The sequence below is a fragment of the Epargyreus clarus genome, unplaced genomic scaffold (genome assembly GCF_041222505.1).
Source record: "Epargyreus clarus isolate Ecla_fem2 unplaced genomic scaffold, WU_Ecla_fem_2.2 ptg000013l, whole genome shotgun sequence".
NCBI lineage: Eukaryota > Metazoa > Arthropoda > Insecta > Lepidoptera > Hesperiidae > Epargyreus > Epargyreus clarus.
In genome coordinates this window covers 3045346-3117434 of record NW_027332221.1, presented here as the reverse complement: position 1 = coordinate 3117434, position 72089 = coordinate 3045346, and the positions used below count along the sequence as shown (strand labels likewise).

Sequence of the window (72089 nt, the reverse complement as noted above, 5' to 3'; positions counted from 1 at the left end):
CCAGAGCCTGAGAGTGCCTCTCGACCAAAGCCTAAGCTTTCTCATACATGCAGGTCATCATCTGCAGTGAGGATTCTAAATTTGTTATTTCGGAATTTAGTGTCTGTGTTTCAGCTTCATATTTTAATCTATTGTTTTCTAATTCAATTGTTCATGTATTAAGCTCTTGTAGTAAGTGCAACCTCTTCTTTGTGGTTGGCACAGTTTTCAGGAATTTCTTTTGAGTATTTAACAAAGTTTGGGTTTTATGTATATATCTATTGATTTTTACATATTTTTTTAACTTGTTTTTGCTGCATCGAGTAATCCCCTTCGTAGAGGCAGAATATATTGTATCATTGCCTGTTAAATCTACGATACTTATGTTGGGATTACTAGAAGCAGCAGTAACAGGGTTTTTTGTTCCTCGGACTTATGGGTAACCGATTCAAGCCTCATAATTTGTTGGTGGGCTTCATGCAAATGTTTTTCTAACGAGGATATGGTTTTCAATCATTTCTTTTCAATTTCAATTCATAGTCCTCACAACATTTATTAAACCCTTCAACAATACCTACAAGTTTATCCCGCTCTTCACATACAGTACTATACTGTAAGTGAATATCGGTTAATTTACTTCTTAACAATTTATTTTTATCAAGAATTTCCAACAGTTCCCGCTCGTTATCATCTCTCTCGTTATTCAGCTGCTCACACTTGTCCCTAGCAATCTTTAATTCCTGCAACGCAACCTGGAGCTGGGACTCCTTCTAGTTAGCGAACGCCTTGCGGGTCGTCATCGTTGCGTTATATGAACTAATTAACTCGGTTTACAGGTGAAACCGAGGCTAGTAATGATATTTAGTATGAAAGATTGCTCCGGTAAGTCTGACAGCGAGAGAGGTTATCAGTGTGGTATTCAGTGTGGTGTGGTTCGGGATCAAGTGTGGTTTGGCAAGGCTAAGCTAAAGGGCACTGGAGTCACACTGTCCGAATTCTTAACAAAGTATCGTCATGGCATCTTCATGCGGGCCAGACAGCAGTTTGGGATTCACAAATGTTGGACGCGGGACGGTGTCATCAACGTTCTGGCACCTGACGGTTCGAGACATCGTGTGGAGTCCTTGGCGGACCTGGAAACTATTCCCACAAACACCCCGTCTACGCAGCCGGCACTGGCTAGCAGGCCGCTGGACGACAGGGGTGCGCCGCGCACTCGGAAAGCAGCGAAGAAGTAGGACACAGTGGTTGTGGTTGTGATTGTCTCCTCATTGTGCTTCTATTTCTGATTTTTAACATTCCCCCGCTGAAGTGATAACTCTGATCTAAATAATATGTTCCATGTTCTTCTTTTTCTTGTTACTTTACCATATCTATACATTTTTATTCTGCTGTTAAGTTGTTTTTGTAATATATTATTTGTATTTGTTATTGTTACTATACTGTTCGCACTTTGTACGTGTACCCTGTTTGTTTACAATATTTTTAACATTAATAATGGTCATAATTGTAACTATAATCTTGCTTCCCAAACTGACATTGCAATCTGTCATGTCTATCATAGTGTTTGATGTGACGTTGCACGTCAGATTGACATTGAGGCAAAGACCATCGTATAATAATGCCATTGATCAACGTATGATTTGCCAGTGTCAATTTTTAGTAACATCAATAAAATGACGAATTTCCTATTTTTATTAATCTGTTTTGTGTTGTTGGTAATATTTTAAATCTCCATTGTTATATAGTATTGTTTCTTATTTAGCTTATTGTGTGTTTTAATAATTTATTGTTAATCATTTCTTTTTTTATTCTATTTATTTATTTATTTTCTTATTTCTTTTCATACAGCTGGTGGGTAGGGGTTAAAGAGATTATTTTATAAATCTAACTTATAATTATTGTTATATACATACATACTTTAAACTGGTACTAGTTCAGTTGTTACTGCGTAAAATGGTATTAGAGGACTGTGGCGAACATTATTTTTCCTTTTCTTCTGCTTCTGACGGCTCAAATAGCGACGACAGTTTTGAAAGTATTCCTCCCCTAAATAAAACTCTAGATTCTCACTTCTCAGATGTTCTGAAAAATTTTAATGTAGTTCACATAAACGCTCAGAGCATTCCGGCACATTACCCCGATTTGCTGTCAGCATTCGATAGCCAGCACATACACGCCATCTTAATTTCAGAGTCATGGCTTAAGTCATGTCTTCCTTCAACTTCATATTCTCTTCCCGGATTTCATCTAATTCGAAACGATCGCACTGTTCGGGGCGGTGGCGGCGTTGCAATCTATTTACGTTCCCATATCCCTTTCTCAATAATAAGTATGTCACCGCAGGACTTGTCTGGGAACGCTGCTGAACATCTTTTTATTGAAGTTCAGCTTTCTCACATTAAATTGCTTCTTGGTGTATTTTACAGCCCTTCTCTCAGCATCGACTATTTCACCTGCCTGGACAAACTGTTTGAAGATTTCTGTCCTCTCTTTGACCATATAATCGTTATGGGAGATTTCAATACTTGTCTAATCAAACAGGATGTCCGATCAGATAAATTAAGAAATATAGTCGGTGCCGCTAACTTACATTTACTACCCCTTAACGCAACACACTTTTTTCCTAACAGTAACCCATCTTTGCTCGACCTTATCATTGTCTCTTCCCCTGATCATGTCAGCAAATATGGTCAGTGTGCTGCCGAGGGGTTCTCCTATCATGACCTCCTCTACATGTCATATAAAATCCGACCTCCGAAGGCAAAGTCAAGAGTTCTACTTCAGCGAAATTTTCGTGGAATGGACTTAGTAAAACTCCGTGAAGATGCTGCCAATATTGATTGGAGTGCTATAAATACAGCTACCGATATTGACGAACAGGTGGCAATTTTCAATTCTCTTTTGATAAATTTATATGATCTGCATGCCCCTGTCCGTCCTGTTCGAATCAGACATTCACCAGCTCCGTGGCTAACCGATGAACTGAGGGCAATTATAAATAAAAAGAACTCTGCGAAAGCGAAATACAAGTCGGATTCTAGCGATGATAATTTTGAAAAATACAAAACAGTTAGAAATCGGTGCAACATGATGTGTAGAGACTTACAACGACGCCATGTCCATAAATCAGTGCAGAATAAAGATCCCAGCCACGTCTGGAAGTTTCTCAAAAAATTAGGAGTTGGGAAAACACAGAACTCTCTTCCACATGATCTGGACTTAGACAATTTAAACCGTCATTTCTCTAACACTTCTTGCATGGAAAGCAGAATTAAAAAAGATACCTTAAATCATCTATCAGTTTTTCCCAATCTCGATTCTCCGTCTTTCTCTTTTAGTCAATTTGCTGATCGTGACGTTGAGAGGGCGATACTCTCCATTTCCTCGGACGCTGTCGGAAGTGACAGCATTAGCCGTAGGATGATCACCCCTCTCCTTGATCTACTCGTCCCTATTATATCATTTATCCTGAACCAATCTATACTAAAGAACTCGTTTCCCTCTCCCTGGAAAGACGCTCAAATTATTCCTATTCCCAAAAAATTGAAACCTACTTCCTGTTCTGACTATAGACCTATTTCCATACTTCCTTTCTTCTCTAAAGTCCTCGAGCGCCTTATCCACCAACAACTACATTCCTATCTCTCCAGCCATGCCCTTTTAAATCCCATGCAATCCGGTTTCCGTATTGGCCATAGTACGGCTACTGCTTTACTAAAAATCACTGACGACATGCGGGAGGGGATGGATAACCAACAGCTCACGGTGTTGACGCTGCTGGATTTCAGTAATGCGTTTAACACCGTGGACTTTGACATCTTATTGGGAGTTCTTCGTTCTCTTAACGTATCTCCGACAGCGATTGAATGGTTTCGCAGTTACTTGTTTGGACGCCGGCAACGTGTACAAGTTAAGGACTCCTTCTCTAACTGGACTAGTACTGGAGCTGGTGTCCCACAAGGTGGCGTGTTGTCTCCATTGCTCTTTGCTATCTTCATAAAATCTATTAATCTCAATCTCTCTTCTCTCTACCATCTGTATGCAGACGATCTGCAAATCTATCAAAAAACATCGTTAAATAACTTACATCATACGATACGTTCTACTAACGCGGATCTTACTTGTATTTCGAACTGGAGTCGGTCATTCGGGTTGAAATTAAATGCCGAGAAATCTCAAGCCATTATTGTCGGTAGTTCGAGGCTGGTAGCTAAAATTAATTGGTCTGAGCTTCCATCTCTCACCTTAGATAATGTGGCTATTCCTTTCAGCAGCCAGGTAAAAAACTTAGGCCTGCATATAGATCAGTGCCTCTCCTGGGTGCCGCAAATTGCCGAGGTAAGTAGGAAACTATTTGCCGCGGTTGGAACACTGCGGAGACTAAAAAATTTACTACCCGTTCCTACTAAAATTATGCTTGCGCACTCCTTGCTTCTACCGATTCTTGACTATGCCGATGTGTGCTACACTGACATTACCGAAGAGCAACTTAATAAGCTTGAGCGCCTTCAAAATTTATGTATACGGTTCATATTTGGTCTTCGCAAATATGACCACATTTCAGAATACCGCACTAAACTCAAGTGGCTCCCCATTCGTCTTCGTCGGAATGCTCATATTCTCTCACTTCTTTACTGCGTGCTATTTGATCCAAATTCTCCTGCTTACCTTAAAAATCGTTTTAATTACCTCCACTTAACCCATGACCGCTCTTTACGTTCCACAAATAACCTCGTCCTCAGCACTCCTATACACTCCTCCTCCTTCTACAAAAAATCCTTTACTGTTATTGCTGTCCGCCTTTGGAATTCCCTTCCTAAGTCTATCCGTCTATCTAGTTCCTTGCATATTTTTAAGAACCAAGTCAAGGCTCATTACTTGCAGCTTTGACTTGGTTTCCTTCTTCCTTTTATCCCTTCTTCCACATAACATATTTCCTTCGTACGTAACTTAGTTTGTTCTTACCTCTGTTACGCCATTTGCTCAGGACATGTCTGTTATGTATCTATGTATATACTTTGTTTCTGTATGTGTACACCCTACCTTCTCACGATTTCATATCTCTTTAACTCCATCCCAGAGGTTGTCTGGAAGAAATCGCTTCTAAGCGATAAGGCCGCCTTTTGTATACTATCTTATTTATTGTCTTATATGTATCCTTAAATGTGGTGTACAAATAAAGTGTATTTGTTGTTGTTGTTTGTTGTTGAGGTTATACCGAGCAAGTAATCAATCTACAAACTCGTCAAATTATGTCTGTTTCGTTACAAAACAGATAAATGACTAATGGTTAATGAACACTTACCCAGTTATTATAATGACAATCCGTTTTAACTGTTAATTTCACTGTAATTTTAAAAACACATAACCTAACGTATTCTCACAGTGTATACGTCAGATATGTTTACACGAAATTTAATTGTATTTCTAGTTATTTTACAAAATTAACATTTGAAATATACTGCGACTTATTATTATAAATAAACTGTTTTAATCAGTTAAAATATTAAATTAATGTTAATTAAGGACCGGGACGATCAGCTGACGCGAGTGTTGCCAGTCGTAACCATTTCATTTGTAAACTGGTAACCCACAAAATTTAGTTGATGCCCCCAATAGGGAATATGCATGTGATTTAGATTTGCTTGTTATTTTTTTCCTCGGTACATTACGGTCCTGAAATTACATCTAAACCATTATTTTTTCTTTATTTCGTATTAAGTTGTTTAAAACTTTAATCAAAAATCGTAAATTATGCGCGCGAAATTCAAATTTGCAAAACGCATTCCCATTGGTCGAATCGAAAAATGACGTCACATAGCGTGTTACGATGTTTATCGGCGTCGATATTCAAACTGTTTGAGAGAAAAATTGTTTTTGTCTATATTCCTACAATGTTTTTTATTACCTAGTGCGATTTCTCCACATAGTATTATTAGAAATAATCAAGAACAATGATTGAAAGTAGTTTTGTCAAAGCACAATCGGACGATTTACCTAAAATATGCAAAATGAATTTGAACCTGACGATAAAGCAGACGTGCTACCTGATGGAAAGTAGTTAACGTCGCCTATGGACATTTGCAACACCAGAGGAGTCGCCAATGCATCGCCGGCTTTGAAGGAGAGCTCTTTTTGCACCTTTTTTGAAGAGCCCCATGTCATAGCGCTCCGGGAATACCTCGGGAGGAAGCTCATTCCACATCTTACACGTCCGTGGCAAGAACGTCCGTGCAAACCGAACCGTGGAGGACCGCCACGAGTCCAGTTGGTGTGGATGGAACTTCATCCTTCGGCTTCGGTTTTTATGCATAGGTCAATTCAGAAATATTTCACTGATCATAACTTATTTTGTTTATATTCTTTTTTTTCCTTTTTTTATAATATAGGCATATATATAGTAGCAGACGAGGTTACAGTCCACCTGATGGTAAGTGGCTACTGCCGCCAATCGCTGCCTGCCGCTATGGACATCTGTAATCAACCCCAGATAGGATTAGATATTCCCACCTAAGGTCGGCCACAGATGCGCCGCTACCCCTGAGGACTAAGCTGGAACGCCTCGGAAAAGTCTGTCTCCCTTACCACACCCTTCAAACCGGAACACAGCAGCGCCTAACACTGCTGTTATTAGGTAGAAATAGGTGTGGCGATGGTGCCGCCGGAGTCGAACAAAAAAGGGTTCTACCACCTTCAACCTCTCACCTATCTTTATAATATTATAATATATTATAATACATTTTGTGTGTTTCAAATGATAGTGTTTTATGTAGAAGTCGATAAGCACCTTACGAAGTAGATGATCAATGCAATATTTTAAAATTATTTACCTAAAATTATTGTTTGTTACAGTAAATGCAAATGTTAATGCGATTTTGGAGATACTTTATCTGTTTCTTTTAATCTTGCACCACATTTTTCATATTTTCGCATCTTTTGCAAAAGAAAAATCACTATATAATGTATTTATAGTAGTGGTTTTGCACAATAACTCTAGGAAATATTTATAAAGTGGTTATTTAGCCCTTCCCATGATGTAAATAGCGATGAAACCTGAAAACGTTTAATAATACCTTTATGTGCATACAATTATCATCAATATTAATACAAATCACGCTACGTGACGTCATTCATAACGACATTTTCATTATAGTGTCATTATGTTGTTAACTGTTTAAAAAAAATCAGGCTATTGTTATTTAATTAAAGACACTAAACAAAAAATGTCGTTATGACATCATTATAGATCTAAAACTTACCGATTTTTTAACTGCTTCAACGTCTCAATGCGTAAAGTGTCACTATTCCTTGCACTGAATAATCATTCACTGTTGACAACTCGTTGCGTAATGGTGAATGTGTCATTCTGCAGTCACAACTCATGCGTTTCGCGCGAAACAACGTAACGTCATTATGCCATCTAGCAGATTCTACGTGAACTATTAAAACCAGTGTTTTTGGAAAAAATAGGGAATAGTTCATAGTATAGATGGCGTTACTTAGCTCAAAATTGATAATTTTTGTTTAATGACGTTAAGGAAATTAATGTGCGATATACCTATTATAAAAGTTGAACACAGCTTAGTTAGTGGAGTCAGACAGATAATGCGCGCGTACTTGTTTTTTAAAGGACCACAAGGTAGGTGCTTTTCTAATATCTTATACCATTTGAAAAAAAATAATAATTTAGACATACTCGTATCTATTTAAATCTTTGTTCACCTATACATGTCTCTCAGAGTGCGGCATGAAGTAGTCTCAATTACTTGTTTTAATCGTGGAATGGTGGAGATTATTGTTCTACAATTCTCCTCTTTAAGGGTATTATCAAAACTACTCGTACTCGTAAAATGGGTATTAAGCTTTGCGCCATGGCTGGCGAGCAATATCTCGTATATTGATGGTTTATTACGAAAAATGCTTTAGATAAATATATTTCCCGCCACACCTACGCCGTGTCACGGCGCGATTTTCTTGCATCAATTATATCAACATGAACATCAATCAACATAAACATGAAAGCAACACGAATATTAACATCAACATGGACATGAACATAAATAACAATATGAACACGAACATGGACATCGACATGAACAACAACAGCATGCCCGCCGACATTACCTTCGAGAGTAACAAGGGCTTTCATAACAAGTAATAAAACTGTTTATTAAATTAATAAACAAAATTTTATTACAATATAAACTACTCCGTTTATGAGCCATGAGTCGACAACAAAGGGTTGAAATAAGAAGAAAGATATTCTCTATTTCCTTTTTTCGTCTGAAGTTGAATTGCAAAAAATGCTTTTACATGATTTTATTTAATTAAAAGTTTATTCCATATCCGAGATAATGGAACAGTTTTATTTTGTACATTTCAACTCAGATAATGGAAAGCAAAAATTACTTAATTGGACAAAGGAAGTGATGTCTTTCCGTGTTCCAGGAAAATCCATGACTTTTTGAAAAAGTAAATTAAAAGCACTGTAATGTTTTACAGTATGTCTCCCTTTTCACACCCTTCAAACCTGAACACAGCAGCGCTTAACACCGCTGTTATTAGGCAGACATTGTTATAGCAGTGATGCCATCAAAGTCGAACAGAGTTCTAACACCTTCAGAATTACGTAATTCGTTACATATAAATACCTCGATATGGTATACACATTGACTACAAAAAACTTTTCTGTCATCATCTCAACACGCTAAAATCTCTCTAAATCAAAATGAACCCTTATAATAAAGCATTGCTAAATAAAGCACACGTGTATAATGAGCAAAATTCACTCAAACACGAAACTGGACATGACCATTGTTCCACATGTTATTAAACATTTTCAATTCTACAACACATTTCAATTCGCATCGAAACTGAGTAACGTAGTGCAGGTATGTACTTGTAATAAACAAACTCAACTAAAACACGAACATCGACATTGTTCAACATTGTATTACACGTTTTCAACTCTAAAACATATTTCCATTCGCATCGAAACTGAGTAACCGAGTGCAGGTATGAACTTGTAATAAACAAACTCAACTTTAACATGAACATGAACATCGACATTGTTCAACATTTTACACGTTTTCAATTCTAAAACATATTCGAACTCGCATTCGAACTTTCGCTTTGGCGTCATTGTAAAGTGAAATCAGAGGGCCCCTTTGTTTTCGATCAACAAATACTGCACTCGGGCCGTTCAAAGTAATTACAGATTTACAAAACGAATGAGAGACAAATGTGAAATTCCAGCGGAAGTCCTTTAAGCGCATGAATAAGCAGGAAACCACTTCTAGTTCGGAATGTCTGTTTGCGTCAAGTTGAAATGTCATGTGGAGTTGAAATTGGATTTCGCATGAACAAACTTCTGATGATGACAGCAAAAACACGTTTAACGAACATTACAATTTTAGCGTTTTTGAAGCGGAATATTAAGCACAAAGTGATCTCTTCAAATGGATGTCTCTGCATAGCCACAAAGGGATAAAAACCTGTAAAATTATTGCCTCAGTGGTAGGTACACTAAGCGGGGCGAGCAAGAACGCTCCTCATTTAGGCGAGACAATATTTTACCTTTTGAAATATTAATAATATTATGTTTTTCATTCATGTACTTTTAAAAAAGATACAAGTGTATACTTGAGATACCATATCCACGAATATACGAGAAAAATCATAATGTTTTAACACAATGTTTTTATTTGAGGGCCCCAGCCGGTTTAAAAGGGGCCCCTAGACCCTTAAAACCACAGAATACAACAGCGCTTAACACTGTTGTTATAAGGCAGAAATAGGTGTAACTATGGTGCCGCCGGAGTCCAATCACAAAGGGTTCTACTACCTTTAAGTATGCAAGTGATTAGTGGGTAGGCAGACTTACGCGAGGCGTACTTAGTTTGTCTTTGGATGATGCAACAAATACTTGAGGTCCTTCAGGTAGGACCCCTGTTTTATTTCGAGTTGGTTACAGATGTCAATGAGTGGTAGTGGACATTTACCATCAGTTGGACATACTCGGTTGTTACTCCAATCTTATAAAGAAAAATATACAACCCAATGGAAAGCGTTAATACTAGAGCTATTAAAAGAAATTATCCGGTTTTTCTTAAGAAATCCTCTTAGAAGATCTTAAGATTGGAAGAGCGGTTCAGGTGGGTACAACTACAGACTATTTATTTATTAAATGTTCTTACATTTTCTTAAACAAACTGTCTAATCCAGATTCGGAAATGGAGAAATATTTTTGAGACATAAATACTAAACATCATTTCATTCAAGGGATTTCTGTAAAACCTTCATAGACTTACATTAAATAGTATTTATTTGAAAGGTTTCTCCCTAACCACACACTTAAATCTAAAGCACAGCAGCGCTTAATACTGCTATTATTAGGTAGTAGAACCACAGTATAAGGATATACAGTAATTTAACTCGGCCCTGTCCTTGAATTAGATACCTACGGTTGCGCTGGGCACGGTAACGCGTTAGGGCTGCCTGCCTACAGTTTTTTAATTACATCTGCATACTTGACTTTCTTTTTAATTTTTTGATTGTAAATGTTGTATTTTTTTATTTATACAAATGAATGCTATAGTTAATTATATAGAAAGTGTTGAATGAAAATGCATGTTATGTTTTTTAATATGTATATATTACGTAATAAAAACTATTCTTATAATTGGGTACTTGACAGTTACAACAATAAAATATGAAATATGTTCGACATGATAGCTTATAAATTAACATAAATTATGCAAAATTTAGTTTAAATATTTAATACAATATTTAATAATAATTTTAAGTAGAGATGCGCCGAATAGTGGTTTCACCGAATAACCGAATACCGAATATTATTCGGTTTAACTTTCACCGAACTGGATATTCGGCCGAATGATTCGGTTTACCAATTCATTGTTTTGCCGCGTAAACAGGTTCTAATATTTCTTTTATAGTGTCCATTATTGTCAATTTGCCAGTTACCTGTGTTCATTAAAACTTTGATTTAAGTTGTAAAAAGAAATACTGATTTGAGGTTTAAAATAAATGTTAACTATACTAACTTTAGAATCTATACAAATAATTAAAATTTAAGTGTCTGTTTGTAATGTCAAAATAACAACATTTTACTAAGACCATATAACATAAAAGGAAAATATAAAATATACGGTACATACGGTACTTATAACGAAAAAAAAAATTATTTCAAATTTGGTTTGTTCCGGCTAATCTTTAAAATGGCTGTACTGATTTTGATGGGACTTTCACTGGCAATTAGCTGATGTTATAGACAGTAACATAGGCTACATTAATTTTGGAAAAAGAATTAGGGATAAGCGCAAAAAAGTTAAATCCCATGAAAACTTCAGAGTATTTACACTTTTAACGCGGGTGAAACCGCGGGGCACAGCTCGTAAGTAATAAATATGTTCTTTTAAGGTTTAAAAATAAATGTTGATTTGAAGTTTAATTGCTTTATGTTATTAAATTATCATAGGATTTCTTTGACTTAAAATATAACATAAATCTTACATAAGAAGTTTTGTGTTTTAGTTATGTACCGTGTCGTGTATACACGAAAGTAGACATACCTACTCGAACCGAATATATTCGGCACCAAAACCGAATAATTCGGCCGAATACAAATACCAAAAAAGATGCCGAATACGCCGAAAACCGAATACCAAACGAATATTCGGCGCATCTCTAATTATAATCTATACTCCGATTCATAATTGGGTGTCCAAAATGTAAACAAAGGTGTTGACCTATCAAGAAAATACCTTTCAAATGGTAGTTTCTTATTTTTGACGATCTTAAAATAATACTTACAACAATAATAAAATATTGATCTAAATAAATTAAGATCAATTCTCATTTTCTAATATTTATATTACCTCATTCAGAATAGTCCCTCGGCGGCATATCGCGCGAACAAACGGGTGCCGAAAGGCCGCTAAGCCACGCCCTCAGCCTTTGTTGCGCCGCGCGACGACGAATAAATACGACGCGTGCGTTGTGCAAGCAAGCCCTTCGTTTATCAACAGTTTCGAGTTTTATTTTGCGCGGGAATAATAAAAGTTGTAAATTGGTCGAAGAAATAGTTTTATTCTATTAATTCAGAAGAGGGATAACCTCAAATAACAAGCTCTGACACCTGTCTACTGAACCAAAATTACAACAATCATACGTATTTTTTTAAAATATCAAATTGTATTAATTAAAAACTAATCTAATTTAGTAGTAGTAGTACCTAGTAGATTAAGTATCTAGTATTAATATAAAAATCATTGTAATTGTCTTACCTTTCGGAGTTTCCAGGCAGTTTAAAAAATGTTATATCTGGATGTGTTATTGACGAATTGAAGCAACCAAAAACAACACAATATAATCTATAACTTTTCTTCGCCATATTATTCTTGAAACAACAAAATATCTTACAAAACCGTCACATCACCCGCTCGTCACCGTGGCACATTCACGACACTGCGTGTACCGAGTGTTTACTTACCTCGAGGCGAGTAGGCGTGGCTTGCGTTTCGTGCGTTTGTATGAAGATAAAATACTGTATATCCTTATACTGTGGTAGAACCCTCCGTGGTTCGAATCAGCTACGAGTATACAACTTAGTCCTCAGGGGTAGCGGCGCATCTGTGGCTGATCTCTTAACTTACTAATCTTATCTGGGGTTGATTACAGATGTCCATGGGCGGCAGTAGCCACTTCAGGTGGATTGCATGCTCGCCTGCTACTCCTATGTTTTAAAAATATTTTATGATAAAAGCGAAAAGATACTCACGTTCAAAACGTATTAATCAAGGTTTTGCCGAAACTACTCAAGCTACAGTCATGAAATTTAAAATATAGCTTCATTTTATAATGTATAGATGCGCACTAAGAACGGATTTTTTGATATTCCACCATTAAGGGGGTTAAATGGGGGTTGAAAGTTAGTATGAAAGTCCGTCAGTTTTAAAGCAAACTGGATAAAATTGGTATTTAGCTTTCTGATTTAAAATAATAAAAATTAAATCTAAGGGTTTTTTCAAAATCAACCCTAAAGGTGGTTAAATAGGGGTTGACAGCTTATTTTAAATTTTGCCATTTTGAAAGCCAGCACTATGAAAGTTAGCCATTGCTTTACTGGTTAGATATAATAGAACTTTAGTTCTACCGTTTTTGGAAAATCAACCCCTATGTGGGTTAAATAAGGGTTGTAAGTTTGTATGAAATTTCCCCAGTTTTGATGTAAACTCTATGAAAATCGGTATTTGGGTTTTCAATTAAAAATAATTAAATACCTATTTCACCATTTTTGGAAAATCAACCCTTAAGTTGGTAAAATAAGGGTTGACAGCTTATTTTAAAATTTGCCAATTTGTAAGCCAGAACTATGAAAGTTAGCCATTGCTCTACTGGTTAGATATATTGGAACTTTAATTCTACTGTTTATGGAAAATCAACCCCTATGTAAGTTAAATAAGGGTTGTAAGTTTGTATGAAAATCCCCTAGTTTTGATCTAATCTCTATGAAAATCTGTATTTAGCTTTTTGGTATAAAATAATTAAACACCTATTTCATCGTTTTTGGAAAATCATCCCTTAAGTTGGTAAAATAAGGGTTGACAGCTTATTTTAAAATTTGCCAATTTGAAAGCCACAACTACGAAAGTTAGTCATTGCCGTACTGATTAGATATAGTGGAACTTTAATTCTACCGTTTTTGGAAAATCAACCCTTATATGGGTTAAATAAGGGTTGTTACTTTGTATGAAAGTCCCCCAATTTTGATGTAAACTGCATGAAAATCATGAAAATTTCAAAAAATGAAAATAATTAATCACCTTTTTCATTGTTTTTGGAAAATCGTCCCTTGAGGTCGTTAAATGGGGGGTTTATTTTAAACTCCGTTAATTCGGAAGCAAGGACTATAAAAATTTGCATTTGGCTTTCCTGTTGGAAATAATAGAACTTTTTTAACACCATTTATGGAAAATCTACCCTTAAGAGGGTAAAATAGGGGTTGAAAGTTTGTTGGGAAGTCCGCAGATTTTGAAACAAAGTCTATGAAAATTGGTATTCAGCTTTCTGATCGTAAGTAATAGAACACCTATTTTACCGTTTTTGGAAAATCAACCCTTAAGTTCGATTAATAGGGAACAGACCTTTATTTTAAAATCCGTTCATTTGGAAACAAGGATTGTAAAAACAGCATTTAGCTTTCTGGTTCGAAATAATAGAGCTTCTTTAACACCGTTTATGAAAAATATACCCTTAAGAAGGTAAAATAGGGGTGGAAACTTCGTCTAGATGTCCGCAGCTTTTTAAGCAGTCTATGAAAATTGGTATTTTGTTCTCTGGTTGTACATAATATATCACTAATTTTTCCATTTTCACACACAAAATCAACTGTTGAGGTCGTTAAATAGGGGTTGGAACTTATTTTATAATCCGTTAATTTGGAAGCAACCAATTTTAAAAATTATCATTGGACTTAATGAAGCATCTGAGTCACTGTTTTTTTTGATCAACCCTTAAGACGGCTATAAAGGGTGTATGCATCATGCCTTTCTGTTTACACATCTATATCAGCATTTTTAGCAACTCAACAATCAACCCCATTTGGGTGCTATAAGTAAAGAAAGTTTCTTTAAACACCGTTATTGACGTTACTTCCTTTAGCGTGTCTGGAAAAAGAAAAGAGTGCAGAGAAGTTAAGTGTAGGTCGAAATTCCACGGGCCGTCGTAACATATATTTTTAACATGGGAATGTATTGCGTATGCTGAAGTGCAGAACAGCGGTTTTTTAGGGTTCCTTTTTTTCATAATATAGGAGTAGCGGACGAGCTTGCAGTCCACCTAATGGTAAGTGGCTCCTGCCGCCCATGGACATCTGTAATCAACCCCAGACAGGATAGATATTCCTACCTGAGGTCGGCCACAGATGCGCCGCTACCCCTGACGACTAAGCTGGAACGCCTTGGAAATGTATGTCTCCCTTACCACACCCTTCAAAACGGAACACAGCAGCGCGTAACACTGCTGTTATTAGGCAGAAATAGGTGTGGCGGTGGTGCCACCGGAGTCAAACCACAAAGGGTTTTACCACCTTCGTACCTAAAGGATAAAAACGGAACCCTATTACTAAGACTTCGCTGTCAGTCCGTCTGTCCGTGTGTCACAGGGCTCTATCTCTGGAACCGTAATACATAGACATTTGAAATTCTTACAGAGGATGCAAAACGGTGGCTGCTATAACAACAAATACTAAAAATAAAAAAAGTTAAAAACAAAAAGGGGTCCCCATACAACAAACTGCTATTCGTTATTTTTCCAACTAACTTTTGAACCGTTAGAGGTAGACAGTTCAAATATTCACAATGTGCATACTTTAATGGCTGCTGCAATATTAAATACTAGAAATAAAAAAAATTAAAATTTTGGTTTTACGGAACCCTCCAGGTGCGGGTTTGACTTGCACTTGGCCAATTATTAGTAACGCGCAGACCCGCGGGCCACAAGGGAAAGTCGCGGGCCACACACCACCCGTGATATACCCGAAATTTGCTAATAAAGTATTTATTGATGCATATGTAGATTGCTGATAAAGTATTTATTGATACATAGGATGTTTTTGAAATTCTACTAAGGAGGTACAAGAAGTGTTATATGTGTGTATACGGGAATCTTTTAGGTTCGAACTTAGAAACGTGAAATTTCAGATAACGTCTCTTCAGACAAATGCACGACAAGGTGGACGGGTGCAAATTTTATATATGATAATGCGTAAGTTTATTGAAATTGGCCTACATTTTGGTATACTGATTATGGTCTAAGATCCGAAGCTAAATCGAACTGGACCGAGCTGATAATAGAATGAAACTCATTTTATAATGAAATTAGTACATTGGGTAATACATTAAAAATGGGTTTGCTAAAAAAATCCTGGACAGGATAATTTTAATTATTTTTTGAAAAATTAAAATTTAATTGAAAATTAAATTTTGCAACATCAAGATAATAAGAAAATTCTATTCTGAGTGAATGTTAAAAACATACAGAATGTGCAGGCTTTGGGTTGCCTATTATTTACGTGGACGAACTACTGGGTTGTCAGGTATAAACAGGTATTTCGCTGGCAACTACTTTCACTCATGATGATAATAGATAAAATTTTATATCAGTAGAAGCGCTGTTTTATTGTGAACACGTTGATATAGGGTTGTCTGCAAAATGAAAATTAATTTTTCAAAAAATAATTAAAATTATCCTGTCCAGGATTTTTTTAGCAAACCCATTTTTAATGTATTACCCAATGTACTAATTTCGTTATAAAATGAGTTTCATTCTATTATCAGCTCGGTCCAGGTCGATGTAGCTTCGGATCTTCTACTATTAGGTACGTCGCAACTACTTTGGACACACTGCGTGCCAACATTTTGTCCTGCCGTGGGGTATGGTTGTGGTTATGCGTGGATTAGTGATGTGTGTGATGTGATAGACACATAGATCTTGGATTAAAATTTTGGGCTAGAACAGGGCTAAAGTATCCCCTGCCTGTCGTACGAGAGTGCCTAAAAAAGGGGACTTCTGGAGTTGCGGGCGGCAAGAATGGGAGCTCTAACCGCCCAGCCAGAGATCCTGGAAAGAACCACTGTATGTAAGGCCCCATATAACATGGACAATTTTTTTTATGAAACTTATATTTTAAAGAAAGTTTCATTACAGTCCACTAATTAGAGTTTTAGTGTATGTTACTGAAGAAAGCTTGACCAATTTAGGTACACAGTGACGAAAAAAAAAGCTTTTATTAATCAAATATTGTTAAAGGTACAAATTTACGATTACAGTTATTTGTATGTCATATCATATTTTTTTTACGCGGGCGAAGCCGCGGGTTCTGCTAGTATTTTATGAAAAAAACAGTAACTCAATACTATGGAATAAAACGCGCACGAATTTTCCTTTGTCATGACGGAGAAATACCTTTATTCAGCGCATGGTTTTAACCATAGCTCATTGAATTTCAGAATCACGTTTTGTTTCACAATATCGTCAGTACCTGTCGGTTTGTTTCCCAAAATAATAGTGGGAATTTCGTATGAATAGCGCAGACGGACAGGGTGAAAATCAAGCTGGGAATTTCCCTTTGTTCCGGCCGGAGGCCTCGTCGGGGGAGTTTTTTGATCCGGTTTATTTACGTGAATATGTTTTGTGTTTCAAAAACTGTAAATTCGGTGCAACGCCGTGTTCTGTAGTTAACTCGTTTCAGTAACTAACATAGTTTACTTTTAAAATTTGTAGGGTTCCGTACCCAAAGGTTAAAAAAGGAACCCTATTTTTACCCGACTGCCAAGGAAGGGTTATGTTTTTCGCGCGTATCTTGTATGTTTGTCTTTCTTTATTTGATCCGATCTAACAAACGGCTGGATGAATTTCAACAGTTAAAGTGTCATTATATTTGTCTCAACGACCCGAGTGTCCTTAGATAGGTGTTAGTAAAAAAAAATCAAAATGGCGGATTTTTGGCGCGAAATAGTAAGACATTCCCATATCTATAAAGCCTAACATTTAAGATTAAAGATCCTTAAAATATTTTCATAAGTACGTGTATTTCTATATATTTCAAAGTAGGTGTAACTTTAGAACAATTAGGATTTACTTTTTACACCACAGACTTTAACCAAATGGACAGATTTACCACAAGAACTGCCTTGCAAAATTACTTTTAGACACTTCTTCACAGAAAATGCACTTATTTTGAAGTAAACACCTCAGTTTACAATGTTAACAAGTAATTTGATAAGAGTAAAGTTTGTTCACAAAATTTAAGTATATCATTTTCAGACGGTATTTACATCTCATTGAATTACTAGTCTCAATCTATCCATGTTCTTAATTCAAATGAGTTTGCCCTTACATCAACGACATTTATCTACCCCCATTTTTACTTATTCTACCAAGATGAATTCACATATGACAAAATAATGTTTTAACTCACGGTTTTTATTCCTGTGTCAAGTATGTTCGTACTTACGAATCGCCGTCCATGATTGTGAGCGGGTTCTTCTGTTCTGTACACTTCTGATGAAATCAAAGTCATCTTGAAGGTCTTGAAGTCATGTAATAATATAGTCACATAAACGGTACAGAGTAACGATATAACAATTATACGTAAGTAAGTTCACACTAGTGATTAGAAGTATTATAACTACACAAGTATCTCCGTTATTCGACTGCTCTTGTTGAAGTCTCCGACCAAAATGTCGCTCCCTGTTAATTCGAGCGCCGCCATGGTGTCGTCCCCACTTCACCTACCCGCATCTGTTTTTAAACTGTAGTATTAAATGAGTCACTTATTACTTTAATGTAACGTTATAAAAATGTGATATCGTTAATATCCAAGCTTCTTATTAACGACGATAACATTAAGTTATTAAGTTTGCATTCCGCAACCTTTTTTTGTGCCGTTTACCGTTATCGCTCGCACGTGGCACGTGGCGCAGGTAACCGGCTCGTTATTCTCAAGTACTTACATCGCTTCCATTCATTGTTTACGCATTCATTCACATCGAACAGCTGTTGTTTCTCTTACGCATTTGTCATGATTTCCGAATTTAATAATTATTTTTAAACAATTTTATACTAAAACCTTATAGGTATAGAGTATCCGATCTGATAATTGTGACATTTCGAATTAAGAAAAGAATAGTTGTCACTGTCAGTGTTTAAAAATGGAAGTTAGTGGGGCGAGAGAAAAATACATTAGATCAATGTTATATTATGTTATCCTGATAATATGTTGTGTTGAAAATGTGGAAATAAAGCAAACCAATAAAGGTTCATTAAAGAAATAAGTGATGATGGAATTAAGATGGTGTCAAATATATGTAACAGTACAACCTGATCATGAATCATCATTGAATAAATATGTACTACATAAAGGTTGTTGTTATTACACTTCAGAAGCGGCAAGAACCCAAAAAGAAGCGGAAAGAACTCAAAAAGGCCTGTATAAGTTTTTATGCATTATGTTAAACTCTTTATATAGATGTTTTCGAAGGTACCTACTTATGTAAAGTCTACCAATTCGCACTGGACCAGCACGGCGGACAGTGTCCTGATCCTTCTCATTCTCAGAGGAGCCTCGTGCTTGGCACGAGTACAGTAATGGGTTGATGATGATGATGATGATATAGATAAACCATTAGGTATTCTTGGTTTTATGAATTGTTTTTAATTGAAGAATTCCCTGTTTCCATGGTTGCCATGAATGAAGATGCTATTATTTGTGTAAAGATTCATGTAATGATGTAATGATGATGTGTCAATATGCTTTTAATATGCTAATATTATACTTGGATGTTTTCAGTAATGGTTACTGGTGAACTATGTTTGTTCATCAGGGTAGATAAGAAGCCAGTAAACTATGATTGTTTACCAGGTTATTGTAATGGGGCTGGTGGACTATGCTTGTTCACGGGATTAAAGGAATGAAGCTGTTGAACTATGATTGTTCACGGAATTAAAGGAGTGAAGCTGTTGAACTATGATTGTTCACGGAATTAAAGGAATGAAGCTGGTGAACTATGATTGTTCACCGGTCTAAAGAGGGTAGTGGGCTATGTCTGTCCATGGGTTTAGAATGATTTATTTATTATTTTTGGGATTAAAGATTTACTTACACGAGAAATGGATACATATATTTACATGGAATTGGATATTTTTTATTAATATTTTCATTTAATTCAATACTCTCTCAAATGAGTTTATAATATTATAAAGTTATATTGATAAAATAATTGTATGAGACTCACTACAGATTTGTATAAAAGCATTTATAAATGTTTCTTAATGAGAATTAGAACGGACAATGTCCCAAGTATACTGTCTATGTTTCAGAGGAATAATGATGTTTAATAATGAACTATGTACTCCACCTGATACTCTTTAAGGCGCCATTCCAAGTCGTGTGGTTGAGATATTGAGAGCCAAGAAGTGGACATATTAAGAGTCTGAGTTCCATCTCATGCTCGGATGATGAAGTTTCGCTTTAGAAGATACGACGAGCTTATAAACATATTTTCTACCAAGGCCATACAATTAGGTAATAAAATTTGATGTACCTGGGTTTACTCCAAAAATATGAAGAACTAGCTGACCCGGCAAACAATGTGTTGCCATATAAATTTGGTGAACAATCCTTATCACTTAGGGGTATTTCTATGATTCTTTTTTATGGAATAGTCAATACTGTTATTTTTTTTCATTAGGGATGACTGAGAGTGTTATAAACGTAGGAGTAGACAAATGTAATCAGAAAGCTTCGAATTGCTAAGCTATCGGGAGTTACACATGTTATTGTGAGTCAACCTTAAAAGATAGACATATGCTGTTGTGAGATATTTTTTATATAATCTATAAATAATCTCTGCTCCTATTAATTGTAGCATGATGAAAAGTTTACTCTATCCAGATCAGGAATATTAAAAATAATTGTACAAAGTTTCGTTAAAATCCATCCAGTAGTTTTTGTTTCTATAACGGTTATACATACAGACAGACAGATGGACAGATAGACAGACAGACAGACAGAAAGACAGACAGACAGACAAACAAACATTTTACTGATTGCATTTTTGGCATCACTATCAATCCCTAATCACCCCCTGATAGTTATTTTGGAAATATATTTTATGTACAGAATTGACCTCTCTACAGATTTATTACAATGTTATCTTGGAATATGATCCGTTGGGTGGGACATAGCCATTTAACACTAGCTGGAAAAGAGAATCTTAACTAATATTTCATGATAAACTATAAATATTGAATTTGTGCAATATTAGTGGCAAATTATTTTGATTATATTAAGTATATACAAGATGTTTGTGTGATTTTGTTTGCGTGGAATTAAAAAAAAAAGACAATTAAGTATACCTACAACATCAACTATAATGCTTATAAGCACACCCATAAACTGAAATTAACTGTCCTGGCATATCATGCAATGTTACGAAGAATAGGTAATTCGGAATTTAAATTGTAATAACTTTTGTGTTAAAGTATATCACTTTAAATAAAATTAAGACTAATGTTAACTTGGTATACTTAAAATTATTGGTTATCCTTTATGCCATTTCAAATACAGACAGAAAAAAATTCTAAAAATGTTGTAAATTGATATTATTACTTATTCTCTCCTAAGTATTTTCATGCACAAATAGTTGTATAATATGTGAAGTTTATATTCTTATCATATAGAATAGATGGTATTCCTCACCGACCAATCAGGAATGGAGAACAGGTATTAAATAGCTTGGAAGTCAATGATTTACTGAACCTTCCATCTTCACAATAGCTTCAACCTTTGATTCAAAAAGACTCCAAAATGTATTTACTAAGAAAAGGTCATCTGGAAAACAATGTTTTAAAAAAAAAAAGCAACATCAAATTAACATCTTGCTTCCTTCAAAGTGTGAGAATGGCTATTAAAAAAAAGGGTCCACACATGGAGACATGTTTTATACTTTAGCTATACTATAAACTAAATCTATATGACTATTTTATACACTAAAACATTTAACATTTAATTTCCTGGTTGTTATTTTTGAACACTGAAATAGAATTAAGTACTAACTTACTAGTAAGTAAGTCTAGACTTAACTAGACTTAGTTAAAATTTATGACAGTGCCCTGTTGCTGAGGGTTTGGATTTGGGGCCAATCATCAGTATTTCCTCTCTTTAAATCACATGTCAATGAGAAAACGCAAGGATGGGTCTGAAATCCAGACTGCATCGATAATTGAGCTAACTTGAGAGATTTGCCATTTGTTTATGTTGTTAGAGATAAATGTTACAGCTGAACTATTCAATGATTCAGCTCTACTGTAAAATATGTCAGGAAATTCTAATAATTTAAGATTCCTCTGCAGTGAAAACCTCACTTAAATTTTCATGTGTAACTGATGTAGAAGTTGTATATTGATGTGAGTTATTACTAAATTTATGTGGGTTATAACCCAATTAATTATATCAACCCTATTGACCGTCACACCATGAACGTGAAATGTTCATAGAAGTTACTGATGACTTTATTTGATCAAATTCTTATGCTTATAGAGAATAATGTAGTAACCAATCTATTTCTGTGAGTTTAAAATAAGTATATTTATTTTATTGGTTCTCATTAATTGTGAAATTATTCAATGTACAATTATTTGGATGTTTTACATCTGTTGAGAGCATTGTGGCAGTTATATTTTTATTGTATCCCCTGAATTAAGCATATGAAATCTCGTTGCAAGTTGTCGAGCATAGACAAAATTATAGTAACTACATAATGTAATATTTATGAAATCCACTCATTTCTGGAGTTGACTGGTTGTTTTAGCTCATTGTATGTAACTTTGATAAAAGCATTTCTAATGATAAAAGTGCAATCCACTTTTTATAACTTTTTCAACATATTAAATTAAATGAAATCGAATTTGTTTGAAAATAAGTAATTGTTAAACATCTCTCATACATAGTCTCTGCTTACAAACATTTGTCTTAATTATAAAATTTAATTTCAATTAAATTCGAATATAATGTAAAAAAATATAATAATTAAATGTCACGTAAATATAATGTTGTGTAAATAAGTCAATTTAAAACTTAAAATTGCCCGGAACTAAAACTTCGTAAAAAAAAAGAGAGTTATAGCAGCTCTTATATATTTAATATGTATTAAGTTTGTTTTTAAATACCCGAAAATGTTCATGCAGGATTTAATAATATGACACTTATGTTGTTATATATTGTAGTAATTAATTGATGCTCTTTAGTAAAAGTATAAACTGAAAAGGTGTACAAGTAGGCATTAACGTGGATATATCTTTATGATAATCTTTGCAGATTTTATTTTAAAGAATACAGCATGTGATTTATATGTGATGTGAAAAGTGAAGGAAAGATTACTATTTTGGTTTTTAAATGTGGTTTTCTCCAATCTCTTTAATTTAAAATAATAAATTGCAATATGTATTGCTTGCATATTTTTGTCTCTAAGACAAGTTCTTTTTTTAGTGGGGTTTCCTCAAAACATAATTCGTGAGGCAAGAAAACTATTGTCGTTATACTTATGTCGTTAACTGCTGTTTCAATAAGTAAATTTAGTAGTTTTTTTTATGATATGTATGGAAAAAGGATATTTTATTATAAATACTTAAGTAGTCCTAAGAATTTAAAGCTTATTGTGTCATCAATAAGTATAATTAACATGTTTATTTCTCTTGGTGAATTTAATGATTTTAGCTTTATTTATATTCATTGTCAGAATATTTGTTTTAAATCTTCATTGGTAAATAGAAATGTGCCATCATCATCGAACAGATGACTCATGATTTCCATTTTTAAAAATAAGTCTATTAAAAAAATGAAGTCTCCAAAATAGTACCTTGGGGTAGACCATTTGTTACCTTTTTACAATTCGATTGGTGGTATTGTGAATTTTTTGTTGTTATACATATTTAGAATATCCAATTACTCTCTTTCCGGTAGGTAAGAATAAATTAGATCAAAATTGAGAGTTACTTTGTGTGTTGTACATGATCAAGGGCTTTTGTGATATCTATGAACAGAGCGACAGCAGAAAATTATAAATTGCCATATTTATGTTTTTATTTTTTCCATGATCATAACCGTTGAGAACTGGAAATTTGCTTCAAGGAAATAATAAATACTAATTTAAATATATTTTTCAGTCTTTTTAGAACTATGGTACTAGTCATAGCCCGAGATATTTGTATTTCTCAAATATTAATTATTAATTTAATACCTCGCTAATGAATAAGAACAAACAATATTTGTTACATACAGAATACATGTAAACATGTTTGAGCTTTCTGGGTTTGTTTGATGATAGATTTAAATCGTTTAGCTTACACTTTTGAAATAGTGTCATTGTTATGGTTTTGGATGTTACATTCTGTTGTTAGTATATGTTACATTTTGTTTGTATATGTTAAGTTTTTGTTGAGATAAACCGCGTAGGTCGTGATTCCGTTGAAATAACGGATTACATTGTTATTACATTTTAAATGATAATTAATTGATTACTTTGAGTTTTTTTGAAAGAATTGTTTGTTTCTCATCATAATTGTAGTATGAATTATGGAAGTTTAAGTTAATTAATTTCATGCGTTATTTTTATAACTATGCAGCACCTTTATACCGTAGTCTGTTAATTATGATGGATATTGTACTAATTATTGTTTTTTTATTGTTGCTGTTGTGTTGGTTTAATGTTATAATCCTACAATTTTAAATAATATCGATTGTCATACCGAATGTCATGATTTGTAGGCGATAAAATAAGCAGATACTATTTCGTTTGGACAAAGTTAAATGTAGTAACTTTAACAAAGTTGTCATTTATTTGTAATTGAAATGTGTTTGAAAGTTTTATTGTATGATGTAAATTTATATAATATTATTAACTTATGGGGATTGTTGTGTGTGCCGGGAGGCGACACACTGTCGGATGGCCGAATGTCATGATTTCCGAATTTAATAATTATTTTTAAACAATTTTATACTAAAACCTTATAGGTATAGAGTATCCGATCTGATAATTGTGACATTTCGAATTAAGAAAAGAATAGTTGTCACTGTCAGTGTTTAAAAATGGAAGTTAGTGGGGCGAGAGAAAAATACATTAGATCAATGTTATATTATGTTATCCTGATAATATGTTGTGTTGAAAATGTGGAAATAAAGCAAACCAATAAAGGTTCATTAAAGAAATAAGTGATGATGGAATTAAGATGGTGTCAAATATATGTAACAGTACAACCTGATCATGAATCATCATTGAATAAATATGTACTACATAAAGGTTGTTGTTATTACACATTATTAAAGAATGGCGGAACAATTTACAAAGCTAATTCAAAAACGCTCTTCTCTCAAAGCTAAGCTGACTATATTTACAAACTATCTTTCAAGTCTTAATAGTTGCACTTCTTTATCCACATTGCAATATCGCGAATTAGAAGGTCGCTTTAGTAAATTTGATGCCCTATACGATGAATTTGATGATTTACAGACTGAGATCGAGATGCCCGACGATGATACGTTTGCAGAGCGAGTTGAATTTGAAGATCTTTACCATGCACACGCTGCCCTGGCTCGAGGCTTGTTAGCTGACAACCGTGTATAAGACTGCTCGGGTTCCGTAGCGAACTCGCCATCAGGTGGGAGAAACAAAAATAACTTTGTACGCTTGCCTAAAATTGATTTGCCTCATTTTGATGGTAGCTCGTTTCATTAATTCATTCAAATAATTGTATCGATCATATAAATAAATTTCATTATTTACGTTTATCTTTAAAAGGTAGTGCAGCAATTATCATAAAGGGTATTAATTTTAGTAGCGAAAATTACCAAGTTGCGTGGGACTTGTTATGTGAACGATACAATAACAACCGCTTATTAGTTAATAATCATGTCCAAGCATTATTTGGTGTTGAACCTATTCTTAACGAGTCCAGTAGATCCTTGGGTAATTTATTGGATATAACAAATAAAAATATTCGTGCCTTAGAAACGCTAAATCAACCGACAAAGTATTGGGATACACTAATTATTTATATGATGTCTACAAAATTAGATCAGACTACAAGTCGTTATTGGTAAGAATATCACAATACTTTGAAGGATGCACCAACTTTACATCCATTTTGCACGTTCATTAGCAACAGAGTAGATCTTTTAGAATCATTAGAAAATCAGTCATACAATCATTATTATTATCAATTTCATAAATCAAATAAAAATGAAATAAGCAAACCTAAAAGTTTTATCACCGAATCAAATACTAAAAATTAAACTAAACATAATTCATTTTAATGTCCTTTATGTTCTAAAATCATTATTTATATACATGTGAAACGCTTAGAAATTTATCCATAGAAAATCGTATCGAAAAAGCTAAAAACTTCAAGGTTTGCCTGAACTGTCTTCGTCCAGGTCATGACCATCAAAAATGCAAATTATCTCATTGTAAATATTGCAAATACAAACATAACACGCTTCTTCATTTAGATTATTATCATAATCCCATTTCAAACCCCATTATCACCCTTTTTTTCGCGGGTAGGCGTGAAAAGTTAGAAACGAACTATTTTGGACTCTTTATTTAAAATTAGAAATAAATAATTATATCAGAGTTATGTGCAATTAAGCTTCACATAACACCTACCAGCTACTTTCGGCATATCCTGCACTATTTTCACATCACAGCACTGCACTTTTAAACCAATTAACAATGGATTCACTGAAGGGAACCTTGACGGCAATGTCCGAGTTGTTTAATGCCCGTATGGCTGAGTTCCAACATGAACTTCAAAAAACCAGCACTGTGGCACCGTCTACTACGACCTTGGCTTCAGACTTTGCAGCGTTAAAAAAGTTTATTGTGTGTGCACTTGACACGGTTCAAAAACAGGTTGAATTCCTTGGAAGAGAGCTCGACCGTCTGGAGATGAAGGGGCGTCGTAAAATGCTCCTTATACATGGCGTCCCTGAAGAACAATCGGAGGATACTGCAGCTCTGGCTGTATCCACGGTCAACAAGCGATTGAACATCACCGAGCTTACTCAATCCTCCATCACCTGCTGTCATCGTTTGGGGCGCCCGTCAGAAAAGAAGACCAGGCCAATCATGATCAAGTTTAGTGAAGTTCCTTTACGCGATAAAGTGTGGTTTGGGAAAACCAAGCTTAAAGGCTCTGGCGTTACCTTGTCAGAGTTTCTAACGAAAACTCGACACTCGCTGTTCATGCAGGCTAGAAATCGATTTGGTGTCTCGAAGTGCTGGACCCGCGGTGGTTTAATAAATGTACTGGCCCCTGATGGCTCCCTCCACCAGGTGGATAGCCTGGCAGACCTGGAAGGCATCCCGGGAGCCGCGCCGGCTGCTTCCTCAGTGCATCCTTCAACCCAGACGGACGATAATGTCGTGCAACGGCCCAAGAGGACGCAGAGAAAGTAACATTTTAAATTACTATTTCTTGTTGTGTTCGCTTTTTTAATTATAATGCTTCTTAATAACGCTCCTTCTACACTTAACTGATAACTATAATTCTTATAATACTTGTGTATCGTGTATTTTCTATCACTATTTCCTCTTCTAACTAATTTTGTATGCGCATTACTATCCTTAGTATCTTTCTGGTGATAATTCTTCTACTGTTTTGTTTATTTTGCTTAATAAGTATTGTTTTATAGGTTATCTTGTTATTGTTGTTTTGTTATTGTTACGTTCGATCTATGATTTTGAATGATGATGGCAATACTACCAATTACTCCCATAGATTCTAAGCTTTTGACCATTGTCTATTAATAGTTATTACGTTTTGCACCAGGTGTCACTACTCATGCTTATTAATGTAGACGCTCGGTGCAAATTGTCTTGGGTGATTGTTGGAATGTTGTTAAAATACTATTATTGCATTATTCTCTTCTTAAACTACCAAGGTAACAAATATAGTTATTGGCCATTATAGTGACTGCAGGATTTTGGTTTAATTACTTTTTTTTTTTTTTCTTTTTTAAACATTAACCTAATAGCTCAATAAATGTTTTGGGCCTATAACTATATTGTTTTCACTATTATGAATTACCTGTAATATATTTTGCGTTTTTTTTTTTTCTTTTTTATTGACCTTTGATTGTTTTTCATTTTTATTGGTGTTAGAATTTAAGCTGCTGGTGGGTTGGAGCTAGAAGCTTAATTGATTTGTATTTTTGTAGTTGTATTATTTTCTGTTGTTGTTGTTGTTGTTTATTAGTGTTATTTATTATCATTGATAGTATTCCACAAAATAGCAAGTAAGTTAGTAATACAAAAGTAATTATGTCGATAGTTAACAGTGAAAATGACGAAAGCGTATGTTCCCTCTCTTTTTCTTCCGCGTCTGATGGGGTTAGCAGTGATGCTAGTTTTGAAAGCATTCCTCCTTTAAATGTCAACTTAAAAACTCTTTTTGCGGATGTTAATAAAAACTTTAACATCTGCCATATCAACGCCCAAAGCATACCGGCACATTACACAGATCTGATTTCCACTTTTGATAGCAAACATATCCACGCGATACTTGTTTCAGAATCATGGCTTAAGTCATGTCTTCCTTCTACTTCATATTCACTTCCGGGTTTTCACTTAATTCGCAACGATCGCTTCGAACGGGCGGGAGGCGGCGTTGCTATTTATCTCCGCTCTCATATTCCTTTTTCTATAATACGCCACTCTCAACCTGGTAGTGAAGCAGAATATCTACTTGTGGAAGTCCTCCTGTCTCACACAAAAATTCTTCTAGGAGTATTTTATAATCCTTATTCTTCCTTTAACTACTACTCCACCTTAGAAACCTTATTGGAAGAACTTACTCCTCGCTATGCACACGTCATTATTATGGGGGACTTCAATACTTGTCTTCTAAAAGATGATATTAAATCCAATCGTCTTAAATCTGTCATTAAAGCAGCTGATCTTCATATTCTTCCTCTCTCCGCAACGCATTTCTTTCCTAATTGCTCCCCTTCTTTAATAGACTTAATGTTTATATCTTCTCCTCACAGTGTTGCAAAGCATGGTCAAATAGCTGCTGACGCTTTCTCTTACCACGATCTAATCTATTTATCATACAAATTAAAACCTCCGAAGGCTAAGGCGAGAGTTCTTCTTCAACGCAACTTTAGTGGCATAAACGTTGAACAGTTTCGGCGTGATGCTGCAGAAGTCGACTGGAGTGTGGTACGGGATGCGAGTAATATTGACGAGCAGGTGGCACTTTTCACGTCACTCCTTATTGAATTGCTGGACAAGAACGCGCCAGCTCGCCCAGTCCGAATCAAGCACCTACCTGCTCCTTGGCTTACGGAAAATATTAAATCACTTATTGCCAAGAAAAATAAAGTCAAATCCAAGTATAAGCTGAGTCCAACTGACGAAAATCGGAGAATATATAGGTCTGCCAGAAATCACTGCAATAAAGAGTGTAGAGATGCACAACGACGCCATATCTACAGTTCAGTCCAAAATAAAGACTCTGCTAAAGTCTGGAAATTTCTTAGATCCCTTGGAGTTGGAAAGGCGCGCCAAGATTGTTCATCAAATTTAGATCTAAATCTTCTAAATCAGCATTTCTCCTCTTCTTCTTGCATAGATAGTGCAAAAAAACAAGTGACACTGAATTCTCTTTCTAACTTTGCCACTCCTGGATTTCCTCAATTTGAATTTCGTACCTTCTCAGTTCGTGATGTTGAACAGAGCATTCTAAGTATTCACTCTGACTCGGTTGGCGGCGACGGTATTAGTCGTAAGATGATCATTCCTATAATTGACATTATAGCTCCTGTCCTGACCCACATCCTAAATTTCTCCATCTCGACATGCTGTTTCCCACATACTTGGAAAGAAGCTCAAGTCATTCCTATTCCCAAGAAGTCCAATCCGTCCAGCTTCACTGACTATCGTCCCATATCCATTCTACCTTTCCTGTCCAAAGCATTCGAGCGTCTCGTACATCATCAACTTAGTTCCTTTATTTCCGAGCACAATCTTTTAAATCCCTTCCAATCTGGTTTCCGCCCTGGTCATAGTACGACTACTGCCTTGTTGCATATCACAGATGACATACGTCGCGGTATGGATAATCAAGAGGTCACGGTGTTGGTACTTCTGGATTTCAGCAGTGCCTTCAATACCGTGGACCATGATATCCTACTGGCCATTCTTCGCTCGTTCAACATATCTCCGACTGCGATAGGCTGGTTTCGCAATTACTTGCAGGGGCGCCGGCAACGTATTCAGATTCAGGATGCGCAGTCTGCATGGTCTAATACATCTGCCGGGGTACCGCAAGGTGGCGTGTTGTCTCCTCTTCTCTTTTCACTTTTCATTAACTCTGTAAGTCTCAATCTAACCTCTCTCTATCACCTTTATGCAGATGATCTCCAAATCTACCAACAAGCAACATTAATAGATCTACCTAAGACTATCGACGCCTTAAACAGTGACCTAAAACGTATCTTGACTTGGGGCGAGTCTCATGGCCTTAAAGTTAATCCGAGCAAAACACAGGCTATGATAATAGGTAGCTCTCGCTTACTATCCAGATTAGACATGAGATTGATACCAAGCATAAGTTTTGATGGAATATGTATTCCATATATTGACAAAGTCAAGAATCTCGGCATATACCTAGACAGACATTTATCATGGGCACCTCAAATTGACGAGGTGAGTAGAAAAATGTTTTCCGTAATAGGGTCACTCAGAAGACTTCGCAACTTTCTCCCTACTGCTACTAAAATTGCGTTAACCCAATCCTTACTCTTTCCAATTCTCGACTATGCCGATGTTTGCTATCTTGATCTCACTGAGGAGCAACTTAATAAACTTGAGCGCCTTCAAAACTTATGCATTCGTTACATATTGGGCATTCGCAAATATGACCACATATCCGAGTATCGTGTAAAACTCAAGTGGCTCCCAATCCGACTTCGCCGGAATATGCATATTCTTTCTGCATTATACTGCGTGCTGTTTAGCCCCATCGCTCCTTCATATTTAAAAGACCGTTTCCAGTATCTTTACCTTACTCATGACCACTGTCTTCGCTCCTCTATTAATCTCTCTCTCCGAACTCCCACTCATACTACGTCCTTCTACAAAAACTCCTTTTCCTCTGTTGCTGTTTGCCTGTGGAATAAATTACCTTTGTCCATACGCCGCGCTAAATCGCTTGACGAATTTAAAAATCAACTGAGGAAACTTTATTTATAAATCTTGTTTTTTTTTCATCCCTTGCTCTCGTCATTTCCACATTTTAGTTTTACTCCTTTTCTTTTTTCAATTATTATTATTATTATATATTTTATTTGGTCTATTATTATTGCTATTTTATCTGATGTGCTTTTGTCTTTTTTGTTTTCTTGTCCTTCATTTATTATCGGATTCCTACATCTTATGTTATTATTGTTTACTGTAATTCTCCACCTCTCTGCTCCACCTCTAACTTCGCACACCCTATCCTACTTTCCTTATTTGTCCTTTTCTCTTTCCCATGCATAGGTTGTCTGGAAGAGATCGCTGCTTAGCGATAAGGCCACCTATTGCATACTGTTTTTACTTTTTACCTTAATTACTACTGTTAAATTCTACTGTAAGTGTGCAATAAAGAGTATTCTATTCTATTCTATTACGTCATCTTCTTCCGAAAATGTCGTCTTATCCTCAAATATTGTGCAGCCTACTGTTTCTGCTGTTTTACTTTCCACAGCTTTGGTGAAGGTCGTGGACAACAAGGGTAAGCAGCACCCTGCCAGGATTCTTCTGGATAATGGGAGTACAACCAACTTATTACTCAAGGTCTTTGCGATTCGCTAGGGTTGTCAAGACACAAGGCGAGCTCCACGGTGACAGGTATAAACAATCAGACCTCTAATAGTACACAGTCTTGTAATCTCATGATCGAGTCTTATTGCGGTGACTATAGGGTTAACGTAAATTGCCTAATTTTACCTGAAATTACCAAGCTTTTGCCGTCGCAATTAATTATTCGTAATACAATTCCAATTCCTAAGGGCTTGCTACTTGCTGACCCCTCTTTTAATATACCGTCGGCAATTGACGTGTTATTGGGGGCAGATGTATTTTGACAGCTAATAGGGAATAATATTATCGACTTAGGTAAAAATCAACCTAAATTATGTGAATCTAAGTTAGGTTGGATAGTGTCCGGTCACGTAGGGCTTTCACCATCACAGTTTCACTTTCAACATCACATAATTGTAATCACATACAAAATTGTAAGCCAAGTAAGTGTAAGATGTAACACAGTTTTGGGAACTTAACACTATTTCCTCTTCACACTCTCTTTCTTCTGAAGAGAAGGCTTGTGAAGAAAATTTTAAAATCAAACACTGTACGCAGGCATGACGGTTGTTTTGTGGTCACGATGCCATTTAGTTAAGATCCCAGTCTACTCAGAGATTTGTTTCAAATGGCAAAGCGACGTTTTTATCCTTAGAACGACGCTTTCAACGTGATCCTTCGATCTATCTAATACGATCCTAAACATCGCTCTTTACAAAGAATTATTTTTCGTGATGATCCAAGTAAACCTCTACAGACTTACACTTTAAACACCTACGGCACCGCGTCAGCGCCTTACTTAGCCACAAAGTGTTTGGTGAGTTTAGCGTCTACCGCACCGAATGATGACGTTAGACGTTGTATTCAACATGACTTTTATGTCGATGATCTTTTAACTGGCTCGTCTTCAATTGCGGCCACCGTAGATATTTGTAATCATATCAAATCCATTTTATCATCTGCTCAATTTAATTTACGAAAGTGGCAGTCCAATTGCCCCGAAATTTTAGGTACATTGTCTTTTCTTATTAACATTGATTTATCCAAAAAGGTAACTAAACGCCACATTTTGTCTACAATTATCCGGCTCGAAGGACCAATGTTAGAGCACCTAATATGCCTAGGGCTCGGAAATAAAATAATGGTCTGTATTTAAACGGTTTAATTGGGATCGGTTACAATTTATCGCGAGCGTCCGTCTCTGATCACCGCCGTAGGCCAAGTGGTCGAGGAGTGGGGCGACTGGCCGCTCGCCGCGGCGGCCGCCGCCGGCGCACGTATCGCCCGCACATTAAGAGGCGAACACCTTTCGTCCATTGAATCCACGAGAGAACTCAGATTTTTGTGTAAAATCGAAAGTATATACAATGTAATATGGTTCGACTTCGGCTCCTAGAAAATGTACAAATAATGCACAGAAAAAGAATTTCTTCACCCCACATGGAGTACTGCTCGCATCTCTGGGCAGGAGCGCCCCAATACCAACTTAACCCACTTGACTCCGTGCAGAAACGCGCGGTCCGAATCGTCAACGACCCAGTGATCTCCGATCGGTTAGAACCTTTGAGTTTGCGGAGGGACATAGGTTCCCTCTGTGTGTTCTACCGCCTTTACAATGGTGGGTGTTCCGAGGAACTATTTGACCTGGTGCCTACGTCACCATTCCTCCACATCAAGGAGGAGGATGAAGTTCCATCCACATCAACTGGACTCGTGGCGGTCCTCCACGGTTCGGTTTGCACGGACGTTCTTGCCGCGGACGTGTAAGATGTGGAATGAGCTTCCTCCCGAGGTATTCCCGGAGCGCTATGACATGGGGCTCTTCAAAAAAGGTGCAAAAAGAGCTCTCATACAAAGCCGGCGATGCATTGGCGACTCCTCTGGTGTTGCAAATGTCCATAGGCGGCGTTGACTACTTTCCATCAGGTAGCACGTCTGCCTAATCGTTAGGTTAAACTATAAAAAAAAATGTATAACTGGTAACAGAGGCCTCCTAAGGTGTAAATATAGCTTCTTATAGAGATGGCTTTATTATTGAAAGGTATGTTGTAAAATTAAGCACAATTTCTGGGTAGAAAATACTTTTTTATTTTATGTTATTGTTATTGTTGTTGTTGATTATAAACTAAATTTTGTACGGTTAGTTACGTGTAAGGGACAGCCCTACACGTTAAGGATGCATCGCGCCAGCCCTACACCGTTCTCACGCTGCATCGTGTCTTCGTGGAACGGTCAACGCTGACAAGGCGCGTCCCACGTGCAGGTGGCCGTCCACCATGGGAACAGTTCACCTCTATCGCGGAAAGTGACTCTACCTATATCATATATATATATTTTATTCCTTATTGTTACAAGTTGTGTTAAAATTTAAATAAAAATTTAATTCATTCGTGAAATAGACTGCAATTCTTTCCTCGACGCCCAGCTCCCATAACTGGTTGATAGATGTTTGTTGCGTGTCTGTAAAAATGTAAAAACTTCAAAGTTAGGTAGTGCTCTCCAGATGACACGCAAATGTAGTTGGATGTCCCTATATAGTTGGTAGCTGCCGATCATCAAGTTCTCAGTATGGTTCTAACATAGTATAAACAGCAAATATGGTATTACCATTGCTTTTGCCACAAAGAAAACACTCGCGAGTCAAAACAAAAAACTAGTGGAAATATGAGGATTTGCTGATTAAATCCTAACAAATGCGAAGTCGCTGGTAATGGGTTACTGTAAGCAAATCAAAACGTCGTGTTTATATTGACCCAATATAGAAAATAAAGTAAATAAATGTTTAAAATTAAGTTAAGGAACAGTAATAATGAACAGCGAAACCAAAAAATGTCAATTTTGCAAAACTTTGAAGCTCGGTAGAGCCCTAAAGATGTAGTTTTATATATTTTTTTTTATTATTTTTTATTAATGTACGTTCAATTATGCAACTTTTGAGGGTCTGCTGTTAAGAGAATCGAAAAAAAATTTTTACGGGACACCCTACTATGTATATTATTAGTATAATCAATGCCATTGGCCTCGTCTCAGTAAATCCATACTCCGCCTATTCAGGTGACCGAGTCTGCGATGCCATAATTCCTGTGATAAGTTTGCCTCACCCATATTTAAAGCTTCTATTGGTTCTTTATCCCTAGACGGGCTCTCTGACTCAACTCAAGCCACCGACTGACACAATGTAGTAAGGTTGTTTTCATTCGTCGACTGTTGACTTGCTGTATTTAATTGGTAGACACCATTGATCTTCATAGCACTGGCAACTACAATTTCACCACAGTAGATGTTACACTTCTGTGTATCAAAATGCACCTCAAGTCCTTTTGAAGCCATCTTCTCAACAGAAATAAGATTTGTTGCCAATCTGGGCACATAAATAACATCGTGTATTTTAGTAGTTTGAGTGTGTCCATCTAACAACAGTTCCACTTCACCGTGTCCCTGACTATATATTATGTGATTGTTGGCCACTGTCACTTGTAGTGATGTCGCAGGCTGCGACATCACTACACACTAACCGTGGAGCATCCTCAACATAGTTTTGTAGTAAATCTTTGTTGTTTGTCATATGACAAGTAGCACCAAAGTCGACATACCAAGCATCGGAGTTAATATAAACAGCTAATATGTTCAGTAATGTTCCATTCCATGCTTTTTCACATTCTTCACTCTGTTTCTCATTTTTGTTACTTCTCATTGGACAATCTCGGGCATAATGATTCGGTTTCTTACATATGAAACATTTAACTTTATTGTAATGTTTGTTGAAACCTTTTGTAGCACGGTTGGTAAACATTGCACCTTCTTCGCACTTGTCAAAATCTCTGCGTAAATTCTCCTGTTGTAATTTACTTTTCACTATTTCACTACTCAATTTAATGTTCGAATTCTCCAATGCCATAATAAGAGGATCGTAATCTGGCGGCAGGCCGCTCAACATTAATACTGAGAGAAAATCATCATCTAAAGGAGCATTTATGTCTCATAGTTGCTGATCAAGGTCCGTGATCTTCAAAAGATACGTTTCCATATCATTAAATTGTTCCAGTTTCAATCCAAACAGTGTGCGTAAGAGACCAAGACGTCTACACAGCCCTTTATCTTCGTATGCAATTTTGAGGTTATTCCATGCTGCAAATGCAGTCTTTACGTTGCGTATATGGGAAAATGACGACGGCTGCACCATTAAACATATTTTTGCAAGTGCTCGCAGTTGCTTACGGTCGTCATTGACTTTCGGTACACCAGGCGCGGACTCTTCAATGCAATCCCACAAGTCTTCGTGAATTAGGTACATTCGCATTAAAAACGTCAAATTTGCATAATTGGACATGCCACTGAGCTTCTCAAAATTAATTGATATTCCGGAACTCGAAGCCGAAGGCACCGGTAACAATGGAACATCGTCATCTTTCTTTGACATCTTGTATTTTTCAATCTTGAGGACGAAACTATTTGTGTACTTTTATTAATTGCGTCTTCTGGGCCCATAACCTGATGGGTTAGGGCCAAAATAACACTCGATTACTATTATAAATAAAGATTTTATTTCTTTTAATCTGACAGTTTTGACAAGTAGCAAGAAACAGATTAAAAATTGTGCAGTTTATACTCGTAAATTCCTAACAGTTTTATTACTAGTTTTACCTGGAACACCGTGATAGCTATCGGTGATGACCTTATTATTATTGCAAATGTTACATATGTATTGTGCTCATTGAAACACTCAACCAGCGCTTGTCATATTTAATAGGATGCTATCTAATAATATTTACCTAGCGCTTGTTCCCAGAATCTGTAACTAAAATTAAAGCTGCTTATTGGGGGGTTTTGTAACAATACTTGACTTGTGATGGCCGTAGACGTGGACTAAACTTGAATGAAAATGTAACATTTCTTGTGGTTACAATTTGCGAAGGATACATGGAGGTATAGCTGAAGAAAAGGAGTTTGATAGTGTTCGCATTGTAACCCCAACGGTGTATTGGTCTAGGTAAAATGGTGAATTAACGTAAGTTATAACTTATTAATAAACCTTCAGTCTTCTATGTTTTTCACATGTTTTTTGTGACATAATGTGTAACTATTACTTGCAATCCACTTTAAAAATTGCATATGTAAGGCAGATTCTCCTTAGCTGAATGTAGAAAAAAAACAGTTACTATAGTGGTGTGAAAAGTTGAGCTCGCATGTGAATCGGGTTTCAGTGGAAATCATAGGTGATGCATACCGGGTGGACACTGGTCTATGCATAGTCATGGATTACATGCAAAGTTGTAAGCATTTTGATCGTTCGAATGTGTTCGGTTTAATTTAATGAAGACAATTCGTCAGTCTTGCTCGGAGTTTCTCAAGTATTAATAATGACTTAAAGTTGGAACTTGTTTTACAGTAGTTTAAATTGTTATTGGATCTTCTTTCTTATTTTGTAACATAGTAATAAATACCTTTCGAGATGACGTACATCACGATCCTAGACTTTACGTGTGAAATTATTTTATGTTGGTACTTTTAGTGAATACTTTAGCAGTGGTAAGTCAACTATACCATCATGTTTTAATTATTCATTGACATGAGGAGTTTATTGTTATTTCATTTAATTTCGTAACTGTGCAGATGGCGACATTACGTCTAGATATACGGCTGTGGATAAAACAAATTCAGAAAATTTACGCACGCAATGTTTATATTATACGAAACTGTTCGGCATGTTTTTTTCCTTTTCATAACTTTATCGTCGTTACACTCAAACAGGTAAAGGTTATAAAGGTGGTAGAAACCTTTATGGTCCGGCAATACCACTACCATGCAGCAGTGTTAGGCTCTGTTGTGTTGAAGGTGTTGATGGGCCTCAGTAGCCACTTACCATCAGGTGGACTGCATGCTTGTCTGCTACTTCTAAAATTTGGTTTAAAGTTTTTGCGTGTGAGCGAATATTATGTATAAATCAATACGGGACGAAATAACGGTATTTGTAGGTATACTTATTATTCAAATGGTTAATTACAATAACTTTTGGAAGTTATTCACAATTTCTGGTGATAACAGATACTTAACGTATGTGTTATATTAAATTGAAATAGGTAACTCTATTATTATCAGATATTGTATTGGAACTCGCGGTTCATACCAGAAAATATTCGTTATTATTTTGTGTTCATACTGTTTTGACCGCTGTTTGTTGTTCTACGAATTAAAATGTTATATCTTTGCAGATTTATAAGTCAAAGTCAGGTTCGGACGAGCAATTATATACCTACTGCAAGTTCTGATAAAATTCGAAAAATCTAATACTGCAAAAAGAAAAAGAGACAAGAGTACACTACTGTCAAATTGAACTCTGCAATGTCTGATCATTATTGTGTGGTAAAGACTTTATAGCAATGCGTATCGCACAAACGAAGGTAATTGTAATAGTCAAGGTAAAATAAGATAAGGTAAATAATATAATGAAGGTAGGATATTCCAATACCTTTTTACGTTTAATGACCTGATTTTCGTTGTAATGTAAATGTGGACTTCAGAGTGTTATTTCGTTGCAATTTGACGTCATCACATGAAAGGTACGAACGAAAGGCTCATGTTATGGTAAGACAATAGTCTTTTTATAATTTTATTAAGTATAACGACCACGGAGTACTTGCTGCTCTGATATTTTCTTTACTATATGTAAAGTTGACATTAAAACTGTTTTGAACGTGACAATTCACTTTATTTTTATTTTTACACATTTGTGTTGTAGACATCAGATTTTTCGGTTTGAAATTAACTGTTACTTTTATATTTTTATGCTTGTTACAGCTTATTTATTTACAGTTCTAAATAAGAAAAGCACTCGTGCATGCTTTCGAGCAGGTCTCGAATAGTTTCGTATAAAATTCTGTCATAGTCAAATGAGTTGACTTATAAGAAGGCATTAATGATTTTCAAAAAATCCTGTCTGAGATAGTCAGGCACATTTACAACAAGTTGTGAGTACAGCGTTTCATCAGAAGATACCATATTGGTGGAGTCGAAGACGGAATATGAAGACTATTGCCACTCTGTAGCGGTGATAGCTTAGTTGTTGAAACTCTGCCTCTCGATCGAGGGGTACGAGGTTCAAATCACAGGCACGCACCTCTGACTTTTTAAAAAAAAAAGTTATGTACGTATTAGACATTAATTATCACCTGCTAATAGCGGTAAAGGAAGACTTTGACTTTTTTTACGAACAACTTTTCCAGTAAAAGTTATCTCGCGTTAAAGTAATTCGAAAATAAGTTGAGGCTTCCCATGCTTTGAAATTCGAGCGATACTTCTATTTTGCTTAGCTTTTTCAGACCTTGTTAAGACTACCTTTGTCTGGTGCAGGGGTCGGCAACCATTTAGTTCAAAGCACACATTCTATAAAATAATCAAAATCTAAACTTGTTTCTATTAACGTGCTTTTAACTTAGCATATGTATACATACGAGTAAATAGGAAAAACCGATTGTAATCGCATAATATATTTTACGTTTATTTTATTAATTATATTTCCAATTATAGCAACAGTACAAATACTGTAACGACATTATAATATAATTTATAAACATAAAAAAATATTTTAGTACATATTTAATAATTTTAATAAATATTATTTATAGTTCAACAATGTAATAACTTTTTATAATTTCAAATTTTATTTAGGATAATAAATAATTCCACATATTATATAATGAACAGTAACATCAATTCGAATTTCTCGCATAAAATATCCCATCGATCAGAGACTTGTATATCTAATAAAAATTTTAACAAAAAAATACAACCGACTTCTATGTCACTACAAAGTAAAAATAATTGAAATAAATGTTGGTTTAGTACATATTTCTGAAGTCGGCGCTCAATATATTTCGTTGGATAACAATGTAAACAGCATGTCTAATATGAGCGCCGACTTCAGAAATATGTACTAAACCAACATTTATTTGAATTATTTTTTACTTTGTAGTGACATAGAAGTCGGTTGTATTTTTTTATTTAAATTTTTTTCTCGTTAAAATTAATTAGTTTGTGGTAAAAAAATATCTTAATAAATAGTGTTGTAAAGCTAAAATGGTGCTATGCCACCAATTATCGAATAGACCAACAACAACAATGCCCTTTTCTATACTAATATTATAAAGAGGAAAACTTTGTTTGTTTGTTTGATTGTAATGAATTGGCTCAAAAACTACTGGACCGATTTTAAAAATTCTTTCACCACTCGAAAGCTACATTATTCACGAGTAACAAAGGCTATATTTTATATGAAATATATTTGACAAATAGATTTTGAGGCGGTACAAAGTTTGCCGGGTCAGCTAGTCTTTAATAAAATGCAAAAACAGTTGGAAAAAGTAAGAAGCCATTTAATTGTATACATTTTACATATTATTGTGCAAGTTTAGTTAAGTGCATGTGGGAGAATGCTTCATTTCATATATAAATATTCCGTTTTTAAAATCACATGATATTAATTTCGAACTACCGCTCCGTATTAACAATTGGCTACCTGTATCATGGTATAAAAAAGGGGCGCGCAACTGTCAACAGATCAGAAGTTGTCCAATAGTGGGCACGGCAAGGTGGTGCTCTGAACTGTTTGGTGTTTTGCTTGGGTGTTATTGTTACTATGGTGGCATTAACTCATTTAATTATTTATTAATTGGAGGCATTAACTCATTTAATTATTAATTAATTCATTTAATTATTTTAACTATATTTTTATAAATATTGGTTAAATTAGTTGAATCGAAATACCATTGTAGATCTACCTACCGGCGCGCCCACATCAGAATCGGGATAGGATACGCCCTTTTATTACGTAATAGTTTTAAAGTAACGGTAACAGAAGATAATCAACCGCGTGTATAGGAAGTGTTCAACTGAAGAATTTATCGTGGCTGTACTCCTGACGACAGTTTGGGACGCGCAATGGAGGCGATATTGACAAGGCCTTCGACATTGGAGGAGCTGTGTGTGAAACACATGATGAAACCGGTTGCGTGAGTAACGTGTACGGTTTGTCTAAATATTGAAATAATTTTATGTGCATTATTTTAGCAAGCGTGTGAAAGCAACCGCAAGCTTGGGTACCGCAAGCTTGGGTATGAAAATTGAGGAGGTGGAAGGTGGTTAGCATCGTCCATGTTAACGTCTACGTAATTAAGACTCATTGGCGCCGAGACTCATTGGCGAACGATTGGCGCTCCGGTATGATCAAACCAATTGTTATCGTCGTTAATAAGAAGCTTGGATATTAACGATATCACATTTTTATAACGTTACATTAAAGTAATAAGTGACGCATTTGATACTACAGTTTAAAAACAGATGCGGGTAGGTGAAGTGGGGACGACACCTTAAAGGCGCTCGAATTAACAGAGAGCGACATTCTGGTCGGAGACTTCAGCAAGAACAGTCGAATAACGGAGATACTTGTGTAGTTATAATACTTCTAATCACTAGTGTGAACTTACTTACGTATAGTTATTATATCGTTACTCTGTACCTTTTATGTGACTATAAGATTACACGCCTTCAAGACCTTCAAGATGACTATTATTTAATATCAGAAGTGCTCGTGAAGAATCCAGCTCGCAATCATGAACGGCGATTCGTAAGTACGAACATCCTTGACACAGGACTAAAAACCGTGAGTTAAAACATTATTTTGTTAACCGACTTCGAAAAAGGAGGAGGTTACTCAATTCGACCGTATATATTTTTTTTTTTTTTTTTTTTTTTATGTTTGTTCGGCGATTTTTTCGCGATGCCGCGACCGATCGACATGATTCATACACCATTGTATGCGGCTAGTTTCACAGGGGGTCCCATTTCGAAGAAATTTGAAAATTTCCGCCAGTTTTCCCGGAAAATTGGAAAAACCCGATTTCATATAAACTTGAATAAGTCGAGTATTTCTTAACCAATTTTAATTTTCTTTTTTTCATATGAAAGGGTGTTTCGTTGCGGTACTTTCCTACCTTAACGCTCTGATGATTAGAATTTAAGTTATGGGGTGGAAGTCATCATCACTACCCCTGCTTTTTACATATTTTATGACAACTTACCTTCTGCCCACTCAATTCTCATGAAACTTAAAATGAACATTGAGTGTCTAGGTTATCATGATATGATGGAAAATTTGACCTTCAACTCTTCAACCCTGGTAATGCAGAAGTGCCTCCTGCCTCAACCATACAAGTTAGGCATTTGGAACTTATGGATATTTAATAAAGTCAATAAGTTGAGATATATGATGGAAAATTTGACCTTCCACTCTTCAACTCTGATAATGCAGAGGTGCCTCCTGCCTCAGCCATACAAGTTAGGCATTTGGAGCTTACGAATATATGATAAGGTCTTTGAGTAGAGACATATGATAGAAGATATGACCTTCAATTCTTCAATCCTGATGATGCAGAGGTGCCTCCCATGTAAAATATATAGATTAGACATTTGTTGTAATGAAGTAGCTAGACAGAGATATATGATGAAAAATTTGACCATCAACTCCTTTTTCTTTTCTTAACTATTGAATTAAGGTAAATTGGACCGGTTCACTCGCAGAGTTTTACCACCTAGTTTGATTTATTTACTTATCTGTTCCTACCTAACCTAGCCAATAATTAGTATCTCATAAAGCTTCGCCTATAGTGTTTCGTATTGAATTGGTTAGGTTAGGTTGGAACATATAAGACAATATAAAACTAAGCGAGAAGGGCGCGGCAGCGCCCTGCGAGCGGGTGGGTCCAATCCGTATCTATTCAGACCTTACCTTTATTCATGATCACATTTATACAATTTTACATAATATTAATACAAACGTTAGCATATCATCACTAAAAGGGCGAAAAAAAAAATTTTAACAAAAAAATAAAACCGACTTCTATGTCACTACAAAGTAAAAAATAATTGAAATAAATGTTGGTTTAGTACATATTTCTGAAGTCGGCGCTCATATTGGACACGCTGTTATCAAACGAAATATATTGAGCGCCGACTTCAGAAATATGTACTAAACCAACATTTATTTCAATTATTTTTTACTTTGTAGTGACATAGAAGTCGGTTTTATTTTTTTGTTAAAATTTTTTTTTTCATATGTGAGTTCAATCTCGGTAATAAGTAAAAATGAAGGTAGATAAATGTCTTTGATGTAAGGGCAAATTATTTGAATGGATAGATTGAGACTAGTATGTTGAAAACAAGATATAATTGATTAATATAATTATTGTTGCTATTATAATTGGAGGCTCAATTTAAAAATATATATATAGTACAATTGTGCATACCGATAATTCTTAATACTGGAACGAATTGTCCTAATTGTTACATAAATTAACTAATAATTAAATGATATGTTAATACCCTCTGAAAACAATACAAACTTTAATCTTCTCAAATTACTTGTTAACATTATAAACTGAAGAGTTTACTTCAAAATAAGTTCATTTTCTGTGAGTGTCTAAAAAAAAATTTTTGCAAAGCAGTTCTTGTGGTAACTCTGATCATTTGGCTATAGTCTGTGGTGTGAAAAGTAAATCCTAATTGGTCTAAAGGTACACCTACTTATGAAATATATATAAATACACCAACTTATGAAAATATTTTAAGGGTCTTTATTCTTAAATGTCAGGCTGTATAGATATAGAGAGGCATATATGGGAACCTAATGGTTGTTAATATAGGCTAATGTACGCCATAAATTGCATACAGATTAGACTTGTATTTATTTTTGATAACTTTTAATGTTGAATCAACTAGATTTACGTATATGCGTTTGTTATTATTGTATGGAAGGGACTATGCGGTAACAACAAGTGCAGTTACAGAGTACAGTATACCTACTTGACATAACTGACACGTTTATTAGGTTGCAAAATTTTGATTATTCATAATTGTACAGAAATATATAATATCTACGTGGTAAATATTTAACTGGCTGCAAATAAGTATCACGACCACCGTATTGAGTGGCTGATTGTACCCACGAGGGAAATGGTCAATGAGTTTAAGGTTTTATGTTTATATGGATATAAATTGGCTTTATTTAAAAATAAACTGGCATTCACATCTACATTGTTCACATTTTCATTTTATAGATCAATGAAAGTTTCCTTTTGATTTCATATACTTGATACGTATTTGTTATGAAAGAAGCAAGGAGTACGTCGCCAAATTTGAGCTTTCCATCAATTCTAGGCGATCTCGCGCAGTACTGTGTACTACTGTGTTTTGACACCCATAAAGTATAAATGCACATCAGTTAATGATCTATAAGAAAACTGAGAAACTTATACGCTGCGGTCTTTGGAATATAATATTTAAAAAAAAAGTCTCCCATTCTACTTCTGACTGACTCACTTATACAGAATATTAGATGTCTATTTTAAATTAATTATGCAACGCTTCGTTTTGTATTAATATTTCATTACATCTCTTAATTTGAAAACTTTAAATTTGAATTTGAAACATTACACGTCCTTTTTGTTTGAAAATTGGGCACTATCAAATACTGGTAAATGAAGTTTTGTACCTTAAACGTTGAGACGCTTAGACTATCGATATTATCAATTATGTGAGCCACTTACGAAATGATAAACGGGATCCACTTTGTATGGGATTCAGAATAAATAATTTTAAATAAAATAATAATAATAATAATAAATTGGTGCTTTTATAACTTGCGCTTAGTTCTATTTACAAGTAACAGAAATTAAGTTATTATACGTATTAAGTGAGAAACGGTCACTGAAGCCTACATAAATTTAGATAGTCTCTTGTATACCATATTTAAAATGAGTCTTGCCTGCGACTTTGTTCATGTGGATTCAGAATATAATTTGAATTGCATTTTAAAAACGAGTCTTGCCTGCGACTTTGTTCATGTGGATTCAAAATATAATGTGAATTATACAATGCCGTCTGTCAAGATCACGGAGTACGTTGGTAATTTGGAATACTCCATTACCTGGTCATATAATGTTTAAAAAAATGTATACTTTTGATATCAACTTCGTAGTTTCGGTTTTAATGCATTTTCAAACATACAAACCGACAGAAAAAAATCTTTTTCAAATATATTCGATGTAAACACGTGAAGATTTCATTCTTATTATAGGTATATCATAGCCAAATGAATAATAATGTTGTTTAATAATATAATCAAATAAAAGCATAGGTACATTTCGATGGGATTTTCTTATACAATAATTTACTTTTCATATAAATTTCATACGGTTCACAATTGCGTCATGTCTAGGTTTTCTCTATAGAAACATCGAGCGTCTCCTTGAGTGTTGGTTGTAAATGATACATATTATATTAATATAATATATACAGATATTACGCACTAATATAATTTTTATTACAAACTATATAAAAGTCAGGTGAAGCCGAGGCGTTTGAAATATATATAATAAGTATGAATTGTTCGGTAATAAGGTGCATCATAAGATAGTTTGACTAACTGTTTGTTTGGCTGGCTGGTATAAAATCATGATCAACTTTAAAATACCTTTTTCAGGTCATAGAAATTTTAGGTTGTGATTGATAAGGAGCCACATGTTATGTAAAACAGTTAGTTTTAAATCTGACGATCCTGATGAGACAAAATTAGAATTGGACAAGATTATTAAAATCATGTCATGTCATAAGTATTCAAAAATTTTAAATTAATCAGACCGTTCAAAGTAGGTAAAAATCGGATTCAAATATTCCGTTACATACATACAGGTCAAGTTAATAAAAGCGTGGCAAAAATAAAAGCGTGTTTAAAAAAATATTTTATCAGTTGTAGACACAAATAAGTTTATTTAAATAATGGCCGGTTTCTGAAGTAATTTTTCTTGGTAGGTAGTTTACGAGTATGTACTCAATAACACTATCCGTTTGATAACTACGGAAAAAAAATCCGCTTCCGAGGAACTCAATGTAAGACAAGCTCTGTTTAAACTCCGTTTAGATTAACGAACCATTTTAATGTGTTTATTCTTTCCATAACATTATTTGATATTTTTTTTAAAAAAAAAAAAAACGACGTTTACGTAAAGTCTAGCAAATCTTTCTTAGTATAATGCATAACTTTTACAATAAAATAGCCCCCAAACCATAATTTCCTTATGGGAATATTAATTTAAAACTTTTGGTGAAAAAAAAAAAAAAGTTAAGTAGTTAAGATTATTGCACAATTGACAAGTATGTCGCTGACGTGAACGCATGGGTCCGTTAAGCTTTGTTAATTAAATTTTGAAATTCATGTAATAGTATGTATTATTATAACCGAATATAATTCAATTTAATGTATTGAATTTTCTTTCTGACTTTCAAGTGGGTTATGTAGCCCTACTTTGAAAGAAATAATTTGAATTTGTGATAAATAACGTAAAAAAAATGGGTTCATACAACTTATTACGTGTTATATTGTGTGAAATTCATGGTTTACCATTATTTAGTCTTTAACTTTAATATAATTCATTTCAAATATAAACGATATATTATTATTTTGATACTGCTTCATCAGTTGATAAAAGACGTACGTTGGAAAGGCAACTATTTGTATAAAATAACATTGTAATAATTAAAAGAAGTACTAAGTAGTAATATAATAATGTTATAATAGTATTTTGAGTCGCACAGATTCATTTAGTGGCCAACTATATATCTATCTATCTATCAGTATAACAGTTATTGAACAGGTTGTTGAGCATTCCGAAATGCACTAATAAGATAAACGTCGTTATTCTGATGCGTAACTTTATCGAATCAATAGTTGTTAGAGATTTAACTATTGGACTTAGAATCCAGGCATAAATAAAGTGGGCAGCTAGATGTTGTCATTACTGTAGGTGTAGGAAACTTTGTGGTTTGATTTTTATTTATCCGGAGTTAAGATGGATTAGTGCAGATGCCTCGAGCAGTGTGATGTTCACGGGTGTCTCTTGGTGATGCATATGGTTGGGTTGACCCAAGGCATCGAGTACCTTGAAGACACTAAGTGAATATTGCATTTTTGGAGTAAATTTGAGTTGAGCACTGGCCGAATGTTATCGTAAACAAGGTACAAAAACTGCGGTGATACATGACTAGAGTGATCCTATATGAACATCACCTAGTTATAACCGTGTTTTTTATTATTTAACAATGGTCTAATGCATTCGCTTCAATACCTGTCGCGCATATGACATTCATGTAAAGAGTCCTTATGAACTATGCCTGCAACAGAAATCCGTGGTGAACACTGTTGGGGCAGATTTATAACCTAGGTAATATACAACTAGTGTGATTCTATATGAACATCACCTAGTTTAAGCCTTGGTTCGGATCAACAGTTCGGGCCTTTTACATGCGAGTCGGTATTGCAAGAAAATGCGTATAGTTTAAGCCATGTTTTTGATACAGTTCGGGCCTCTTACGTGCGAGTCGGTATTACAAGAAAATGTGTAACTCTTCTGGACTTAGGCATTAAACAACTGGTTTTCTTTTGCAGCTCTTGCATCAGACCATACACGATCGAGGACGAACGTGTGAGCAGGACGGCCGAATGTTATCGTCGTTAATAAGAAGCTTGGATATTAACGATATCACATTTTTATAACGTTACATTAAAGTAATAAGTGACGCATTTGATACTACAGTTTAAAAACAGATGCGGGTAGGTGAAGTGGGGACGACACCTTAAAGGCGCTCGAATTAACAGAGAGCGACATTCTGGTCGGAGACTTCAGCAAGAACAGTCGAATAACGGAGATACTTGTGTAGTTATAATACTTCTAATCACTAGTGTGAACTTACTTACGTATAGTTATTATATCGTTACTCTGTACCTTTTATGTGACTATAAGATTACACGCCTTCAAGACCTTCAAGATGACTATTATTTAATACAATGGTTTTTATATTTTCGATTTTGCTATTTGAAAGTTGTTAAAGATTATAAGAATCACTAATATTAAAATATTTGGTTATGCGCGAAAAATTTTACAATCACACTCGTAGGTACCGACATATTTTTAGAAATGTTTTGGGTTTTTAAAATCTTCGAGTAATTTCAACTATGCTTTTCACAGCTTCGTTGCTTATATCAACTCTTTAAGAGTCTATGCTTGCTTATGCTAAATAAGTAAATGAATAACGATCATATTGTTTTAAATTATTGCGCTGCAAAAGTTCTGATATTTACCCTTTCGTATGTACCTATTCGTTGTAATGCATTTAACATTCTTAATAAACTCCCAGTCTTAAAATAAAACTAGTCACAATGAAGATTATTATTGAAGTAAAAGGTTTGATAAATCAGGTAGCATACTTTTTGCCATCGCAATTCCATGGCCCGTGAAGTTTTATTTCTAGTTTCACCTGGAACACCGTGATAGTGAGATATGTATTGTGCTCATTGAAAGGTGTACTCTCAACCAGCGCTTGTCATTTTTAGTAGGGTGCTATCTAATAATATTTACCTAGCGCTTGTTCCCAGAATCTGTAACTAAAATGAAAGCTGCTTATTGGGGGTTTGGTAACAACACTTGACTTGTGATGGCCGTAGACGTGGACCAAAATTGAATGAAAATGTAACATTTAGATTCTGGTGGTGAGTCAGTAAGTTGTTTATCGGTAAGCGACTTTGTGCTCTTACAAATTTGTGTATTTAAAGTTATTGATAAAGGTTACAATTTGCGAAGGATACATTAAGGTAAAGCTGAAGAAAAGGGAGTTTGGTAACGTTCGCATCACCCCAAATGGTGTATTGGACTAGGCAAAAAAAAGGTGAATTAACGTAAGTTATAACTTATTAATAAGCATTTAGTCTTCTGTGTTTTTCACATTGTTTTGTGACATAATGTGTAACTATTACTTGCTATTCACTTTAAAAATTGCAGAAGTAAAGAGAATCGAAGCTTAGCTGACTGTAGAAAAAAACAGTTACTATAATGGTGCAAAGCTTTTGGGCGGTAGGCAGAAAAAAAGTAACATTGTGCTCTTGAGTCATTATTATAATTTAATAGTATTTTCAACAAATTTCTTTGAGTTTCTTTTAAAAATAGATCAGTTTACTCTCAATTACTACTTACAAGTGTTGGTGACTCTCTATATGCACTAAAACTGTAATAACAAAACTGCACTGTCCTGTCTGCACCACTGTCACACCTCTGCACTAATTATTTCCGTGTGAATTGTACTCCTGTGTGAACTATGGCCAACTACACTGCAGTCCTTGAAACGCAACAAGCTCTGGAGGCTACCATGTTGAAGAAGTTTGCCGACTTGGAGTCACAGTTGAAGGCATCGGCCCCACGCAGTGGTCTCACACTGCATCGTTTGCAGGAAGAAGTGTCTGAATTTAAGACACACATCTGGACAATTTTAAACCTTCTTCGGCAGCAAATCTCAGAGATAGCACGGACAGTTGAAGCTGGCGAAATGCGACACCGTAGAAAATATCTTCTTGTCAGCGGGATACCAGAGGATGTCGAAGACCTGCCAGTGTATGTAGCCAAGCTTTTTAACAATAAGCTTGGCATATTGGACATCACAGGTGACAAATTTAAGGCATGTCATCGCCTTGGTGTTCTCAGTGAGGGAAAGTGTCGTCCGGTTCTCGTACGCTTCAATGACTACACCAGTAGGTCCTCGGTGTGGAGGAAGAAAACATCATTCAAAGGAACTCCGTACGTTGTCTCCGAGTTCCTTACACGACACCGCCAGTCATTGTTTGTGCAAGCGCGTCAACGTTTCGGGATGAAGAATTGCTGGACTGCAGACGGCGTCATTATTGTTAAGCTGTCAGACGGTTCTAGGCATCGCGTGTTTGGTGAGGACGATCTCAAGGGCATTATTGCATCAGCCAGTAACTTGCCAGATGCCCAGGACCTGCCAGGTACGAGGTCTCCGTCCCCAGCGCCCGCAGCTGATCAGCATACGAAATCCAAGCGTGCAGCGAGGTACAAAAAATAATAACAACTGTGTATTATCTATTCGCACTTTGTAAAACTTTTGTTTACATTATCTAAGATGCCTACTGAAATCCTCTCGTGAATATTTTTGTATTAGAGGGTAACTTTCACTAGTTATTCACACTGTCACCTTTTATTATAATGTTTATAAAAATATGTGACAAACTAAACCTCTTACTTGTCAACTGTCAGTTCATAATAACATCTGTCATGGCGACATCATCAGTGGTCTGTTTTCGAAGATTGTTATAAAAACATAATTATTGTATTTAAAATCAATATCTTTCACTGATGATGTTCTTTTTTTATTATTATTATTATTTAACGTTGACGTATATCTGAAATGTTACATGTATTATTTAGTTTTAATGTACGTTTACAACCATTTTATTTTGTTAACGTTTTGTACGTTTATTGAGCAATGTGCTATATTGTGTGGTTGTACAGTACTGTTACCTTGTTTAAAAATATTCTATTTATTGATTTTTTTTTCTATCATTTTTACCGGCAGGACGTGCAGTTAACATAAAGTTTTATTGTAACTTAATTAGATTATATTATTTATTTACTTTATTTATTTAATAAGAAATATTTAATACTAAGCATTAGCGCTTGGTATGTCCGATGATTCTGATGCCAATTCATTTTTTTCTGCTTGTGATATTAGTCTTCATTCCAATTTGAGCAATGATACCTATAGTGAGCCACTTACTCTTGGGAACTTACTACAAGACGCTATAGGTTTTCTAGATTTTTCCTTTAATGTTTGTCACTTAAATGCACAAAGCATTCCTTCTCACTATACAGACCTTCTCGACACATTTTCTATTGCAACCTCGATTCATGCCATACTTATTTCTGAAAGTTGGCTAAAACCTTCCTTAAACTCTGTCTCTTATAGTCTCCCTGGATATGTCCTTATAAGAAATGACCGCACGGGTAAAGGTGGAGGGGGTGTTGCTATATACTTGCGGAGCAATATTCCTTATAAAATCCTCGCCATATCTCCATCCCCTTATTCCGCCTCAAGTGAGTATATCTTCCTTGAGGTTAGAGTCGGTGGTGCCAAAGTCGTGCTTGGTGTCGTTTACTGTCCGCCTAACACAGACTACTTCTTCAGCCTTGAGAATGTGTTAGAATCCGTTTGTTCAGAGTATACACATCACATCGTCATGGGAGATTTTAATACTGATGTCTCATGCAATTCTTCTAGGTCCATGAAGCTTCTAGACATCCTTAAATCTGTTAATCTATCTCTTGTCTCTTACTCTCCTACTCACCATAATCTCATCTCTCAAGATACTTCTCTCGACTTAATATTTGTGTCTTCCTGTAATCATCTCATTGCGCACGGACAATTGCAGGCCCCTGGATTCTCCAGGCATGATCTTATTTATCTTTCTTATAAGGCTAAACCTCCGAAAAATAAACCTGAAGTTGTCTGGATTCGTAATTTTGCTAGAATTGATATACCTAAATTAAAGAGTGACGCTGACCGCATCGACTTTACTTCTGTAGTTACTGCATCATCTATTGATGACAAAATTTCTGTTTTCAACACAGCTGTATTGACTCTCTACGACTTGCACGCACCACTTAAGGCCATCAAAGTGAAACGGCCGCCTGCCCCGTGGATCACTCGTGGTGTTAGAATGGCAATGTCGCGACGTGACAAACTTTTTAGAAAATACAAGCGTGACAGGTGTGTTGAAAATTGGGATTTGTACAAAGTAGCTCGCAATAGATGTAATCAAATGGTGAGGGCAGCCAAGCGTCGTTATATTTACGACAATATTTCTTGTTCCTCTTCGGCAGACATTTGGAAATTTTTGAACTCCATAGGCGTAGGAAAATCGTCATCTAACCTTTCTATGCCTCCCTTTTCGCTTAATGATTTAAATAATCACTTTTCTGCGTGCTCATCCCTCAATTCGTCTATCAAATCTAAGACTATTTCGGAAATACAATCTTTGAGTCAACCCACCATTAATGTTTTCTCCTTTTCTCCGGTATCTGTGGATGAAATTATAAAGACCATTTCTTCTCTCAAATCGAAAGCAGTTGGCTTTGACAATGTGGGCAGAGCAATGATGTTTCCTCTGCTAGAGTGTTTTGCCCCTATACTCGCCCACATTATCAATTTTTCATTGTTGTCAGGGTGCTTTCCTTCCGTCTGGCGTAAAGCTTTTATTTCTCCTCTTCCAAAAGTATCTAATCCCTGTCAACTAAACGACTATAGACCTATTTCTATTCTGCCATTTTTATCAAAAATCCTGGAAGCCACAGTTCATAGGCAAATTTCTTCTTTCCTGTTTATGAATAATCTACTTTCTCCATACCAGTCAGGTTTTAGACCGGGGCACAGTACCACGACAGCCCTACTCAAAGTGACTGATGACATTCGTGAGGGCATGGAGAAAAAACTGGTCACCATCTTAATTCTCATAGATTTCTCAAACGCATTTAATATGGTAGATCATGATATTCTCCTCGCGGCTCTCCAACATCTCAACTTTTCATCCACAGTTCTGGAATGGTTTTCCTCTTACCTTCGTGGTCGCCAGCAAGCTGTCAGAGTTAACCGAGTGTTTTCCGATTGGTGTGACTTAATGTCTGGTGTCCCACAAGGTGGAATTCTCTCTCCCATATTATTCGCCGTATTTATCAATTTCTTAACTTTTTCTCTTGACTGCTCTTACCATTTGTATGCGGACGACCTTCAGATATATACACAGGTTGATGCCAATGATATTGAAAGTGGGATTAACAAGCTTAATGAAAATTTAAATAATATTTATTCGTGGTCACAAAATTATGGTCTTAGCGTGAATCCATCCAAATGTCAGGCCATTATAATAGGTGGATCACGCCAGTTATGTAAGATAGATTTAAGTACTGTCTCTCCGATTCTTTTAAATAACACTGTAATCCCATTTTCACCTGTGGTTAAAAATTTAGGTATTTACATAGACTCGACATTAAATTGGAACGCTAATGTGAATGAAGTGAGTCGGTCTGTTTTTGCAACATTACGCTCACTCAACCGTTTAAGGAACTTTTTACCTGTTTCCACAAAGAAGTATCTTGTGCAGACACTTGTTCTCCCCATCATCGACTATGCTGATGTGTGTTACTCTGACATAAGTGAAGATCTCCTTAACAAACTTGAACGTCTTGTTAATTATTCCATACGTTTCATATTTTGTCTACGTAAGTTCGACCACATTTCCTCGTATCGTCGCCAGCTTAATTGGCTTCCTATTCGTGAACGTAGACAACTCCACTTGCTTAATTCTCTTTTCACAATACTTTTTGATCCCGTTGCACCGGAGTACTTAAAATGTAAATTTCAGTATCTCCGTGATTTCCATGATCGGGAGCTCCGTTCTTCGGACTCCCTTGCTTTGTCTTTTCCACCCCACCGCTCTGGGTTTCTCTCCAATTCTTTCACGATTCAATCAACACGGCTTTGGAACGCTCTTCCTGAGGAGGTAAGAAAAGTGTGCTCCAAATACACTTTTAAAAAGAAAGCTATAGCTCATTTCTCTAAAAAATCTAATATTAAATAAGTAATTGCATTTTATATTTGTTCGTTGCTCATCCTAGTTATCTATTTATTTGCTATATATCTATTTATATGTCCTTTTTTCACTCTCTTTTCTTTATATTCTCATGTTTGACTTTCTTTTTCTATCCTTCTATTCTTTTGTTTTCTTTTTTCTACATATATTTTTTTTTCTTCTTTTATTTATCTTATATATTAAATGTATTGTGCGCCGCCTTTATATTTTCTGCACATCCTTAAGGTTGACTGGTAGAAAATGCTACTTAGCATTAAGTCCGCCTATTGTACCACTTGTTTTTATTGGTCAATAAAGTGTAATAAAAAAAAAAAAAAAAAAAGCTGTAAGCATTTTGATCGGTCAAATGTGTTTAAAGGTTTAATTTAATAAAGACAATTCATCAGCCTCGCTCGGAGTCGATCAAGTATTTTTAATAATAACTTAAAGTTTGAACTTGTTTTACAGTAGTTTAAATTGTTATTGGATTTTCTTTATTATTTTGTGTCATAGTAAATAATACCTTTCGAGATGACGTACATCACGATCCTAGACTTTACGTGTGAAATTATATTATGTTGGTACCTTTAGTGAATACTTTAACAGTGGTAAGTCAACTATACCATCATGTAATCTAGCTAACAATCTAAACGTTTTAATTATTCATTGACATAAGGAGTTTATTGTTATTTTATTTAGTTTTGTAACTGTGCAGATGACGACATTACGTCAATATATACGGCTGTGGATATAACAAATTCAGAATATTCACGCACGCAATGTTTATATTATACGAAACAATTCGGCGTGTTTTTCTCCTATTCGTAATTTTGTCGTAGTTACACTCAAGCAGATAAAGGTTATAAAGGTGGTAGAAACTTTTATGGTCCGGCAATACCAATACCATACAGCAGTGTTAGGCTCTGCTGTGTTGAAGATATTGATGGGCCTCAGTAGCCAATACCATCAGGTGGACTGCATGCTTGTCTGCTACTTCTAAAATTTGGTTTAAAGTTTTTGCGTGTGAGCGAATATTATGTATAAATCAATACGGGACGAAATAACGGTATTTGTAGGTATACTTATTATTCAAATGGTTAATTACAATAACTTTTGGAAGTTATTCACAATTTCTGGTGATAACAGATACTTAACGTATGTGTTATATTAAATTGAAATAGGTAATTCTATTATTATCAGATATTGTATTGGAACTCGCGGTTCATACCAGAAAATATTCGTTATTATTTTGTGTTCATACTGTTTCGACCGCTGTTTGTTATTCTACGAATTAAAATGTATATCTTTGCAGATTTATAAGTCAAAGTCCGGTTCGGACGAGCAATTATATACCTACTGCAAGTTCTGATAAAATTCGAAAAATCGAATACTGCAAAAAGAAAAAGAGACAAGAGTACACTACTGTCAAATTGAACTCTGCAATGTCTGATCATTATTGTGTGGTAAAGACTTTATAGCAATGCGTATCGCACAAACGAAGGTAATTGTAATAGTCAAGGTAAAATGATATAAGGTAAATAATATAATGAAGGTAGGATGACTCCAATAACTTTTTACGTTTAATGACCTGGTTTTCGTTGTAATGTAACTGTGGACTTCAGAGTGTTATTTCGTTGGCATTTAACGTCATCACATGAACGGTACGAACTATAGCTCATGTTATGGTAAGGCAATAGTATTTTAATTATTTTATTAAGAATAACGACCACGGAGTACTTGCTGCTCTGATATTTTCTTTACTGTACTCGTATGTAAAGTATACATTAAAACTGTTTTGAACGTGACAATTCACTTTATTATTATTTTCACACATTTGTGTTTTAGACATCAGGTTTTTCGGTTTGAAATTAACTTTTACTTTTTTATTTTTATGCTTGTTACAGCCTATTTGTTTACAGTTCTAAATAAGAAAAGCACTCGTGCATGGTTTCGAGCAGGTCTCGAATAGTTTCGTATAAAATTCTGTCATAGTCAAATGAGTTGACTTAAAAGGCATTAATGATTTTCAAAAAATCCTGTCTGAGATAGTCAGGCACATTTACAACAAATTGTGAGTACGGCGTTTCATCATAAGATACCTTAGCTTAGTGGTTGAAACTCTGCCTCTCGATCGAGGGGTACGAGATTAAAATCACAGGCACCTCTGACTTAAAAAAAAAGAAGTTATGTACGTATTGGACATTAATTATTGGACATTAAAGGAAGACATCGTGAAGAACTACACATCGGGGATCTTACAGGAAATATATTCTCAAGGGTATCTGGAGTCTACCCAGTGTACGTTTGGACGACGCAGAAGACTATGCCATAGATTTAAGCGAGCCAAACGAAAATATCTGTAGATTTTACTCTCAAACCATGAACGAAACGCGAAGCTCTCTCGTTATTTCGTATATAATTATTGACTATACATATAATGTAATGTGTTTTCAGACTACGAGAACATGTGCTATGGAAAGTAAACTATTTGAACATGTCAGATGACTGTGAACCCTGTGAAGCAATGACAGTATCGACAGTCAAAAATCTGGTAAAACCTTTGTGTTTCTCTTGAGTACTTGCGAACTTTGGAACTGTATGTGGATTGTAAGTTCTGTGTTATCGGGATTGTCTTGCATATCGATGATTGTCTGGCCAACAGTCACGTTTATGTTTGATAATAACCCGAGTGCCATGTGATTTGGCAATTCTTTTCAGGAAATAATCAATTAAGTACGTTATGTGACCTAATGAATGTTTTGATGTCATGTGACTTGACATCAGCCATGTGATTTGGCAATTATTTTCAGGGATTAATCAATTATGTACGTACGTTATGTGACTTAACGAATGTTTTTGATGTCATGTGACTTGACATCAGCCATGTGATTTGGCAATTCTTTTCAGGGAATAATCAATTATGTACTTACGTTATGTGACTTAACGAATGTTTTTGATGTCATGTGACTTGACATCAGCCATGTGATTTGGCAATTCTTTTTAGGGAATAATCAATTATGTGCGTACGTTATGTGACTTAACGAATGTTTTTGATGTCATGTGACTTGACATCAGCCATGTGATTTGGCAATTCTTTTCAGGGAATAATCAATTATGTGCGTACGTTATGTGACTTAACGAATGTTTTTGATGTCATGTGACTTGACATCAGCCATGTGATTTGGCAATTCTTTTCAGGGAATAATCAATTATGTGCGTACGTTATGTGACTTAACGAATGTTTTTGATGTCATGTGACTTGACATCAGCCATGTGATTTGGCAATTCTTTTCAGGCAATAATCAATTATGCACGTACGCTATGTGACTTAACGAATGTTTTTAATGTCATGTGACTTGACATCAGCCATGTGATTTGGCTGTTCTTTTCAGATAATAATCAATTATGTACGCAATGTGGCTTAGGGAATTTTTGATGTCATGTGACTTGACATCAGCCATATGATTTGGCAGTTCGGTTCATGTGACTTGACCATTTATTTACACTATTAGACACCGGTTATGGGGTTAACCAATTAAAGTTACGTGTTTTGCAATTTGTGTACCATGAGATTTGGCTTCTGTGGTTAAAATTAAGACTGTATTATCCGCGAATCTAAAATAGTTTATCCACTTCTTTAATATTATTGATTTTTTTTAAACTTTTGTTCCCGAGCCGTAACGGCTGCTCGTCAGAATGGCCGTGTGGGAGAATGCTTCATTTCATATATAAATATTCCGTTTTTAAAATCACATGATATTAATTTCGAACTACCGCTCCGTATTAACAATTGGCTACCTGTATCATGGTATAAAAAAGGGGCGCGCAACTGTCAACAGATCAGAAGTTGTCCAATAGTGGGCACGGCACGGTGGTGCTCTGAACTGTTTGGTGTTTTGCTTGGGTGTTATTGTTACTATGGTGGCATTAACGCTTATTCATTTAATTATTTTAACTATACTATAACTCGTGCGCAGGTAACTCAAAGAGAAAAAAAGAGTGAACCGATAATGACGCGACGACGCCGCGCCAGAGTGGAAGCAATTGGCGAAAATGTCCGAGATATGACGACTGTTAACGACGGCAACGTTATCATCGAGACTGAGCCGCGCACCAAGTCTACTGGAGCGCCGGTATTACCCCCCGCCCCGCGTAACCGCAGCGCATCTGTGAATGCACACAATATAGATGTAGCAGTTACATCGGTGAGCCAAAATCATGATGCAACATATCAAGACGCTCAAGACAAGCAATGGACAACGGTACGGCGCCGCAAAGCACCTCGGTCAGTCGTTTTGGGTACTGGCGAAATAGACACAGGATTAATGGCGATTGAAAAAACGCGCATGATTCATTTGTGGTCGTTGCACCATAATACGACTGCAGATAATGTACAAGCTTATATGCTTAAGAAAAAGCATTCAGAGACCCCGTATTTGGTTCATAAATTAACTTTGAAACACAGCAACTACGCTTCGTTTGTAGTAACAGTGCCTGAAAGTCTATTTACCTTCTTTATGGCTGCAGAGAATTGGCCGCCTAATACGAGGTTGAATCAGTGGTTTCGTAGGCAGGACAAAGTCAATAATAAGAACAACTAGAGACGGAAGCCAGAGACATCATAACGATACGGAAGTGTACACTACAATATACTACCAAAATGTACGTGGTTTACGAACAAAGTTACATAATCTTCAGACGGCATTAACTACTTCGCAAGCAGACGTTTTTCTATTGTCGGAAACCTGGCTAAATTCAAGTATTTGTGATTCGGAGGTCGTTCCCAATGGGTACAATATCATCAGAGCCGATAGGCCAGGGTCGAGACGCGGAGGGGGAGTTGCTATTATAGCTACCTCAAGATATGAATTGCGTTTAACCACTGCGTTGGAGTGTGGAACCACAGGATGTGAATTAATTTGTGCAGGTTTATATCTAAATAACAGTTTGTTAACAACGTTAGTATGTGTGTATATTCCACCACATACGGAGGAAGAGAAGTACATTCATGTATTTAACGTTATAGAAACAATTTGTTTAAAACATGAAAAGGTGTTAGTATGTGGAGATTTTAATTTTAATTCGGTCAATGTTAATGTTATTGCAAGTTTCGAGTATCTACTAGCGTTCTGCGAATTACAGCAGGTAAATACAATCTGTAATAATTATGGTACTATATTAGATTTGGTTCTGGTCGGTATATCATTAAGCAAAGTAACTGTGGAAATAGCTACTGATGAGATTATATTGTCGGATAGCTATCATCCACCCTTGGAAATGCGAATTAATTGCAAGCCTGTTAGTATTACTAGTGAAGTTCCTTTAATTAGTACTAACACTGAATGGAATTTTCGCAAAGCTGATTATTACAAATTATATGATTGTTTAAGGAATGCCGACTGGCATTCTCTATTTAGCGTAATTGATTCAAACACAGCTGTGATGAATTTTTACTCCATTTTAGGCAAGTGTTTCGATAACTGTGTACCAAGTAAACAGCGTGTGGCAGTACCGCCTCGATATTCTTATCCTGAGTGGTACACGCCTTCAACAAGACGCTACATCAAATTAAAGAGCCATTTTCATCGGTTATATAAAAAAACGCTTCTCAAGAAATATCGCATCAAGTTTTCGTATTACAGGGCGCTGGTGAAGTTAAACATTAAATTTGATTTCCGTTCTTTTAAAATTAAAATGGGGAAAGATATTCTAAGCGATCCGTCATCGTTTTGGGGCTACGTAGCCTCTAAGCGCAATAAGGGAAGGCATGGGAAGACACTCTTACATAATGGTGCGTCGGTGCCTGACTCGGAGTGTGCGAAGCTGTTTGCCGAGTATTTTAGCTCTGTTTATTTAAAAACACCACCGAAGCTTGATCCACAAAATGCAACGGAAACCGCCGAATGTTTTAGCAGACGTATACACATTGATTCTGTTAGCCTGGCAGACGTGGAAAAGGCAATAAACAGACTAAAACCTAAAAGATCGCCTGGACCAGATGGTATACCGCCGTATGTAGTTAAAGATTGTCGCTCAGTGTTTTTAGAACCGTTACAATACATATTTAATTTGTGCATTAAGAACTGTTCCTATCCCGATGTTTGGAAGGTCACACGAGTTGTACCAGTACAAAAGAATAATTTCGGTTCAGATGTAAGTGACTACAGACCGGTGGCTGTATTATCAGTGTTCGGCAAATTGTTTGAGTCAGTATTGCATCAGTTGATAAGTGTCCAGGTTGAAAGTCAATTATCAGATGCGCAACATGGCTTTAGAGTCGGTTGTTCCACGACTAGTAATTTATTATCTTTTTACTCATACACTGCTAAGGCAGTTGATGAAGGTTGCCAGGTTGACACTGCATATTTTGATTTTCGGAAGGCGTTTGATACGGTTGAAAACGACATCCTTCTCCGTAAGTTTTCTGCTGCCGGATTTACTCCTGCCTTACTAAGTTTTTTCTCCTGCTACCTCCGAAACCGGAGGCAGTATGTGCAGTACAATGGATTTATCTCTGAACCGTATTATACGTTTTCCGGAATAAGCCAGGGTTCGAATTTGGGTCCTTTGGCATTTTTAATTTTTATAAACGATTTGCCGGACACAGTTAGTACGGCTCGCTGTCTGTTATTTGCAGATGATCTGAAATTATTTTTTAAAGTCAGGAGTGCATCTGACTGTATTGTGTTGCAAAAAGACATACAAAATATCAGCAAATGGAGTGAACGTAACAAGTTAATGTTTAACGAAGCTAAGTGTTCTGTAATGTCTTATACTCGGGCCCATAATCCTATTGAATACAAATATCAGTTAGGTGAGGTAGTCCTAGAAAGAAAGGTAGCAGTCAAGGACTTAGGTGTGCTAATGCGTAGTAACCTAAGCTTTGCTGATCATATTACTGCGGTAACTACCAAAGCCTATAGGTCACTAGGATTCGTACTGAGACAAGCTAAAGATCTGGAGAACGAGAAGGCGATGAAAATGTTATACAACAGCTTTGTAAGAAGTTTGTTAGAATCGAACGCAGTTATCTGGAGTCCACATGAATATAAATACAAATACATGTTGGAAAAACTCCAAAATAAATTTTTAAGGTGGCTGTACCGTAATAAGTATGGTTACTTTGTAGGCTTTCCATACGTATATCCAAGTTTATTCTTACTTGGCATGTTAGGTTATGATTCCCTCACAGTTAGACGTGATATTTCATTGATTGATTATTTTTATAGATTATTAAGGGGTAATATATTTAATCCATCAGTGCTTGAATTAATTTCGCTAAATGTTCCTAATATAAATAATCGTGTGCGTCGGGGTAAATTATTCGCCGTTCCGGGGTGCAGATTGGTGTTAGTCAGTGAGTCGCCGTTAATTCGCGCGTTGACATTGCTTAATGGTGTCCTGACTTCGGATACCAGCATTGACCTGTTTTACACGGCACCTGCTGTATTTCGTAGAACAGCTAGCGCCTATGTTCAATCACTTGCTAATAAAACTAATTGAACGCATTAGGTTAAGAAAATCTGTAATGTTTAGTTAGTATTTCGATGTAAAAAAATGTAAATAAATAAATAAATAAATAAATAAATATTTTTATAAATATTGGTTAAATTAGTTGAATCGAAATACCATTGTAGATCTACCTACCGGCGCGCCCACATGCAATACTTGATTGGTTCTCTTATGATAGGGGTACTAAAAATTATAACATTTAAATATCACGAAATCATGTAACACAATGTTCACTAAATTATTGCTTAAAAGTAAATCTAAACTAAAACTACTAAACTGAACTAAACTAATCTAGACTATAAAACTACTAGCAAACTACATTTTATTAAATGTAGCAAAGTGAAACTGAGACTTATATCAGTACCACAATATTAAATTTTATACTTTTACGATGACGTGACGAAAATGACCAAACCCTTCGAATTTTAATTATTGCCTTGGAGCAAAATTTTGGATTCCTTACGCTGTCATGGGCAGTCCATGAGGGGGAATCTATGTTGGGGTAACAAATAAAAGGTATCGTTTTTATACTTTTGTAGATATTTTTATCTTTGCGAGTAAATGAGTTTTCTTAACGGGTTTGAGTGTACTTGTAATAAATCATTTTCTATCAATTCAATTTAACGTAATTACTAGCTGACGCGGTAAACGCTGTGTTGCCATATAAATAACAAAATGTTTAGGGTGAACAACCCTTATCACTTAGGGGTATGAAAAATAGATAGTATCCGATTCTTAGACCTACTGAATATGCATATAAAATTTGGTGAAAATCGGTAAAGCCGTTTCGGAGGAGTACGGTAACTAACATTGTGACACGAGTATTTTCTATATAAGAAAAATAATTATAAAAAAATACTCGTATATTTTTGTGATCACTATTGTTCCTGTATGTAGCGTAATAAGTAATGTTATGACAATTACTGGGACATAAAACATTCCAATTTAGTATTAGTTAGTTTATAATATCTATTTACCAATATTTACTGATACTTGAGATACACATTGGTAGGTATCAATCTATTTATATACACGGGTACATTCGGCATTCCGATTTAGTTCAGGTGTAAATGAAAAGTTGACTAAGTATGTAATTTGATTACATACTTAGTCAACTTTTCAGTTACAAATTCTGGCATATAAAGCATTCCTACATAGTCCTCAATGTTAGTCTTTATTTTTAGTTACTGCTATATCTTCGTCTTATTCCTTATTAAGTAACAAAAAAATTTTAACAAAAAAATACAACCGACTTCTATGTCACTACAAAGTAAAAAATAATTGAAATAAATGTTGGTTTAGTACATATTTTTGAAGTCGGCGCTCATATTAGACATGCTGTTTACATCGTTATCCAACGAAATATATTGAGCGCCGACTTCAGAAATAAGTACTAAACCAACATTTATTTCACTTATTTTTTACTTTGTAGTGACATAGAAGTCGGTTGTATTTTTTTGTTAAAAATTTTTTTCACCCTTTTTAGTGATGACATACTAACATTTATATTAATACAATATACAATTATATAAACGTGATCTGGTAAGGTAAGGTAAGGTAAGGTCTAAGTTTACATTGATTGGAACCGCCCGCTCGCAGGGCGTTACCGCGCCCTGCGAGCTTAGTTTTATATTGTCTTATATGTTCCAACCTAACCTAACTAAACAGTCAATGATGAACTGGCTTTGCAATTTCATTAGAACCTACACCAAATACCTTCAAACACAACTCAATTATTCCCATCGGTTGAGGAGTTATATATTCTGTCTCCCCTCGGACCCTCGCACAGAGCAGACGTGTATAGCAAATCCCTATTTGTCTTAAATATTCTAAAATAAAATCTTAAATTTTGGAAGCATAATTAAGATCAAATAAATAGGAGTGCATAAAGTGACGGAGAACTCGTGCGCCGCGCAAATACAGCAGTATTACCCTAATAGGTGAGAAAGAAACGCATTTATTAGGGCGAGCGAAGCGAGTCCTCTATAATTCGAAAATCTTGCAAGCTTTCCATCCCTTTTTTGAAAAAACTACAGGGCTTATAAATTTGAAACTTAACATAGTTACTTAAGGTCATGTCTAGATTGGACCAACACGATTGAAATAAGGTTTTGTACACAAAAAAAAAACACTTTTTTATCAAATTTAAATTTAGTGTAACATTGATGGCTGTATGACTTGGATTATTTTTGTTTAAATAATGGCAGAATAAAAAGAAAACGTCATGTTGAATATGAATTATGACATAATTATGTCAATCAAAAATATGAAAATGCTAACGTGGCAGCGTTTCACCGAGGTTTCACCGGTGTATTTTAAAAGCGTTTTGTTTCAAGTTTTTCTTGGTTTTATAATATAGGAGTAGCCGACGAGCATACAGTCCATATGATGGTAAGTGGCTACTGCCGCCCATGGACATCTGTAATTAACAGAGGTCGGCCACAGAAGCGCCGCTCCCCTGAGGACTAAACTGGAACGTCTCATATAAGTTTTTTTTTAATAATATATGAGTAGCAGACGAGCATGCAGTCCACCTGTAGTAAGTGGCTGCAGCTGTCCATGGACATCTGCAATCAAACCCAGAGAGGATTACATATTTCTACTTGAGGTCGGCCACAGATGCGCCGTTACCCCTGGACTAAACTGGACTAAGCTGGAACGCCTCAAAAAACCATGTATCCCTTACCACACTTTTCGAACCAGAACACAGCGCTGCTGTTATAAGGCAGAACCAGGTGTGGCGGTGGTGCCGCCGGAGTCGAACCACATAGGGTTCTACCACCTTAATTTAAACTATCCGTCCGATTTATTTAGTGTCAAAGAAAAAGTTAATGTATTTACAATATGCGTACCGAAAATGTATCTAATTAATTACTATTAATCCATTCATATAAAATTTACGTATCATCGTATGGTAGGTACATCAATATAGCTCTGACAACTAAGTATAGTATAGCCATATCTTTATGAATTGTATTCTCCAGGTTATACTGGTGTACTTATAGACTGTAATACTGTAAAGTTTCATTCAAATCAGATTAATATAAGGCACAAACATCCATCCATACTCACAAACTTTCGCCTTTATAATATTCGTTGGATATTATAAATGTTTTGACGCAGTGCAGTTTCAAAAACTCCACATATCCGATTAATCTAAGTTTTTGTTTACAGTGGGAAATTATAAAACAATCAAATAAAAAAAACTTAGCGACTGATAATGACATACTGTTTTAATAACTTGTGCGACTACATTACTAAGTGAGCGACTGGAAATATAGAGAGGCAACTTTAGTATTAAGATAGATTAGGTAGTTTTTGTAGTAAGTTAGTATTAAGTAGTTTTTGTAATTGAATTCGTTAGGTTAGGTTGGAACATATAAGACAATATAAAACGAAGCGAGCAGGGCGCGACAGCGCCCAGCGAGCGGGTGGGCCCAATCTGTATGAATTCAGACCTTACCTTTATTCATGATCAATGACATGAGCACACAATATTCTACTTATTATAGTATTTTTCAAAGTGATTTTTGTATTCGAAACACTTCATTTAAAATAAAATGCTGCTCAGTATTAAAAAAAACATTTGCTAAATATTGAATAAAACGCAGGACGTAATGTTTACACTTAGAAAAATATTAGGTCGCTCAAATTAATGTTTGTAAGTTGCTGTTCTGTTGATTTCTCGTCACTCGCAGCCAGTTGCTCCCTTAGTAATACTATAACCAAAATTCATTATTTTTGTCATTCAAAACTTTTATTTGCAGTCACTCGCTTAAATACTACCCGTTTAGAATCCATCCGCAAATTTCATTTTCCATTGTCAAAAAATACTTTGTTTGTGACAAAAAGCCCAGTGACAAATTTACAATTTAGCGACTATCACATTGTGTTTTACGGAAATTCGTTCCTGTTTTGTATAGAATTGGTTATGTTAGGTAGAAATATAAAAGAAAATACAAAACTAATTGAGCAGGCCACACACATAATTCATTAATTTAATTCATAAATTTAATAGTTAATTTAACAATTGATAAAAATGTTATTTAATAGAACAGCTTTACGGAATGTATCCCTCGGGGCTTTAGTAAATTAAAGAAGTCGTGGTGAATTCAACATTCACTGATAAATGACCCAAATCGACATGAAGAAATAGGTGAAAAACTGAAAGTGAAAAATGCGAAAACTAGGAATTGAATTATTTAACAAACTATTATTCGGAAAGAAACAAATGAGGTATCGTTGGAATAGTCTGAACGAGAGGAATCCATAGACACCAAAAGGTCATAAAGGTCATTCACCATCTTGTTGATTGGTAACAGACCCCAGATTAGATTATAATGTACTGCGTTTCAGACATCCACAATAGCTTATACCTATATATACTTAAAAAATATTTTTTTGCAAATCAGACGCAATAATTTTATAAGTATGGCGGAGTTTAAATTCAAGAGTAAATAAAAAGATACCAAGGATAAATCGCAAAAAAAAAAATTACAATCCCAAAAAATGGATCTAATATAAGTTATCCACCACAAGCATTTAAAGTGGTTCTGGTTCTGGATCAAAGGTAGCTTTGCTCTTCATAGGTCTTCTGACGAAAGATAGATTTAATAATTTATTGTTAATTAATAAGTGACCACATCATCTTTGATATAGGATCTTAAACTGAATATACCATTCACGATACGCGAGCCCTTATAAAGCTGCGGTTTTTGCTAGTTCGAAAATCTTGCAAGCTTTCCATCCCTTTTTTGAAAAAACTACAGGGCTTATAAATTTGAAACTTAACATAGTTACTTAAGGTCATGTCTAGATTGGACCAACACGATTGAAATAAGGTTTTGTACACAAAAAAAAAAACACTTTTTTATCAAATTTAAATTTAGTGTAACATTTTTTTCGCTGGATTGTTGTTCCTCTCTCTCTCTTTGGATGACTTAAATCTTCATTTTACTTCCACGTCTCCCATGAACAATACAATCCGGTCCCACACTATAGCTTCCATTGCTTCAATGCAATCTTCTTTTGTCCCTACCTTTGAGTTCTCTTCTATTAATCAGGAAGAGGTCAAAAAGGTTGTCTTTAGTATCCAATCCAAGGCTGTAGGATGTGATGAAGTGAGTAGGACTATGATTTCTAATGTCCTTGATAACTTTCTTCCAGCTATTACCCATGTCATTAATTTTTCCTTGTCTTCCGGTCAGTATCCCTCTATCTGGAAGAAAGCCTTTGTACGTCCACTTCCCAAAGTAACCCATCCTACGCTCCCTAACCATTTCCGGCCTATATCTATTCTCCCGTTCCTTTCTAAAATTCTGGAAGCCTGTGTACATAAGCAAGTCTCTATTCATATATCGAAATATAACCTGCTGAGTATATATCAGTCTGGGTTCCGCTCCGGTCACAGCACCTCCACCGCTTTAGTCAGAGTGTGTGTCGACGTCAGAAAAGGGATGGACGATCGTAAACTGACGGTGATGGCGCTTGTTGACTTTTCTAACGCTTTTAACACAGTCGACCACGATATTCTCCTCGCTATTCTTACTCACTTACAGTTCTCGCCCTCTGCCCTGAATTGGTTCTCTTCATATCTTCGCGGGCGCCAGCAGTCCATCCGTATGGGTAATGCCTCCTCGGACTGGGCTTATTTAGATGCTGGCGTCCCGCAAGGCGGTATTCTCTCTCCTTTATTATTTTCTCTATTTATTGACTCCATCACTCCTTTTATCAACTGATCGTATCATCTGTATGCTGATGATTTACAACTGTATGCTCAAGCCGAAGTTGATAACATCCACAGTGCAATAGGTGAAATAAACACTAATTTGAGTGCTCTCCGGAGTTGGTCTATGCGCTATGGGGTATCAGTCAACCCTGCCAAGTGTCAAGCTATCATCGTAGGAAGCTCTAGACTGTTGGCTAGGATTGACCGGAATTCTTTACCAGCGGTCATTTATGACGGTGCGCAAATTCCAATATCGGAGTCGGTGAAGAATCTTGGCATATACATTGACAGCTCCTTGGGATGGACTACACAAGTTACAGAGGTGTCTCGTAAGGTCAATGTTACCTTGCGATCTTTATACCGCCTAAAGCACTTCCTTCCTGTTAAGACCAAACTAATGCTTGTGAACACCCTTATTTTGCCTATCATAGATTATGCAGATGTGTGCTACCCAGATCTGACCGAAGCCCTTCTGAATAAACTAGAACGCCTTCTCAACAATTCTATCAGGTTCATATTTGGCCTTCGCAAATATGACCACATTTCGCAGTTTCGCAGTCAACTCAAGTGGCTTTCTATTCGTCAGAGGCGTAATTCTAAGATTCTCTTTATGCTTTACTCGATCTTGAATGATACGAATACTCCTCCTTATCTTAAGGATCACTTCCAATATAGGTTTTCAACGCATGACAAGTCGCTTCGGTCGTCTAATAATTTAAGAGCTGATATTCCACTGCATTCTAGCGGTTTTTATCATTTCTCATTTTCTGTTCAGGCGGTACTGCTTTGGAACGCCTTGCCCGTGCATATCCGGAAAGCCCCCAGTAAAGCTGTGTTCAAAAAGCTTGTCCGTGAACATTATCTGAACTCCTCATCAAACTCTTAATCGACTGTTGTTACTATTTGTGTTTATTTATTTAATTATATATATGATGGATGGTATTTATGTATGTATGTGTATATATATATATGTCATAATATAATATATATTTATTTAATTATATGTATATCTGAGCCATTCGTTCGATGCAACCTTATCGACGTTAGGTAGACAGAGGTCTTGGCGATGCCTTCCATGCAACGATTTACGGGTCCATTCTAAAATCTTGCTTTGTCTATCAACCTGCACTTCATTTTTCTGCGATTCTATATTATATAAATTTAGAGGTGTTAATTTTTTATCGTTTTGTGTTATAGCTTTATGTAAAATTGATGTAGTGGCGTGTATGTGGAAGAATGTTCGAAGATTTTGTATTTGTTTGTTGTGCAAATTAACTATGTCTACGAATCCTACCGCCCTCAATTATTAAAATATTCAGCTCAGCTCTACACCACACGGTATTATGTATGTAATGTATGACTAAAATATATATAATAACATATATTTATTCAGTCTCGTGCACGCATATCCACCAGTTGTTATCCCATCTCCTTTTACAGGTCTGCTGGAAGATATTTCGTTAGGAATAAGCAGTACCTTTGCACGACATTCTATTTATAAGTTTTTTATATTTTTATTATCTATGTATGCATAAATAAATAAATAAATAAAGGTCTACAAGGATCCACCTGCCAAGCACCACAAATGGCTCTTACGCATTTTTTCTGAATGCGAAATGCTTTAATTATGTCTACCGAGTTCCCCCACAATAACAGGCCGTATAATAAAACTGAAGACACATATCCATGGTATGCACTGAGTGCTGCTTCCGTTGATACCATAAGCCGTATTCTTTTTATTGCAAACACAAACCTATCTAATTTATCACAAACATATTCAATGTCCAAATTCTCCAGTTACAGTTTTTGTCCAGTATTATTCCTAGAAATTTGTTTTTCTCTACTTCTTCTATTGGAGTATTGTCATGAACTATATTTAGATTAATATGCCTTTTATTATAAGTTTGGAATTGAATAATTTTGGTTTTATTAATGTTTATTTTTAAATTATTATTTTTAAGCTAATTGGATAATTTATTAATTGTTAAATTTATTTCTTCTTCATAGGTATTATTATTTTTGCATTTAATTATGACTGTAGTGTCATCTGCGAACAAAATAGTTTTATGATCTGTTACATGTGTGATGTCATTTATATAAATGAGAAACAGGAATGGTCCCAAAACACTACCTTGCGGGACTCCAAAGTTATTTGTTAAAAACGTTGATCTTGTTTTGATTTTACTTTTATTATTATTTTCAATTTTATTAATTTCAACACATTGTTCTCTATTGTTTAAATAACTTTTGAGCCAATCGTTAGCTTTCCCTCTAATACCGTATTTCTCAAGTTTATAGATTAGCAGCTTGTGATCAACAAAATCAAACGCTTTCGTCATGTCTAATAAGACTGCTGCTACCGGCGTGCCTTCATCAATAGCTCCAGTGATATATTTTATTAAATCAAAACATGCAAGTGACGTGGTGCTATTTTTTCTAAAACCAAAGTCATACCAACATAATTTTTTCAAAGATTTTGGAAAACATTGGAATCAGTGTAATGGGCCGAAAATTATTCAGGGAAGTTTTATCTCCTGTTTTAAAAAGTGGTTTTATAATTTATTTTTTTTAAATATCAGGGAAACGTTCTTACTCAAGCGACATATTGATTATATGACACAGTGGCTCACAGATACAATTTGCGCAAAGTTTAATGAATTTTGTATTTATGTCCTCGATTCCTGCTGAGTTGGTATTTTTTAGATTCATAATTATTTTATGTACTTCACTTGGATCTGTTGGTTTTAAGAAAAGTGTATAAGAAATATTATTATTAATTCTGGAATTAATGTAATCAATTTTGAATTCAAATTTATTTTTATTTGTCATATTTATATAGTAATTATTAAATAATTCACATATGTCAGTTGGCTTTGAAAATATTTTATCATTATCAATTATTTCATTTATGTCTATGTTTGATTTTCTCTTGCCAATATTATTATTTATAATGTCCCATACGGCTTTACATTTATTGTTATTTTTGTCAATATACTTTTTACTTTGGAACTGATGTGAATTATTAATGCATTTTTTTTAAATATTGTTGTATTGCTTATATCTTTTTTATGTAACTTTTTATCTCTACTTCTCCGTATAAATTTTAAGTATATCTTTTTTTCATACACGACACCTTTTAATACCTTTGGTTAACCGTGAGATTTTTCCTTGTTTGTTAGTCTTTTTTACGCTGAAAATTGGAAAACATAGATTGGACAATAATTTAAATAGACTATGATATTTGCAGAAAGCTTCATTTAATTTTTCTTGTTCATATATTTCTGAAAAAGATGTTGAAGAAATGCAGTTATAGAATTTCTGAACATTATCTTTACTGAAGTCCCTAACATTCTCATACCAGGTAGTTAGTTCGTATCTCTTATTAATATTTATTGTAAGAGTTTGCCCGGTTTCATGCTCTGGGCCTTCCAAGTAGTGAACCCCAGATTGAACCTGTTTTATATTAGATGCAAACTGATCGAGGCATGTTCCCTGTCTCGTCGGAGATTTTATGTGTAATTTTTAACCGACTTCAAAAAGGAGGTGGTTTTCAATTCGGCCTATATATATATATTTTTTTTCTATGTATGTACACGAATTACTCCGCCGTTAGCGGACCGAATTTAATAATTCTTTTTTTATTGTATAGAGACGAGGTGGAAGTTGGTCCCATTTAAATATGACGAGGATCAGAGTGGGTTCTGGAGACAAAATATGTAACTCCTCAACCGATGGGTATAATTGAGTTTTGTTTGAAGATATTTGGTGTAGGTTCTAATGAAATTGCAAAACCAGTTTATCATTGACTATATAAGGGTCTGATAATGTGGCTCGGAGAACAACAACAACAACAACAACAACAACAACAACAACAACAACAACAACAACAACAACAACAACAACAACAACAACAACAACAACAACAACAACAACAACAACAACAACAACAACAACAACAACAACAACAACAACAACAACAACAACAACAACAACAACAACAACAACAACAACAACAACAACAACAACAACAACAACAACAACAACAACAACAACAACAACAACAACAACAACAACAACAACAACAACAACAACAACAACAACAACAACAACAACAACAACAACAACAACAACAACAACAACAACAACAACAACAACAACAACAACAACAACAACAACAACAACAACAACAACAACAACAACAACAACAACAACAACAACAACAACAACAACAACAACAACAACAACAACAACAACAACAACAACAACAACAACAACAACAACAACAACAACAACAACAACAACAACAACAACAACAACAACAACAACAACAACAACAACAACAACAACAACAACAACAACAACAACAACAACAACAACAACAACAACAACAACAACAACAACAACAACAATAATAATAATAATATAAATAAGCCCCTTAAAAATCTAACTCCACGTCCAGTCCGACCACCAGCGACTACGTGAGGGGCGGACTTTGGCAGCTTTCAGCTAAATACTCACCAAAGACTAACGGAGCCATAGTAAGACAGTTGAATGCGATGCGATTAAGAAGCAGATATAAACTACCCCAGGCGGGTACCGGAGCGAATCGTGATGGAGAATCCCGCCCCGAGCAATCAAGCTCGGGCTGTCCCACGTATTCTGGGGGGGACGCCGTATCGCAAACTTCTGCCCAGTCCAACACTGTTGCAGATCACCACCACGACTCAGAGTCAGTGGCAAGTTTTTCGTCTGTTCCATCCACTAACCCTTATTCCCATTCACCATCTTGCTCAACCACTACAGGTAATAGCATGCTGACGGAGGATGTTGTGCAAGAGGCTGATCCAGTCGAAAATCTTGCACCCACCACCGCCAGCTTAAATAAGCGTAGAAAATGGAGTAAGCCAATGAATGAGTTTATCCTACGCACATATCTTCAGCTTACCTTAATGGAAACTGATATAAGCGGTTATTTACCTTCACTTCATACTAAGTTCATAGAAAAATTTCCAGAAATGCATACGATCAGCAGACAAAGAGTAGGAGATCAGAGAAGAGCAATAGTAAATAAAAAACTACTAACACAAAATGATATAAACAGAATATATGAGGAAATTCGTGAGGACATAAATAAGTCACAAACAAACGCACAAATACAGAACTTACAAACTATACAATCACAATTAACAGATATAAACGATACAAGACATCGTATGAGATGGACTACAGAACACAATATAACAATTATGCGTTCATACTACAAAATAACACTATTAGAAACAAATATATCAGCTTATAGAGGACAAATTCACAAGGAATTCATATTAAAGTACCCGCATCTAAGCCATGTAACAGAACAGAGAATAGCCGATCAAAAAAGGTTAATTTTGCAAAATAAATATTTAAGTGAAGAAAGGCTCCAAATTATTAAAGATGAAGTAGCCAGTGAATTACTTCTACAGAAAAATAACCATACTCAAATCCCTATTTCAACACCAGAACATATTAATGAACAGAACACTATCAATAACATTGATTCGGAAATATTTACTAATATGCATAATACAAACAACTCACCAACAATAAAAACACTACATTTAGATCAACAAAAAACAACAGAAATAGAAGAAATCTTTAACACAGCTTACAACTATTTTAAAGATACTAACCCCACTCAGAGAAGCTATATCCCTAAACAAAAATCGTCTACAAAACTAGCGGCTATTGTCAATTATATTAATAGTTACATACTACCTAAATGCATCGATAACGACACAGAATTTACAACCTTACAAACAATATTGTACTGTGGAGCATGGGCAGCAGCTAAGAGCAATGGAAGTAAATTATCTATACCACCTAAATTAGAAGCACATAATACATATAATCCAAAAAAACCTAATTGGCAAATAAGACTAGA

The 72089-nt window shown here is 35.4% G+C and overlaps 1 long non-coding RNA gene across 1 annotated transcript; it reads left to right on the top strand.

Annotated features, from left to right (window-relative positions):
• Nucleotides 1-40644: 40644 nt before the first annotated feature.
• LOC140746820 (uncharacterized) lies at nucleotides 40645-47284 on the top strand. The gene is made up of 2 exons (XR_012102817.1): nucleotides 40645-41031; nucleotides 46906-47284. It is a non-coding gene; the product is annotated as an uncharacterized LOC140746820 (long non-coding RNA).
• Nucleotides 47285-72089: the final 24805 nt, after the last annotated feature.